The 72,089-nt window shown below is 46.7% G+C and overlaps 1 protein-coding gene across 1 annotated transcript; it reads right to left on the minus strand.

Moving 5' to 3' along the window:
- Positions 1 to 42,874: 42,874 nt before the first annotated feature.
- LOC143785105 (uncharacterized) lies at positions 42,875 to 59,363 on the minus strand. Its single transcript, XM_077273778.1, has 4 exons — positions 58,994 to 59,363; positions 49,912 to 50,035; positions 46,818 to 46,891; positions 42,875 to 44,309 (listed from the first exon to the last, which is right to left on the minus strand). Exons 1-4 carry the CDS (start codon positions 59,304 to 59,306, stop codon positions 43,900 to 43,902), a joined length of 921 nt encoding a protein of 306 aa, XP_077129893.1. The 5' UTR covers positions 59,307 to 59,363; the 3' UTR covers positions 42,875 to 43,899.
- Between the last annotated feature and the right edge of the window lie 12,726 nt (positions 59,364 to 72,089).

Raw genomic sequence — 72,089 nt, forward strand, 5'->3', positions numbered from 1 at the left:
TCTAGTGCCACTATACAATGCTGAAAAACTACCAACATGCAAAATCCATCCTGTAAATTAGCGGAGATAATAGTGCCACCACATGGTTCATAGTTGGTAACAATCCAGGGTGAAAAGGAACCGGGCAGGTGCTGGACTTTAACAACCATAACTTATTAATAGCATTTAAAGGGAGTCTGTCACCAGGTCTTTGCACCTAATCAGAGAGCAGCAAGATGTAGGGGCAGAGACCCTTATTTCAGCAATATGTCACTTACTGGGCTTTTTTATGAAGTTTTATCAGTAGGAAATTATCATTAGTAAACCTGTTGTCAGGTAGTCCTCCATATTCATGAGCTCAGGATAAATCCACCTCCACTACTAATTGGCAGCTTTCTGCCTATGCACAGTGTATACAAGAAGCTGCCAATCAGTGATGTGGGCGGGGTTATGCAGGGATCAGCCTTTATAGAACTGCTAGATCTGTAGCAGATAAAACAGGGATTTTATCAAAACTACAGCTTGCATCCCAGTAAGTGACACATTGCTGGTATGAGGTTTCTGCCTCTACATCACACTGCTCCTCACCCCAGTCAGCCTGGAGCAGGCAGAAGATGACATGAACTGTGTACTCCAAATGTCCGGCAGGCCACAAATCTAAATCAGCCTGCGGTTTGCCAGAGCAGGTGGTGGAGCGGGGACCCGATGGTCATTTGCTACACCACACCGCTCATCTCTGATGGAGTGCGATAACAATCCCCTAGATCGCAATCCTTGCACCACTTTATTTTACCAGAAATAGATGCTTGCATCTATAGGACAACCGATCTCTGCATCATCAGGACACTGGTAAAGTGAGTTATGAACATATTGCTCATCTCCAATAAATAGAATGAATGGAGAGTAAGTGGCGACAAGATTTTACATGGGACTATAAGGAATCGTATGGGAAATGGGCAAAACTGTTTTCCCTCCGTCACGAAACCCCAACGCTTTGTCCTTTAGCTTTGGCTGTGAATATAGGATAAACGTGGCTTTATGGCGTTCCTCTCTAGCACCGAGGGAAACACTGGGAATCTCCAAAGTGTGAGGAGTGCACGGCGGCTGGGGGATTCTTCCGTATTATCATGGTGGTAATGTCCTTCCACAACTTCTATGTCCTTGGTCATTGAGCTTGGATCATGAGTGGCTTCCAATACTCAGCTTTGTGGCTTCCCGCTCTGCGTTGTCATCTTGCCCTTAGTAACGTTTCTTGCTCCACATTGTAACGTTAATTCTCGGATATTTGTGTAGACGATTTCCATTGTAAGTGCAGATGTTTGTATATGTCACGTAACCTACAGGATTACACCTCATTGTGCTCATTTCTATTTTTGGCACAGTTGTCCTCTCAGCCCAACCTTGGGTAAAGTAAACGTAGAACATTCTTCGTAGATCACCGTGCCTTCAGAAACCAGTCCAGTGAGTCCGGGCGTCAGCACTGGTTTATCTGCTTCTAACACGAGATCTGAGCTCCATCATCACAATCCTGTAACTAGTTTACCGATACCGGTTCTGGGAACAAGTGAGGTCTTCCTGGACTCGAAGGGGTCGTCTGAGAGTTTATAGAATGAAACCAACTGCATTAAATATGTTCAAGAAAAAAATCCATTCTCTGGTGTCCGCGGGTCTGAGGATTGATGTCTGTCGGCAACTATGTATGGAAGACAATAAAATATAGAGAGATAAAGAAGATTGTGTTGTGTATTGTCGTCGATTCTGGAAGCTCTCTGTGCCATCCTGTATGTAATAATCCTCATTCTTCTTTTCCATATGTTGTGCAGTTCCTTTCTTATATGTTCATTCTAACGTGAGCCAATGGTAAATAGGACCCACCATAACCTACATGATAATCTAGGGGAGTGCTGCCGAAACCGATCTCAAGGCGTTCCTGACAACACCACAGAAAGGGATTTACAGCTATCAGCAGCCTTGTCTGACTTTGATATGTAAGGATTTTCTTTTTATCTTTATTACTTCACTAGATTGTGGCCCGATTCTAACGCATCGGGTATTCTAGAATATGCATGTCCCCGTAGTATATGGACAATGATGATTCCAGAATTCGCGGCAGACTGTGCCCGTCGCTGATTGGTCGAGGCAACCTTTATGACATTATCGTCGCCATGGCAACCATTATGACATCTACGTTGATACTGTGCCCGTCGCTGATTGGTCGAGTATCGACGTAGATGTCATAATGGTTGCCATGGCGACGATGATGTCAAAAAGGTTGCCTCGACCAATCAGCGACGGGCACAGTCGGAATCATCATTGTCCATATACTACGGGGACATGCATATTCTAGAATACCCGATGCGTTAGAATCGGGCCACAATCTAGTATGTAATAATCCTCATTCGTGACACTGGGGTAATGGAAGCTCATGGGCTCTAATGTCAATTTCTCTGGAAGGTACACTCAATTTTCTGGGCAGCCTTTCCCCAAACACTCACTTAAGATGCAGAAAATCCGCAGCAAGAAAATACACATGCTTTTTTAGCTCGTTTCCACGTGTAATCCATACCTAAGTATGTCAATAAAGTTTTTTCAAAACAAAAAAATAGGAAGTATCAAAAACAAAGCAGCTTTATTTAAAGCATGACAAACAAACAACAGAGTAAAACCACAGCATTGAGAAGGGCGATAAAAACACATGTAAAGAAAAGCACACAACTAAGGCAATGAAAAAACACAAGCAACATGATTTAAATAATAATTGGTGCAGAAATTCTGCAACATCACAAACTCACCAAAGCCTGGCTGTGGGAACGTAGTCTTCTACACAGCCCACATCCGCCAGATGTAGCACAGCGACCTTTCTTTCCTCAGGTGGGTTATGCCCTAATTTTAGGGGCAGAACTGCTCAGTATCCAGCACTTGTGCGAGTAGCGGCCTAGCGGATGACCCTGCTGTACGGTTGGGACTTTCTGCGCATTGAGGTTTTTTTTTTTTTTTTTTAGAGAGGATCATTTCCAAAATTTCCTCAAAATCTGCTTAAAAAATGCTTGGAAACCTCCTGCCATTCACTTCTGTAGGAAATCCACTTTGCATTGTATTGACTTAATGTTCGGACCTGTTTTATTACCGTGTGTTTTATCTCCATCAAAATGGTAGCACGGCGTGCGCATCAGCATTTCTCGCTGGCTGATAGCTGCTACTACACATGTGCCACAGCCAGTTTGCAGGAGAAAAAAATGTGGCTGCAGCAAAATGGTGCAGGCGATGGCGCTTGCGTAGTAGCATCTGTCAAAATGCGATAGATGTTACTGCACATGCGCTGCCGGCACCGTTTAGATGAAGGTATTTGTTTTTTTACACTACAATATTATATGCATAATGTGATACATACACGGTACATGCGACTGAGCAGGCACTGCCAACGGCGCCATTTGGCTGAATGTAAACTTTTTTTTCTAACCGCATAATATGATATGCATTATGCAAAATAGGGGGTGGGTCAGTGACCTATCATAAGCCTATACAGATGAATGTGTAATAAGAGCACATATAAAGCCCTGCCCACAGATCCACCCACAGCAGGAGCATATCATTAACTGAAAATAAAGATTCCACAACAACCACAAGACAGATTTCATCACCAGGTGTCTGTTAGGAGTCGAGTTCCCGCCGCTGCACAGGGAGGATCTCGAGCCATGTCTGCTGCGGTCTCCCATTCTACATCAGCCGCAGTGGAGCCTGCTCAGCTGAGACGTTGGTCCCAGCATCTCACTCAGTCTGATACTGTGCAAAGGGTTACTTCTGCCTTTCCAGGCTCTGCTGTTGTAGCCTGCACTGGTCAGCGACGAGCAGGCTTTTCTGGGACTACGTCCTGCCTTGCACACACTGAGCATGCCCTGTTGAGGGAGGATCTAAATTGATCCTTCACGGTTAACTCAGTGATTTCCAAATTAATTTACAGGGCATTGCCGGCAACTGAAAATGACCAGACGGAGACATGTGTCTCTGTATGGGGGATCAAGCAGATCTCTGGCCCCCGTTTATTTTGTGTATGAGTTTTCATAGTCATAGAAATTATACTTCAACCAATCAGCATAAGAACACGCTCACAGTTCTTAACCTATAAGAATGCAGGAAAAACTTAACCCATGAGGATACAGGAAAAATGGAAACTACAGATATGGTCATGTCTTTTTGGCATAGTATGTGTTTTTCTAACAGATGCCTCAGTCTTGTATAGTGATACACCCCCGAATCTTTTATCTGGCTCGAGTCAGAAGACTCAAGGTCTTTATACCAATTATGAACCATAGCCTAGTTGCATACCAGGCTTGTGAACAACAAGATAAAATTACTTCATGGCAGCTGTAACCTTTTACTTAATTAAATAACAGAATTTATCTTTAAGCAACAAGAAAATGGAGTCAAAAACACAAAATGGAGAATCTAGCACAAAAATGGAGAACCTTTCATAATTTGTTCCTTCACATTCCCCCCTAGATAAATTTTGTTAATTAATGTCCAGCATCAGAGGTACTATCCCAAGCTCTAAGCTCGAGGGGTACTGCTCTTCACATGACTGGTGCCATGTTACCAGCCATGGCTGTTGCGGCGTACCCGTCCCCCCTGTATACTAGAATTTACGAATAACAATTATTGGTAACAGTAGTGGGGATCTTTTGAAGATGGCCATGCGCTTGTCTTCAACATCTTCATCAGGTATCTTTGTGAAATTGGTGTAGAGAAGAGCAGGGGTGGCAACGCTTTTGGTATCATCATTAGTTGTCTTAGTGCAGAATTTCCTAATACATGCAGAAATACACCAAAAAACAAGTTTTAGTAGTACATATATAACAAGGATAAAGGCAACAATATATAACAAACTTTGAAAGATTCCAGCTATCCAGCCCCCAGGTCCCTCAAACCAATTGGCTAGATTAAAATAAAATGGAGAAGGTGTCTGCCCACCAACTGTCCTTATTACGGTCATTGTCTGTATCATATTGATCTCTGAGTCTTTGAATGTCCTCTAACTTTAACTTCATAGTGCTATTGGGATCTATATAATGACAGCAGGCGGGTCCAATAACCTGACACATACCACCCTGTGCTGCTGTTAAGTAATCCAGTACTACAGTATATTGATTAGTGACTATGATAAATTGGTTTTGGACAACAACAGTAGTATTAAGTATATCCAATATACCCCAAATTTGATCATCTAGATAGTCTGTGGCCCTAACCAATTTATCTCACATTTGTGTAATCATAGAGTAAATGAAAATAGAACTGACAATTTTATTAGCTATACCCATCTGTACTACTAATCTTTCATAATATTGGACAAACTTATTATTCAAGGATATGGGGGAATTTGGGCTGTCCCATGCGGTTACCAATAATAATATAGAAAATGCGAAAACCAAAACATTATGTCCCCTTATTTGCTACTAGTCTGTTTGACCAGCTTCCAGTGCGATACGTGGATCCACGTCGGCCTTCCTTCCAGCTTTACTGACATATGAGAGATACTGAGGACTTGGTAGGGACCGTCATACAAGGGTTCTAGTCCGTGTTTTCTGACATGCCTTTTCACGACCACGAAACCACCAGACTTTAAGTTGTGACAAGTAGGGTTGAGCGAAACGGGTCGATCATTTTCAAAAGTCGCCGACTTTTGGCTAAGTCGGCGTCTCATGAAACCCGATCCGACCCCTGTGCTTGTCGGCCATGCGGTACGCGACTTTCGCGCCAAAGTCGCGTTTCAATGACGCGAAAAGCGCCATTTCTCAGCCAATGAAGGTGAACGCAGAGTGTGGGCAGCGTGATGACATAGATCCTGGTCCCCACCATCTTAGAGAAGGGCATTGCAGTGATTGGCTTGCTGTCTGCGGCGTCACAGGGGCTATAAAGGGGCGTTCCCGCCGACCGCCATCTTACTGCTGCTGATCTGAGCTTAGGGACAGGTTGCTGCCGCTTCGTCAGAAGCAGGGAGAGCGTTAGGCAGGGTCCACTAACCACCAAACCGCTTGTGCTGCAGCGATTTCCACTGTCCAACACCACCTTCGGTGTGCAGGGACTGTGGAAGCTATTTTTTTTTTCCTCAGCGCTGTAGCTCATTGGGCTGCCCTAGAAGGCTCCGTGATAGCTGTATTGCTGTGTGTACGCCACTGTGGAAACCAACTGCTTTTTTCAAAGCACATATCCTCTTGTTCCTTCCTTTCTGCACAGCTATCTTTTTTGTTTGTCCACACTTTTTATTTAATTTGTGCATCAGTCCACTCCTATTGCTGCCTGCCATACCTGGCTTACATTACTGCAGGGAGATAGTAATTGTAGGACAGTCCCTGTTTTTTTTTTTTTTTTTTGTGGGAGATTAAGATTGGCATTTCTGCTACAGTGCCATCCCTGTGTGTGCCATCTCTCACTGAGTGGGCCATAGAAAGCCTATTTATTTTTTCCGTGATTTGTGTTCTAAATTCTACCTCAACACAAAAACACTACATCAATCAGTGGGAGAAAAATATTGGCCTCAGTCAGGGCTTGTGTGCCACTGCTGTGTGTGCTATCTCTCATTCAGTGGGCTATAGAAAGCCTATTTTTTTTTTTTTTTTTTAATATTATTTGGTTTCTAAAGTCTCCCTGAAAAAAAAAAAAAAACATAAAAAAACAGTGGGAGAGTAATATTGCCCTTTCAGCTTGTGTGCCAGTCTTGACTCCTGGGTGTGCCACCTCTCTCCCTCTCATTCAGTGGGCCATAGAAAGCCTATTTATTTTTTTTTAAAAATATTATTGGGTTTCTAAAGTCTCCCTTAAAAAACAAAAAATACATAAAAAAACAGTGGGAGAGTAATATTGCCCTTTCAGCTTGTGTGCCAGTCTTGACTCCTGGGTGTGCCACCTCTCTCTCATTCAGTGGGCCATAGAAAGCATTTTTTTTTTTTCCTTGATTTGTGTTCTAAAATCTACCTCAACACAAAAACACTACATCAATCAGTGGGAGAAAAATATTGGCCTCAGTCAGGGCTTGTGTGCCACTGCTGTGTGTGCTATCTCTCATTCAGTGGGCTATAGAAAGCCTATTTATTTATTTATTTATTTTTTTTCTTATTATTTGGTTTCTAAAGTCTCCCTGAAAAAAAATAAAATAAAATAAAAAAACAGTGGGAGAGTAATATTGCCCTTTCAGCTTGTGTGCCAGTCTTGACTCCTGGGTGTGCCACCTCTCTCTCATTCAGTGGGCCATAGAAAGCCTATTTATTTTTTTGGTTTTTTTAATATTATTTGGTTTCTAAAGTCTCCCTGAAAAAAAAAAAAACCATAAAAAAACAGTGGGAGAGTAATATTGCCCTTTCAGCTTGTGTGCCAGTCTTGACTCCTGGGTGTGCCACCTCTCTCATTCAGTGGGCCATAGAAAGCCTATTTATTTTTTTTGTTTTTTTAATATTATTTGGTTTCTAAAGTCTCCCTGAAAAAAAAAAAACATAAAAAAACAGTGGGAGAGTAATATTGCCCTTTCAGCTTGTGTGCCAGTCTTGACTCCTGGGTGTGCCACCTCTCTCATTCAGTGGGCCATAGAAAGCCTATTTATTTTTTTTTTTAAATATTATTGGGTTTCTAAAGTCTCCCTTAAAAAACAAAAAATACATAAAAAAACAGTGGGAGAGTAATATTGCCCTTTCAGCTTGTGTGCCAGTCTTGACTCCTGGGTGTGCCACCTCTCTCTCTCATTCAGTGGGCCATAGAAAGGCTATTTATTTTTTTGGTTTTTTTAATATTATTTGGTTTCTAAAGTCTCCCTGAAAATAAATAAAAAAAAAACTTAAAAAAACAGTGGGAGAGTAATATTGCCCTTTCAGCTTGTGCGCCAGTCTTGACTCCTGGGTGTGCCACCTCTCTCTCTCTAATTGTGGGCCATAGAAAGGCTATTTATTTTTTTGGTTTTTTTAATATTATTTGGTTTCTAAAGTCTCCCTGAAAAAAAAAAATAAATAAATTAGGTGGGAGATTAATATTGACATTAGTGCTTGAGTGACAGTCCTGCGTGTGTGTCATCTCTGTGATTTTGTGCCACAGAAAACAGAGTGCGTAACATTGTGCCTGATTTTCCTTGTGGTCTCACCAACCTGTTAAGGGATATTGAAATCATACTGAAGTTATAGCTCACCGTGTAAGTTGTTTGACAGCAACAAATAAAGTTACTTTGGTTAAGATTTTAAAACAATGAGGAAGTCTGGTGCAAGAGGTCGTCGTGGGCGTTCATTGTCAGCTGGTAATGATGGTAGTGGTAGTGGAGCATCAGGTGGTCGTGGGGATAAAAATATTCCACCTAAGTCTGGAGCTGTGGAGCCAGTTTCGTCGTCAGGCTACACAAGGCCTCGAACGCTCTCTTTTCTGGGAGTAGGAAAACCGCTTTTAAAGGCGGAGCAGCAACAGCAAGTTTTGGCTTACATTGCAGACTCAGCCTCTAGCTCTTTTGCCTCCTCTTCCGAAACTGGTAAATGTAAAAGCAGCGCGTCGCTTGTGGATGTTCACGGTCAGGGACAAGTCGCTTCCTTGTCCTCCTCAGCAAAAACTACAACAAGAGAGAAGGATGCAGCAGGCGACACAACGGGTCACTCCATGGAGCTCTTTACACATACCGTCCCTGGCTTAGAAAGTGAAACATTTAACAGGCCATGCCCATTACAAGTATATTCTGACATGGAGTGCACTGATGCACAGCCACAGCCAGAGTACTATGCTGCTCCTTTGACTCAGACCACCACATTGCCCTCTCAGGGTACAGATCCACAATCAGACCCTGATGAGACTATGTTGCCCCGCCACGAACGCTATACCACCGACCGACACAGTGACACAGACGAAGTTGCACACGAGCTCGAAGAGGAGGTAATAGATGACCCAGTTATTGACCCCGATTGGCAGCCATTGGGGGAACAGGGTGCAGGCGGCAGTAGTTCAGAAGCGGAGGTGGAGGAGGGGCCGCAGCAGGCATCAACATCGCAACAGGTTCCATCTGCCGGGCCCGTATCTGGCCCAAAACGCGTGTCAAAGCCAAAACCTGTTGGAGGACAGCGTGGCCATCCGGTTAAAGCTCAGTCTGCAATCCCTGAAAAGGGATCCGAGTCTAGGAAGAGTGCAGTCTGGCATTTTTTTAAACAACATCCAACTGATCAGCGCAAAGTCATCTGTCAAAAATGTTCAACTAGCTTAAGCAGAGGTCAGAATCTGAAAAGTCTAAATACTAGTTGCATGCATAGACACTTAACCACCATGCATTTTCAAGCCTGGACTAACTACCAAACGTCCCTTAAGGTTGTAGCACCCTCGGCCAATGAAGCTAGTCAGCAACGCAACATCCCTTCCGTCACTGTAAGGCCACCATTTTCCGCACCACCGGCAGTATCTGTGCAGGTTTCTTTGCCAGCCAAAAGCAGTCAGGGTCAGGGAACCACCAGTTTTGTAGGAGGAAATATTGCATCTAGGGCACCGGCGGAAACAATACCGTCTCCAACCGTCTCTCAGTCTGCCATGTACACCGGCACACCCGAAAGTTCCACGATCTCCAGCTCTCCAGTCCAGCTCACCCTACATGAGACTCTGGTTAGAAAAAGGAAGTACTTATCCTCGCATCCGCGTACACAGGGTTTTAACGCCCACATAGCTAGACTAATCTCGTTAGAGATGATGCCCTACCGGTTAGTTGAAAGCGAAGCTTTCAAAGCCCTGATGGAGTACGCTGAACCACGATACGAGCTACCCAGTCGACACTTTTTTTCCAGAAAAGCCATCCCAGCCCTGCACCAGCATGTTAAACAGCGCATCGTCCATGCACTCAGGCAATCTGTGAGTACAAAGGTGCACCTGACTACAGATGCATGGACCAGTAGGCATGGCCAGGGACGTTATGTGTCCATCACGGCACACTGGGTGAATGTGGTGGATGCAGGGTCCACAGGCGACATCAATTTAGGGACAGTTGTGCCTAGCCCACGGTCTAGGAAACAGTTGGCTGTAGGCGTTCGCACCCCCTCCTCCTCCTCCTCCTCGTCCTCCTGCAGAAGCTACAGCTCTTCCACAGAACGCAGTCTGCCAACCACTCCATCGGCAGATGACACTGTTGCACACCAGTTGTCCCATTATGGGCCAGCTACTGCCAAGCGTCAGCAGGCTGTATTGGCTATGAAGTGTTTGGGCGACAACAGACACACCGCGGAAGTTCTATCCGAGTTCTTGCAACAAGAAACGCAGTCGTGGCTGGGCACAGTAGATCTTGAGGCAGGCAAGGTAGTGAGTGATAACGGAAGGAATTTCATGGCTGCCATCTCCCTTTCCCAACTGAAACACATTCCTTGCCTGGCTCACACCTTAAACCTGGTGGTGCAGTGCTTATTGAAAACTTATCCTGGGTTCTCCGACCTGCTCCTCAAAGTGCATGCACTTTGCTCACATATCCGACGTTCGCCTGTACACGCCAGCCGTATGCAGACCTATCAGCGGTCTTTGAACCTTCCCCAGCATCGCCTAATCATAGACGTTGCAACAAGGTGGAACTCAACACTGCACATGCTTCAGAGACTGTGCGAACAGAGGCGTGCTGTTATTTATTTGTGGGAGGATACACGGGCAGGCAGTAGGATGGCAGACATGGAGTTGTCAGGTGTGCAGTGGTCTAAGATACAAGACATGTGTCAAGTCCTTCAGTGTTTTGAGGAATGCACACGGCTGGTTAGTGCAGACAACGCCGTAATAAGCATGAGCATCCCCCTAATGCGTCTGCTGATGCAAAGTTTGACGCACATAAAGGAGCAGGCGTCTGCACCAGAGGAAGAGGAAAGCCTTGATGACAGTCAGCCATTGTCTGGTCAGGGCAGTGTACAGGACGAGGTAGCGGGCGAAGAGGAGGTGGAGGACGAGGAGGATGATGGGGATGAGTATATTTTTAATGCCGAACCTTTCCCGGGGGCACAGGAAATTGGTTGCGTGTCACGGCCGGGTTCTGGTTTTTTGAGGGACACAAGTGACGTAGATTTGCCTGCAACTGCCCCTCAACCAATCACAACCGGAGATTTGACAACTGGAACTTTGGCCCACATGGCGGATTATGCCTTACGTATCCTAAAAAGGGACACACGCATTACGAAAATGATGAACGATAATAATAATAATAATAATAATTTTATTTATATAGCGCCAACATATTCCGCAGCGCTTTACAACTTATAGAGGGGACTTATACAGACAACAGACATTACAGCATAACAGAAATCACAGTTCAAAACAGATACCAGGAGGAATGAGGGCCCTGCTGCTCGCAAGCTTACAATCTATGAGGAAAAGGGGAGACACAAGAGGTGGATGGTAACAATTGCTTTAGTTATTTGGACCAGCCATAGTGTAAGGCTCGGGTGTTCATGTAAAGCTGCATGAACCAGTTAACTGCCTAAGTATGTAACAGTACAGACAGAGGCTATTAACTGCATAAAGTGTATGAGAACATGATGGAGGAACGTGATTATGTTGTTGTTTTTTATTAATAGGCCACACAGGGATAATTAGGTTAATGCGTTGAGGCGGTAGGCCAATCTGAACAAATGAGTTTTTAGTGCACGCTTAAAACTGTGGGGATTGGGGATTAATTGTATTAACCTAGGTAGTGCATTCCAAAGAATCGGCGCCGCACGTGTAAAGTCTTGGAGACGGGAGTGGGAGGTTCTGATTATTGAGGATGCTAACCTGAGGTCATTAGCAGAGCGGAGGGCACGGGTAGGTTGGTAGACTGAGACCAGAGAGGAGATGTAGGGTGGTGCTGAGCCATGGAGTGCTTTGTGGATGAGGGTAGTAGTTTTGTACTGGATTCTGGATTGGATGGGTAGCCAGTGTAATGACTGGCACAAGGTAGAGGCATCGGTGTAACGGTTGGCGAGGAATATGATCCTGGCAGCAGCATTCAGGACAGATTGGAGCGGGGAGAGTCTGGTAAAAGGTAGGCCAATTAGTAGAGAGTTACAATAGTCCAGACGAGAATGAATAAGTGAGACAGTAAGAGTTTTTGCAGAGTCGAAAGTAAGAAAAGGGCGAATTCTGGAAATGTTTTTGAGATGCAGATAAGAAGAGCGAGCCAGTGATCGGATGTGGGGGGTGAATGAAAGCTCGGAATCAAGGATGACTCCAAGGCAGCGGGCATGTTGCTTTGGAGTAATGGTGGAACCGCACACAGAGATGGCAATGTCGGGCAAAGGTAGGTTTGTAGAGGGAGAGAACACGATGACGATTACTGGTTGGCCTGCCTCCTTGATCCACGCTATAAAGGCAAATTGCAAAATATTATGCCACATGAGAACTTGGAACTAATATTAGCAACCAAACAATCAACTCTTGTTGACCGTTTGCTTCAGGCATTCCCAGCACACAGCGCACGTGATCGTTCTCACACGAGCTCCAGGGGGCAGCAGACTAGGAGTGTTAGGGGTGCACACATCAGAAGTGGCGTTGGACAGAGGGGTTTTCTGACCAGGTTGTGGAGTGATTTTGCTATGACCGCAGACAGGACAGGTACTGCTGCATCAATTGAAAGTGACAGGAGACAACATTTGTCCAGTATGGTTACTAACTATTTTTCATCCCTTATCGATGTTCTCCCTCAACCGTCATTCCCATTTGATTACTGGGCCTCCAAATTAGACACCTGGCCAGAATTGGCAGAATATGCATTGCAGGAGCTTGCTTGCCCGGCAGCAAGTGTCCTATCAGAAAGAGTATTCAGTGCTGCAGGTTCAATATTAACCGAAAAAAGGACTCGTCTGGCTACCCAAAATGTTGACGATCTAACATTCATTAAAATGAACCACAACTGGATTTCGAAATCTTTTGCCCCACCTTGCCCGGCCGACACCTAGCTTTCCTGTGAAAAGCTCTTGCCTGTGAATTACTTTTCTAATGTCTAATTTGCTGCAGCTGATTGTACAGCATACGACATGTTTACACCTCCCTAAATGGCAAAACTCCCCACACGGGGCCGTGGTATCGCGACTTGGCGCAAGCACCCGTGAGACTGCTGTTTGTCTGAAGAGGTGGGTGTGCTCGCTTTTGGTTGACGGCATTGCTACTGGGTCCCTCATAGTACAATGTAGTGTCTCTGGCGGTGGTGGTGCGCACCCAACGTCAGACACACCGTTGTAACATGAGGGGCCCTGGGGCGGTCCCGCCGGCCTCAAGAGAGTTCCCCCCTACCCCAGCTCAAAATGTGCTCTACCACGTGCAAAATTATGTCGCACAGCTCCACCAATCTTTAGTCTATTCGCTGACATCATTCAATGTCTGGCACTGACAATACAAATTTGTAGACATCTATGATGCAACTTAAAGTAGTCTGTGTCTGTGTCCTATATTGGCACCATTAAATAGTTACTGCCAAATTACTATGTCAGAAACTCAGTAGATGAGCCCACCCCTGTACCTAAGTATGCCACCTTTTTTTTTGTTTTGGTTGTTTTGCGAGACATTAACATCTATTTATATTTTGGGAGTACTGGGACAGACACTCCTTGCACTACTCCTCCACTCACCACCAAGCTGCCTGTGTATCCATGTAACCGCTGTAAAGCTGCCATGAGCCTATTGTTTGTTATTTTAGGCCTTTGATAGCCTGTCTGCGGTCCCTACTTTAAATACTCCTCCACTGACCACCAAGCTGCCTGCCCGTGTATCCATGTAACCGATGTAAAACTGCCATGAGCCTATTGTTTGTTATTTTAGGCCTTTGATAGCCTGTCTGCGGTCCCTACTTTAAATACTCCTCCACTGACCACCAAGCTGCCTGTGTATCCATGTAACCGATGTAAAACTGCCATGAGCCTATTGTTTGTTATTTTAGGCCTTTGATAGCCTGTCTGCGGTCCCTACTTTAAATACTCCTCCACTCACCACCAAGCTGCCTGTGTATCCATGTAACCGCTGTAAAGCTGCCATGAGCCTATTGTTTGTTATTTTAGGCCTTTGATAGCCTGTCTGCGGTCCCTACTTTAAATACTCCTCCACTCATCACCAGCTGCCTGCCCGTGTATCCATGTAACCGCTGTAAAACTGCCATGAGCCTATTGTTTGTTATTTTAGGCCTTTGAAGCCTGTCTGCGGTCCCTCCTTCCACTAGTCCTCCACTGGCCAGACCACTGCTGCCCGTGTACCCCTGGAACCAATTATAAAGTGCCTACAGCCAGCCCATTTTTTTATGTTAGGCCTTTGAAGCCTGTCTGCGGTCCCTCCTTCCACTAGTCCTCCACTGACCAGACCACTGCTGCCCGTGTACCCCTGGAACCAATTATAAAGTGCCTACAGCCAGCCCATTTTATTGTGTTAGGCCTTCGAAGCCTGTCTGCGGTCCCTACTTTAAATACTCCTCCACTCACCACCAAGCTGCCTGTGTATCCATGTAACCGCTGTAAAACTGCCATGAGCCTATTGTTTGTTATTTTAGGCCTTTGATAGCCTGTCTGCGGCCCCTACTTGCAATACTCCTCCACTGACCACAATGCTGCCTGGAGTGCCTGCCTGTGTATCCATGTAACCGATGTAAAACTGCCATGAGCCTATTGTTTGTTATTTTAGGCCTTTGATAGCCTGTCTGCGGTCCCTACTTTAAATACTCCTCCACTGACCACCAAGCTGCCTGTGTATCCATGTAACCGATGTAAAACTGCCATGAGCCTATTGTTTGTTATTTTAGGCCTTTGATAGCCTGTCTGCGGTCCCTACTTTAAATACTCCTCCACTCACCACCAAGCTGCCTGTGTATCCATGTAACCGCTGTAAAGCTGCCATGAGCCTATTGTTTGTTATTTTAGGCCTTTGATAGCCTGTCTGCGGTCCCTACTTTAAATACTCCTCCACTCACCACCAAGCTGCCTGTGTATCCATGTAACCGCTGTAAAGCTGCCATGAGCCTATTGTTTGTTATTTTAGGCCTTTGATAGCCTGTCTGCGGTCCCTACTTTAAATACTCCTCCACTCATCACCAGCTGCCTGCCCGTGTATCCATGTAACCGCTGTAAAACTGCCATGAGCCTATTGTTTGTTATTTTAGGCCTTTGAAGCCTGTCTGCGGTCCCTCCTTCCACTAGTCCTCCACTGGCCAGACCACTGCTGCCCGTGTACCCCTGGAACCAATTATAAAGTGCCTACAGCCAGCCCATTTTATTGTGTTAGGCCTTCGAAGCCTGTCTGCGGTCCCTACTTTAAATACTCCTCCACTCACCACCAAGCTGCCTGTGTATCCATGTAACCGCTGTAAAACTGCCATGAGCCTATTGTTTGTTATTTTAGGCCTTTGATAGCCTGTCTGCGGCCCCTACTTGCAATACTCCTCCACTGACCACAATGCTGCCTGGAGTGCCTGCCTGTGTATCCATGTAACCGATGTAAAACTGCCATGACTGCCTACTGTTTGTTATTTTAGGCCTTTGATAGCCTGTCTGCGGCCCCTACTTTCAATACTCCTCCACTGACCACAATGCTGCCTGGAGTGCCTGCCTGTGTATCCATGTAACCGATGTAAAACTGCCATGACTGCCTACTGTTTGTTATTTTAGGCCTTTGATAGCCTGTCTGCGGTCCCTACTTTAAATACTCCTCCACTCACCACCAAGCTGCCTGTGTATCCATGTAACCGCTGTAAAACTGCCATGAGCCTATTGTTTGTTATTTTAGGCCTTTGATAGCCTGTCTGCGGCCCCTACTTGCAATACTCCTCCACTGACCACAATGCTGCCTGGAGTGCCTGCCTGTGTATCCATGTAACCGCTGTAAAACTGCCATGAGCCTATTGTTTGTTATGTTAGGCCTTTGATAGCCTGTCTGCGGTCCTTACTTTAAATACTCCTCCACTCACCACCAAGCTGCCTGCCCGTGTATCCATGTAACCGCTGTAAAACTGCCATGAGCCTATTGTTTGTTATTTTAGGCCTTCGAAGCCTGTCTGTGGTCCCTCCTTCCACTAGGCCTCCACTGACCAGACCACTGCTGCCCGTGTACCCCTGGAACCAATTTTAAAGTGCCTACAGCCAGCCCATTTTATTGTGTTAGGCCTTCGAAGCCTGTCTGCGGTCCCTACTTTAAATACTCCTCCACTCACCACCAAGCTGCCTGTGTATCCATGTAACCGCTGTAAAACTGCCATGAGCCTATTGTTTGTTATTTTAGGCCTTTGATAGCCTGTCTGCGGCCCCTACTTGCAATACTCCTCCACTGACCACAATGCTGCCTGGAGTGCCTGCCTGTGTATCCATGTAACCGATGTAAAACTGCCATGACTGCCTACTGTTTGTTATTTTAGGCCTTTGATAGCCTGTCTGCGGCCCCTACTTGCAATACTCCTCCACTGACCACAATGCTGCCTGGAGTGCCTGCCTGTGTATCCATGTAACCGATGTAAAACTGCCATGACTGCCTACTGTTTGTTATTTTAGGCCTTTGATAGCCTGTCTGCGGCCCCTACTTGCAATACTCCTCCACTGACCACAATGCTGCCTGGAGTGCCTGCCTGTGTATCCATGTAACCGATGTAAAACTGCCATGACTGCCTACTGTTTGTTATTTTAGGCCTTTGATAGCCTGTCTGCGGCCCCTACTTGCAATACTCCTCCACTGACCACAATGCTGCCTGGAGTGCCTGCCTGTGTATCCATGTAACCGATGTAAAACTGCCATGACTGCCTACTGTTTGTTATTTTAGGCCTTTGATAGCCTGTCTGCGGCCCCTACTTGCAATACTCCTCCACTGACCACAATGCTGCCTGGAGTGCCTGCCTGTGTATCCATGTAACCGATTTCAAACTGCCATGACTGCCTACTGTTTGTTATTTTAGGCCTTTGTGAGCCTGTCTGCGGCCCCTACTTGCAATACTCCTCCACTGACCACACCAATGCTGCCCGTGTACCCCTGGAACCTATTTAAAAGTTCATAGAGCCTAGTTATATATTTTATTTACTATTAATAAGGCCATGATGGACTACGCTGTACCACGCTACAAGCTAACCAGTCGACACTTCTTTTGCGAGAAAAGCCATCCCAACCCTCCACCAGCATGTAGAAGACCGCATTGTCCATGCACTCTGGCAATCTGTGAGTACAAAGGTGCACCTGACAACAGACGCATGGACCTGTAGGCATGGCCACGGAAGATTACGTGTCCATTACGGCGCAATGGGTTAATGTGGTGGATGCATGGTCCACAGGGGACAGCCTACTAAGTCTGTCTGCAGTCCCTAATTCAAATTGTCCTCCACTGTCTAAATCGGAGCTTCCACCTTCTGGCTTTCGGCCTATAGTATCAGAAATTAAACTGCATTTGGCCTTCAACTTTGGTTAGGGCCTACTAACGGCTTCTGCCCCTCCCTGGTGTTGCCCTCAACTAAATAAAGCTGAGCTTCAACCTTCTGCTCCAAATTACCATTTTAAAAAATGCAATAGGCTTTTCCGGCCTACTAAAGGTGTCTGTCTGTGTGCCCCTGCCTGGTGTTGTCCTCAACTAAATAAAGCTGAGCTTCAACCTTCCGGCTCTCATTAAGTGGTTTTTAAAAAAAAAAATGGTGGTTAGGGCCTACTAACGGCTTCTGCCCCTCCCTGGTGTTGCCCTCAACTAAATAAAGCTGAGCTTCAACCTTCTGCTCCAAATTACCATTTTAAAAAATGCAATAGGCTTTTCCGGCCTACTAAAGGTGTCTGTCTGTGTGCCCCTGCCTGGTGTTGTCCACAACTAAATAAAGCTGAGCTTCAACCTTCTGCTCCAAATTACCATTTTAAAAAATGCAATAGGTTTTTCCGGCCTACTAAAGGTGTCTGTCTGTGTGCCCCTGCCTGGTGTTGTCCTCAACTAAATAAAGCTGAGCTTCAACCTTCCGGCTCTCATTAAGTGGTTTTTAAAAAAAAAAAAATGGTGGTTAGGGCCTACTAACGGCTTCTGCCCCTCCCTGGTGTTGCCCTCAACTAAATAAAGCTGAGCTTCAACCTTCTGCTCCAAATTACCATTTTAAAAAATGCAATAGGCTTTTCCGGCCTACTAAAGGTGTCTGTCTGTGTGCCCCTGCCTGGTGTTGTCCTCAACTAAATAAAGCTGAGCTTCAACCTTCTGCTCCAAATTACCATTTTAAAAAATGCAATAGGCTTTTCCGGCCTACTAAAGGTGTCTGTCTGTGTGCCCCTGCCTGGTGTTGTCCTCAACTAAATAAAGCTGAGCTTCAACCTTCTGCTCCAAATTACCATTTTAAAAAATGCAATAGGCTTTTCCGGCCTACTAAAGGTGTCTGTCTGTGTGCCCCTGCCTGGTGTTGTCCTCAACTAAATAAAGCTGAGCTTCAACCTTCTGCTCCAAATTACCATTTTAAAAAATGCAATAGGCTTTTCCGGCCTACTAAAGGTGTCTGTCTGTGTGCCCCTGCCTGGTGTTGTCCTCAACTAAATAAAGCTGAGCTTCAACCTTCTGCTCCAAATTACCATTTTAAAAAATGCAATAGGCTTTTCCGGCCTACTAACGGCTTCTGCCCCTCCCTGGTGTTGCCCTCAACTAAATAAAGCTGAGCTTCAACCTTCTGCTCCAAATTACCATTTTAAAAAATGCAATAGGCTTTTCCGGCCTACTAAAGGTGTCTGTCTGTGTGCCCCTGCCTGGTGTTGCCCTCAACTAAATAAAGCTGAGCTTCAACCTTCTGCTCCAAATTACCATTTTAAAAAATGCAATAGGCTTTTCCGGCCTACTAAAGGTGTCTGTCTGTGTGCCCCTGCCTGGTGTTGTCCTCAACTAAATAAAGCTGAGCTTCAACCTTCTGCTCCAAATTACCATTTTAAAAAATGCAATAGGCTTTTCCGGCCTACTAACGGCTTCTGCCCCTCCCTGGTGTTGCCCTCAACTAAATAAAGCTGAGCTTCAACCTTCTGCTCCAAATTACCATTTTAAAAAATGCAATAGGCTTTTCCGGCCTACTAAAGGTGTCTGTCTGTGTGCCCCTGCCTGGTGTTGTCCTCAACTAAATAAAGCTGAGCTTCAACCTTCTGCTCCAAATTACCATTTTAAAAAATGCAATAGGCTTTTCCGGCCTACTAAAGGTGTCTGTCTGTGTGCCCCTGCCTGGTGTTGTCCTCAACTAAATAAAGCTGAGCTTCAACCTTCTGCTCCAAATTACCATTTTAAAAAATGCAATAGGCTTTTCCGGCCTACTAAAGGTGTCTGTCTGTGTGCCCCTGCCTGGTGTTGTCCTCAACTAAATAAAGCTGAGCTTCAACCTTCTGCTCCAAATTACCATTTTAAAAAATGCAATAGGCTTTTCCGGCCTACTAAAGGTGTCTGTCTGTGTGCCCCTGCCTGGTGTTGTCCTCAACTAAATAAAGCTGAGCTTCAACCTTCTGCTCCAAATTACCATTTTAAAAAATGCAATAGGCTTTTCCGGCCTACTAAAGGTGTCTGTCTGTGTGCCCCTGCCTGGTGTTGTCCTCAACTAAATAAAGCTGAGCTTCAACCTTCCGGCTCTCATTAAGTGGTTTTTAAAAAAAAAAATGGTGGTTAGGGCCTACTAACGGCTTCTGCCCCTCCCTGGTGTTGCCCTCAACTAAATAAAGCTGAGCTTCAACCTTCTGCTCCAAATTACCATTTTAAAAAATGCAATAGGCTTTTCCGGCCTACTAAAGGTGTCTGTCTGTGTGCCCCTGCCTGGTGTTGTCCTCAACTAAATAAAGCTGAGCTTCAACCTTCTGCTCCAAATTACCATTTTAAAAAATGCAATAGGCTTTTCCGGCCTACTAACGGCTTCTGCCCCTCCCTGGTGTTGCCCTCAACTAAATAAAGCTGAGCTTCAACCTTCTGCTCCAAATTACCATTTTAAAAAATGCAATAGGCTTTTCCGGCCTACTAAAGGTGTCTGTCTGTGTGCCCCTGCCTGGTGTTGTCCTCAACTAAATAAAGCTGAGCTTCAACCTTCTGCTCCAAATTACCATTTTAAAAAATGCAATAGGCTTTTCCGGCCTACTAAAGGTGTCTGTCTGTGTGCCCCTGCCTGGTGTTGTCCTCAACTAAATAAAGCTGAGCTTCAACCTTCTGCTCCAAATTACCATTTTAAAAAATGCAATAGGCTTTTCCGGCCTACTAAAGGTGTCTGTCTGTGTGCCCCTGCCTGGTGTTGTCCTCAACTAAATAAAGCTGAGCTTCAACCTTCTGCTCCAAATTACCATTTTAAAAAATGCAATAGGCTTTTCCGGCCTACTAAAGGTGTCTGCCCCTCCCTGGTGTTGTCCTCAACTGAACAAAGCTGAGCTTCCACATTCTGGCTTTCGCCCTATACTATCAGATATTAAACTGCATTTGGCCTACTAGTGTGGTTAGGCCCTTGAAACAGTGTCTGCTGCTCTTGGGTTTGCTACTCCACTGAACAAAGCAATGCCGCCTGTTTAGTCCTGTTACCAATTTTGAACTGCATTTAGCCTACTTTATTCTTTGGCCCTATATCTGTTTCCTCCTCATCCTGCCCATTGCCCAGCCACTGCTAAATGAGTCTGCTGGTACATTGACCTAGACCACTACATTCCCCTTGTACTCTACACAGCCAGAATCTGACCCTGCTGAAAGTAAGGTTCCCCTTCCCGCATACTATACCACCTTACACAGGGACAAAGAGGAAGGTGCAGATGAAAGTGCAGGTTCCTTCATCAGGTGGGGGGGCATACTCGTTGGCGACGTCACTGGCACAGGGCCCCTCAGAGTACGCAAAAGTGTCGCTGCTGGTGGGAGGCGCCCCCGCCATGCAAACACACCGCCGTACTTTGAGGGGCCCTGTGCCAGTGCCAATGCGAACGAGTGGGCCCCCCCCTGCTTGCTCAGGATCACAGCACTTGCAACGTTTAAATACTTACCTTTCCCTGCAACACCGCCGTGACGTAGTCCGCATTTCCTGGGCCCACGAAAAACTTGAGCCAGCCCTACTCCCCCCACAACTTTCCCCCAATTCCCTATGCCCAACTATTATTATACAGTTAATTAAGATTGGCAAGCTTCAGAAACAAGAATGGATGTTTTTGGCATTAAAATGGGCACTGTAGGTGTTTTCCTGGCCTCCACTCACTGCCGACTATGCTTCCCCATTGACTTGCATTGGGTTTCGTGTTTCGGTCGATCCCCGACTTTTAGCGATAATCGGCCGACTGCACTCGACTCGACTCTGGACAAAATCGGGTTTCCCAAAACCCTACTCGATCTTAAAAAAATGAAAGTCGCTCAACCCTAGTGACAAGTGTCGGTTTCTGCTGAATCTGGAAGGGAAGAAGAAACTAAAACATGGGTGTTAGCAAGATTTTTACTAAGCTGAATAACATATTGAACAGCACGGTCAGTTTCCTCTGATAACTACTGAGACTGGAAATTTGCAACTGGGGGCCTAGCATCAAACAATATCTCATATGGGGACAGGCCATGTTTTGCCTTAGGGATAGTATGAATATGGTACTGTACAATGGGTAGGAGCCCTGACCATGGAGCCGTAGTCTCCTGCATCATTTTGGTCAATTGTCCCTTCAGTGTGCCGTTCAGCCCCTCAACTCTCCCACTGGATTGTGGATAGTATGGAGGGCTACAGTGGATCCAAACATTGTCAGAAACTCCTGATACACATGAGACGACTTCTGGAACACTATATCTGCATTTAACTTCATCACCAGTTTCTTCGCTGTAGTCTTTGCAGTCATATTGGCAACGGTGAATGCTTCAGGGCAACTGGAGAACATATCGACAACCACCAGACAATATTCATACCTTCCAGACTTAGGCAACGTGATGTGGTCCACTTGGAGCCTATGGAAAGGATAGTCGGGCTTAGCAAGGTGCTTCGGGGGTACACGTTGAAGTTGACCGGGATTGCAAGTCTGACAGATATTACATGCACGGTTGAGTGCTGTCAGGACTGTAGAAATACCTGGAGCCCAGTAGAATTTTTGTACCAGGGCTAGGGCCTGTTTTTTTTTTTTTTCCCTCGATGTGTGGGCCCATGTGCCCACATGGCAATAGCAGGATACATCCGCTTAGGGAGACACAGAAATTGGTCCTTTTTCCAGAGACCATGTCCATACGTGCTCCATCAGCCTTCCACCGCTTCACTTCTTCCTTTTGGGGACATTCTCTGCATCGTCATTAAGCGGTCTTACAGGGTCCGACAGAAAACCTCAGTCTGGCGTGGATCATCAGGTTCCTGTAGAGTCAGTGTTTCTTGTAACTGTTTACGCTGAGAGCGTGTGGTCACCATAGTTGGTATGGTCAGTTCAACGGGTAGGAGAGCAGCAGCTTTAGCTTGCATATCCACAAAGGCGTTACCAACAGTGTGTGGACTTTTCCTAGGACCGTGTGCCTTAATTTTGATAATGGCCACCTGGGTAGGTAATTTGATTGAGTCCATGAGGGTTTTATCAGCTTCAGCATTCTTCACTGGAGTCCCGGCGGTGGTAATAAACCCTCGATTGGCCCACAGGGCTCCGAAATCATGAGCAATACCAAATGCATACTGTGAGTCCGTGTATATATTAGCCCGCCTGTCTTTGGCCAGAACACATGCAGTAGACAGAGCCTGAAATTCTGCTTCTTGTGCTGACAGTGAGGGAGGGAGTGCAGCTCCGTGCACCACAGTGTCTTCCGTAGTAACAGCGTATCCGGAGTGGAGTCTGCCAAATCATCAGCACATCTTAAACCGTCTTCCAGGGCATTATAGAGAGATTGCATTATGTGGGATGCGTCCGGTATCCACTGACAACAATAAGTACATAGTCCAAGAAAACGCTGGAGTTCAGTCTCATCTTTTGGAAAAGGAAGGGAGCTGACGGCTATTTTTCTTTCTTTTGAGAGGTGTCTGGCACCCTGAAGGAGACAGTGACCCAAAAATATCACATGACCAAGGCAGAACGGAAGTTTCGAGGCTGAAACCCGACAGTTCAGATCTGCCAGATACTTGAGGAGTCTAACAGTGGCAACAATGGCTTCCTGCTCTGTTTGTGCACACACAAAAGATTATCCACATTATATTCATCTGCATAGGGGTTATACAACGTAAGGATGATCTGACCATCATCTTGGAATTATATTTCTGGAGCAGAACTGTGATAATAAATCTGCCCCCAGTAAATTTACAGAACATGTAGGAGAGATTAGAAACTGAGCAGTAACTTCAGGGAAAGGTCCCACAGGGATGGGTTTTATAAGAGTATATTTATTAGGTCTGCCATCTACACTGATTAAAACAAGCTCTTGGTCTGAGAATTGACATGGCGGGGCTGGGGAGTGAGATTCCCAGATCTTTAAATACTACCATAAGACGCCCATAGAATTTCTCGGCAGTCCAGGATATATTGGTGCCTTGGAGTTAAGGGGCATAGGGCTTACAGTCGGGAGTAGAGGCTTAATTTCCTGGGGAGGGACCATATTATCTAGCAGGGAGCCCCCCTGTTTCGGATTATTATTTTTAATTATTTGTCTTTCTAACACATTACCCTCAATCACTTTCTCAATTCCTTCTGGTACCACAAAACATCCAGTTTTTTTCATAGTAATAGACAACTTTCATTTTTCAACGTGAAATCAGAATTCACTTCCTCTGTTGATCCTCAATTTGCTATATATCAACCACTCAACTTGAAGCAGGTGAATCTTTTACCAATCTTTCAATTACACTGATAACCAAACAATCTCTTACAAATTTCCTTCTAAAATAGGCACAGTTCTATTGCTTTAAACACAAATCTCTCAGCATGTATTAAACCAAGGACAATATTTGAGCACAGCTCTATGCCCCCCTTCCTCTGGCACGCAGCACAGATAAGGAGAAGAAAGGAGAAATCACAAACGAGTCGCGCAGCGGTCCGCTCCCCTCCTCCCATCTGGTACACAGCACTGATAAGAGCTCAGTATCTTCTACACAGAAACGGATTGCAGCAGTTTTCAGACTTAATTTCTACAAAACCTTCATCACACAATTCACATACCAGAACACCCAAGAAAAACCAATGATTGAGAATATTTTCCCCGTCTTTGGGCTAACAATATCAGATTCATCACACAAATTCAAAGTCGTCTTTTTCTTCCATAATGGAAACATGATTCTCCTTTAGAGCTAAATACCCTTACTTAGTCGTGCATAATACCGACGGCCTTACGGTTTTATTCCACTGGGTCTCTCTGTCCCCCGCTGGGACAACCCAAAAACGCGGTACTCAGTGAAAGGAGGAGGGCGTCTTAGACTTCCCTCCGGACACCTCCTGGATATATTTAAATCAATATACACCTGAGTTACGCATCCTACCTAGTGTTGAGCGATACCGTCCGATACTTGAAAGTATCGGTATCGGAAAGTATTGGCCGATACCGGCAAAGTATCGGATCTAATCCGATACCGATACCCGATACCCGATACCAATACAAGTCAATGGGACTCAAGTATCGGACGGTATCCCTGATGGTTCCCAGGGTCTGAAGGAGAGGAAACTCTCCTTCAGGCCCTGGGAACCATATTAATGTGTAAAATAAAGAATTAAATAAAAAATATTGCTATACTCACCTCACCGAGGGAACCGGCAGCGTTGTTTGCTTAAAATGCGCGCTTTTCCTTCCTTCCGTAACGTCACGGCTTCTGATTGGTCGCGTGCCGCCCATGTGGCCGCGACGCGACCAATCACAGCAAGCCGTGACGTAATTTTCAGGTCCTTCTAGGCATTCAGTATTTTAAAATTACGTTCCGGCTTTGTGATTGGTCGCGTCGCGGTCACATGGGCGACGCGACCAATCACAAGCCGTGACGTCACGGGAGGCTGGACTCGCGCGCATTTTAAAATGCGCGCGAGTCCAGCCTCCCGTGACGTCACGGCTTGTGATTGGTCGCGTCGCCCATGTGGCCGCGACGCAACCAATCACAGCAAGCCGTGACGTAATTTTCAGGTCCTTCTAGGCATTCAGTATTTTAAAATTACGTCCCGGCTTTGTGATTGGTCGCGTCGCGGTCACATGGGCGACGCGACCAATCACAAGCCGTGACGTCATGGGAGGCTGGACACGCGCGCATTTTAAAATGCGCGCGTCTCCTGCCTCCCGTGACGTCACGGCTTGTGATTGGTCGCGTCGCCCATGTGACCGCGACGCGACCAATCACAAAGCCGGGACGTAATTTTAAAATACTGAATGCCTAGAAGGACCTGAAAATTACGTCACGGCTTGCTGTGATTGGTCGCGTCGCGGCCACATGGGCAGCACGCGACCAATCAGAAGCCGTGACGTCACGGAAGGAAGGAAAAGCGCGCATTTTAAGCAAACAACGCTGCCGGTTCCCTCGGTGAGGTCCAGGCTGCGTCGGAGAGGTGAGTATAGCAATATTTTTTATTTTAATTCTTTCTTTTACACATTAATGTTGTTTCGATACCGATACCCGATACCACAAAAGTATCGGATCTCGATATCGGAATTCCGATACAGCAAATATCGGCCGATACCCGATACTTGCGGTATCGGAATGCTCAACACTAATCCTACCCAATCTTCGATCACCTCACCGCGCCTGATTCTAACAGTGATCAGGAATTCAGGATATTTTGACTGTAAAGAGAATTACATCACTGGTCAATCCGGGGTGTCCGTCCCTTATGAGGTACGGTTCGAGCACTGGGCTCCCAACGGAACTACACCTCTATATGATTCCACCCAAAAATCATCCCACCTTCGGGGACAAACCTCAGATCCTCTTTGCAGCAACAAACACAGGAAAACCACACCAAACGGTCAGTCTGGACAGTATAACTCACAACTTACCGTGCTTGTTGTGGGGGATGATCAGTCCCAATTTTCCAGTGCCTGTGTCCGGTCCGAGGATCCTTTGTCTTGTTGTCCTCCGGGGGGCAGAGGCGTTCCTGCTTGGGGCCCCACGTTCTCGGGCGCCAACTGTTGAGGGAGGATCTAAATTGATCCTTCACGGTTAACTCAGTGATTTCCAAATTAATCTACAGGGCGTTGCCAGCAACTGAAAATGACCAGACGGAGACATGTGTCTCTGTATGGGGAATCGAGCAGATCTCTGGCCCACGTTTATTTTGTGTATGAGTTTTCATAGTCATAGAAATTATACTTCAACCAATCAGCATAAGAACACGCTCACAGTTCTTAACCTATAAGAATGCAGGAAAAACTTAACCCATGAGGATACAGGAAAAATGGAAACTACAGATATGGTCATGTCTTTTTGGCATAGTATGTGTTTTTCTAACAGATGCCTCAGCCTTGTATAGTGATACACCCCCGAATCTATTATCTGGCTCGAGTCAGAAGACTCAAGGTCTTTATACCAATTATGAACCATAGCCTAGTTGCATACCAGGCTTGTGAACAACAAGATAAAATTACTTCATGGCAGCTGTAACCTTTAACCTAATTAAATAACAGAATTTATCTTTAAGCAACAAGAAAATGGAGTCAAAAACATAAAATGGAGAATCTAGCACAAAAATGGAGAACCTTTCATAATTTGTTCCTTCACAGCCCAAGGTAAGACCTCTCATTGGAGGAGAGGGGTCACATGCTCAGGTACTGTATCATCTTCCATTGGTTCCCTAGGAAGGTCCTGAAGTTGCTGCAGCTATAAAAGGTTTGCATGGCCACACGTCCATGCGCTAGTATCACCTCATGTCATGAGCTTGTTATTTGTGGTCGCGCCTGTATGTGTGTATTCAAGGACCCGGCTGAAATAAGCCCCTAGAATACCGGCACCTCCTGTGAGGAGTTTGCATGTATGTGTTCAGGGACCCAGCTGAAATAAGCCCCTAGAATACCGGCACCTCCAGTGAGGAGTGTTTGTGTGCTTTTCTGGGTGTGTGACCACTGACTGCCATCAGCTCAGCAGTTAGCTGTGTTCCCCTGTGATGCTAACAGGGCACAGCATCTTATTTCTAGCCACTCTGTGGAGTAAACAGAGTTCGCTTATACCGCCATATAGCGCCGCCATTTGCCAGCAGCAGATTCCTCTCCTGCACGGTGGACCCCAGGTTGTGAACGCACCTATTTATACATATATATATACTTGGTGCGCTCCGCCAACCCTAACAGTGTCAGTGTAAGGCCGGGATCACACATGCGAGAAACACGGCCAAGTCTCGCATGTTAATACACGGCATTGCCGCCAGCACTCGGAAGCGGAGCGTGCAGCCACATAGCAATACATGGAGCCGCACGCTCCGTTCCCGACTGCCGGCAGCAGTACCGGGTATTAACATTCGAGACTTGTCCGTGTTTCTTGCATGTGTGATCCCGGCCTAATCAGTATAATTACGCCGACCTGACACTGTCTGTAGTCACTGAGCACGGTCCCGTTGACAGGTCACTTTAAGTTATTTGGTCCTGTCTGCTACTTGGCAACATGCGCTCAGCAAATTCTTCTAATGGAGTAAGGACACTCAGCCATCCATGCCTACCATCTGCAGAGGGCTCCCTTACATGTACTCGCCATCTTTAACACACTGGTGGACCCGCCGAGTTTTCCTAAAAAAAAATTTTCTGCAGGTTAAATTGAGTTGAACCGGCTACTTTTTTTTAACCATTTACTGGTTTCCTAACTCTGGAGCATTTCAGAGAAGTAGCTAAAGACTGAACATGGCATGTTGGTTTTGACATTGCTGTGCGCTATGTTCATTTTCTGTGGCGGTTTTGCGGCAGGTTCCAGGTTGAATTCATCTGAGAAGGATGCCGAGTGCATATACCGACAGAGGGAGAATTTGTAAAAGTGGTTTTCACGTAAATACTCATAGTTTTTAAACTCTTCAAAAACTTTGTGTGAACATAGCCTGAGGCCGCGGTCAAATGTTGAGTATTAGGCTGTTGCTTCAGACTTTATGTTACATTTTAATTTTTGAATGCGCTGCACTAAAGACACAGCAGTGCCTGACCGGACCAATCAACCTATAATGGGGTTTTATAGAGGAGGGAAATTTGAGATAGAGAGCTCTGAGAAATATTTCCCAAAAATGTAATCTGTGGTGAATTAATTCTCAAATCTCATAACTGCAAATCACAAGTGCTCCAAGAAATCTGCATGTGTAACAATCGGAGGTCTCCTAGGACTGTATCTATCCCATGTCAAGCTTGTCGACGAAAAACCCATCTTAGTAATGTCAAAGTGACCTCTGAATATATGGCTTTGGGTTTCATCTGTGTTTTATGGCTTTCTGTTCTTATCACAACTGTGTATCTGAGAGAAGTGACGTTCTCTCACTATCCAGATTCACCATACAATATATGATGAAAAAAGAGCATGGACCGCAACTCAAAAAATCATACATTGATCTAATGCCAATAGGCAAAAATATATACAGTGGGGCAAAAAAGTATTTAGTCATTCAGCAATAGTGCAAGTTCCACCACTTAAAAAGATGTGAGGCGTCTGTAATTTACATCATAGGTAGACCTCAACTATGGGAGACAAACTGAGAAATAAAAATCCAGAAAATCACATTGTCTGTTTTTTTATCATTTTATTTGCATATTATGGTGGAAAATAAGTATTTGGTCAGAAACAAACAATCAAGATTTCTGGCTCTCACAGACCTGTAACTTCTTCTTTAAGAGTCTCCTCTTTCCTCCACTCATTACCTGTAGTAATGGCACCTGTTTAAACTTGTTATCAGTATAAAAAGACACCTGTGCACACCCTCAAACAGTCTGACTCCAAACTCCACTATGGTGAAGACCAAAGAGCTGTCAAAGGACACCAGAAACAAAATTGTAGCCCTGCACCAGGCTGGGAAGACTGAATCTGCAATAGCCAACCAGCTTGGAGTGAAGAAATCAACAGTGGGAGCAATAATTAGAAAATGGAAGACATTCAAGACCACTGATAATCTCCCTTGATCTGGGGCTCCACGCAAAATCCCACCCCGTGGGGTCAGAATGATCACAAGAACGGTGAGCAAAAATCCCAGAACCACGCGGGGGGACCTAGTGAATGAACTGCAGAGAGCTGGGACCAATGTAACAAGGCCTACCATAAGTAACACACTACGCCACCATGGACTCAGATCCTGCAGTGCCAGACGTGTCCCACTGCTTAAGCCAGTACATGTCCGGGCCCGTCTGAAGTTTGCTAGAGAGCATTTGGATGATCCAGAGGAGTTTTGGGAGAATGTCCTATGGTCTGATGAAACCAAACTGGAACTGTTTGGTAGAAACACAACTTGTCGTGTTTGGAGGAAAAAGAATACTGAGTTGCATCCATCAAACACCATACCTACTGTAAAGCATGGTGGTGGAAACATCATGCTTTGGGGCTGTTTCTCTGCAAAGGGGCCAGGACGACTGATCCGGGTACATGAAAGAATGAATGGGGCCATGTATCGTGAGATTTTGAGTGCAAACCTCCTTCCATCAGCAAGGGCATTGAAGATGAAACGTGGCCGGGTCTTTCAACATGACAATGATCCAAAGCACGCCGCCAGGGCAACGAAGGAGTGGCTTCGTAAGAAGCATATGAAGGTCCTGGAGTGGCCTAGCCAGTCTCCAGATCTCAACCCTATAGAAAACCTTTGGAGGGAGTTGAAAGTCCGTGTTGAAAAGCAAAAAACAAAAAACATCACTGCTCTAGAGGAGATCTGCATGGAGGAATGGGCCAACATACCAACAACAGTGTGTGGCAACCTTGTGAAGACTTACAGAAAACGTTTGACCTCTGTCATTGCCAACAAAGGATATATTACAAAGTATTGAGATGAAATTTTGTTTCTGAACAAATACTTATTTTCCACCATAATATGCAAATAAAATGATAAAAAAACAGACAATGTGATTTTCTGGATTTTTTTTTCTCAGTTTGTCTCCCATAGTTGAGGTCTACCTATGATGTAAATTACAGACGCCTCTCATCTTTTTAAGTGGTGGAACCTGCACTATTGCTGACTGACTAAATACTTTTTTGCCCCACTGTACAACTGAACATGAGGTTCTTAGTTTAACATTCTGATCAGACTGTAAGAAGCCCACTGCCATGTCACAGCGAACCTCTCAGTGGGTCCTAACTTTTATTGCCTTAAAGGAGCGGAGTTGTGCACTAACCACATCCAAAGTGGAAATATACCAGCAGGGGGGCGGCCTGGTGCCGCACAGCACACTGCTGAGAGCAGTAACGTCTTCTCACTATCCAGATTCACCATACAATGTGTACTGTATTTCCAGCCTCTTATTTCATACAGGTCCTTACAGATTGGCTGCATTGTACCATATTATGTTATAGTTTCAAGGCATTATGAGGAAGACCACAGATGTCCACCGAAGGAGAAGCTAAAGAAAATAAGTAATAAGACGGATCAGAAGCATCGTACATCCAATATACAATGAAGAAAAACCACAGATGTTCACCGAAGGAGAAGCCAAAGAAAACAAGTAATAAGATAGATCAGAAGCATCGTACATCCAATATACAATGAAGAAAGACCACAGATATCTACCGAAGGAGAAGCCAAAGAAAACAAGTAATAAGACGGATCAGAAGCATCGTACATCCAATATACAATGAAGAAAGACCACAGATGTCCACCGAAGGAGAAGCCAAAGAAAACAAGTAATAAGACAGATCGGAAGCATCGTACATCCAATATACAATGAAGAAAAACCACAGATGTCCACCGAAGGAGAAGCCAAAGAAAACAAGTAATAAGATGGATCGGAAGCTTCGTACATCCAATATACAATAAAGAAAAACCACAGATGTTCACCGAAGGAGAAGCCAAAGAAAACAAGTAATAAGACGGATCAGAAGCATCGTACATCCAATATACAATGAAGAAAAACCACAGATGTTCACCGAAGGAGAAGCCAGAGAAAACAAGTGATAAGACAGATCGGAAGCATCGCATATCCAATATACAATGAAGAAAAACCACAGATGTTCATCGAAGGAGAAGCCAAAGAAAGCAAGTAATAAGACAGATTGGAAGCATCATACATCCAATATACAATGAAGAAAAACCACAATTGTCTACCGAAGGAGAAGGGTTGTGAACTCCGTTTTCAGGCTCCCTCTTGTGGTCACAGATGGTATTTTGTGACTTTGGTTTTTTGGCTCCCCCTGGTGGTTTGGTTTACTATCCTGCGGGTCTGGCTGGATCAGCTGCCTCGTTATTCACCAGGGAGGCTCCTATTTAGCTCTGCTTCACTTCCACTTGTTGCCGGCTGTCAATGTATTCAGTGCTATTCTGATTACTCCTGATTATCTCGTTTTCTGCCTCTTCAGGATAAGCTAAGTTCTGTTTGAATATTTTTTGCTCATCTGCCTGCAATATTATTTCTGTGTATGATGAGTCTAGTCCAGCTTGCTAATATGTGATTTCTTGTTGCTGGTAAGCTCTGGGGTACGGAGTTGCTTCCCTCGCACCGTTAGTTGGTGCGGGGGCTCGAGCAATCTCTGCGTGGATATTTTGAATAGGGTTTTGTATTGACCGCACAGTTCCCTTCCTATTTTCTGCTATCTAGTATTAGCGGGCCTCATTTGCTAAATCTAATTTCATCTCTGCGTTTGTGCTTTCCCCTTAACTCACCGTTAATATTTGTGGGGGGCTATTCTATATCTTTGGGGTCATTCCACCAAGGCAAGAGAGGACTTTCTTTCCCTCCAGGAATAGTCAGTTTCTCAGGCCGTGAAGAGACGTCTAGGATTTTCAGGTAACGTTCCACGGCTACCTATAGTTGTGTGCGGATAGGATCAGGTTGCGGTCAATCTAATTACCACTTCCCCAGAGCTAGTCGTCTGTTCAGTTACTTAGCTAGTCCGACCTGCGATCCTTGCCACTAGGATCATAACAGTACAGCCGGCCAGTAAAGTGTTAATTGCATGGCAGAAGCAGGAGAAAAGAAGCTTGGAGAAATTTTTTTTTTTTTTTTTTTTTTTGCTGCCGTGTGTCTAGCTGCTGTGTGTCTGGCTTCTCTCCTCCTCTTAATCTTGGTGTGGCTCTGAGTTCAGCTGCTGATATGGATATCCAGAGTTTAGCCTCCAGTGTAGATCATCTTGCTGCAAGGGTACAAAGTATTCAGGATTTTGTTGTGCACAGTCCTATGTCAGAGCCTAGAATACCTATTCCGGAGCTGTTTTCTGGAGATAGATCTAGGTTCCTGAATTTTAAGAACAATTGCAAATTGTTTCTTTCTTTGAAACCTCGTTCCTCTGGGGATTCTGTTCAGCAAGTTAAGATTATTATTTCTTTCTTGCGTGGCGATCCTCAAGATTGGGCTTTCGCATTGGCTCCAGGGGATCCTGCATTGCTCAGTGTGGATGCGTTTTTTCTGGCCCTTGGATTGCTCTATGAGGAACCTAATCTTGAGAACCAGGCTGAAAAAGCGTTGTTGGCCCTCTCTCAGGGGCAAGATGATGCAGAGGTGTACTGCCAGAAATTTCGGAAATGGTCGGTGCTTACTCAATGGAATGAGTGTGCCCTGGCTGCAAATTTCAGAAAAGGTCTTTCTGAAGCCATTAAGAATGTCATGGTTAGGTTCCCTACGCCTGCAGGTCTGAATGAGTCAATGACTCTGGCCATTCAGATTGATCGGCGTTTGCGGGAGCGCAAACCTGCGCACCATTTGGCGGTGTCTTCTGAACAGACACCTGAGTCTATGCAATGTTATAGAATTGTGACCAGAAGTGAACGGCAAAATTATAGACAGCAAAATGGGTTGTGCTTTTACTGTGGTGACTCAGCTCATGTTATCTCAGCATGCTCTAAACGCACAAAAAAGATTGATAAATCTGTCACCATCGGTACTTTACAGCCTAAGTTTATTTTGTCTGTTACCCTGATTTGTTCCCTGTCATCTTACCCGGTTATGGCTTTTGTGGATTCAGGTGCTGCCCTGAGTCTGATGGATTTGTCATTTGCCAGGCGCTGTGGTTTTGTTTTGGAGCCTTTAAAATTCCCTATTCCACTAAGGGGAATTGATGCTACACCACTGGCTACGAATAAACCTCAGTACTGGACACAAGTGACCATGTGCATGACTCCTGTTCATCAGGAGGTGATTCGCTTTCTTGTACTGCATAATTTGCATGATGTTGTCGTGTTGGGCCTGCCATGGTTGCAGACTCATAATCCAGTCCTGGATTGGAAAGCAATGTCTGTGTCAAGTTGGGGTTGTCAGGGAATTCATGGCGACACTCCTGTGGTGTCAATTGCTTCACCCACTCCTTCTGAAGTCCCTACGTTTTTGTCGGATTACCAGGATGTATTTGATGAGCCCAAACTCAGTTCTCTACCTCCTCATAGGGATTGTGATTGTGCTATAAATTTGATTCCTGGTAGTAAGTTTCCTAAGGGACGACTTTTCAATTTGTCAGTGCCGGAGCATGCTGCTATTCGGAGTTATATAAAGGAGTCTTTGGAGAAAGGACTTATTCGCCCGTCCTCCTCCTCTCTTGGTGCGGGGTTCTTTTTTTTGGCTAAGAAGGATGGTTCCCTGAGACCTTGTATTGATTATCGCCTTCTAAACAAAATCACGGTCAAATTTCAGTATCCTTTGCCATTGTTATCTGATCTGTTTGCTCGCATTAGGGGGTCTAGTTGGTTCACCAAGATAGATCTTCGTGGTGCGTATTACCTTGTGCGTATTAAACAGGGTGATGAATGGAAAACTGCATTTAATACGCCCGAAGGCCATTTTGAGTACTTGGTGATGCCTTTTGGACTTTCTAACGCTCCTTCTGTCTTTCAGTCCTTTATGCACGACATCTTCCGCGAATATCTGGATAAATTTATGATTGTGTATCTGGATGATATTCTGTTTTTTTCGGATGATTGGGAGTCCCATGTTAAGCAGGTCAGGATGGTGTTTCAGGTCCTGCGTGCCAATGCTTTATTTGTGAAGGGCTCAAAATGTCTTTTTGGAGTCCAGAAGGTTTCTTTTTTGGGTTTCATTTTTACTCCTTCTGCTATTGAGATGGACCCAATCAAGGTTCAGGCTATTCATGACTGGACTCAGCCTACATCTGTTAAGAGTCTTCAGAAGTTCTTGGGTTTTGCTAATTTTTACCGTCGCTTCATCGCTAATTTTTCTGGTGTTGTTAAGCCATTGACGGATTTGACCAAGAAGGGTTCTGATGTTACTAATTGGTCTCCTGCGGCTGTGGAGGCCTTTCGGGAGCTGAAGCGCCGGTTTTCTTCGGCTCCGGTCTTATGTCAGCCAGACGTCTCCCTTCCTTTCCAGGTCGAGGTTGATGCTTCTGAGATTGGAGCGGGGGCTGTTTTGTCGCAGAGAAGCTCTGATGGCTCTGTGATGAAGCCATGTGCTTTCTTTTCAAGAAAGTTTTCGCCTGCCGAGCGGAATTATGATGTTGGTAATCGGGAGTTGTTGGCTATGAAGTGGGCATTTGAGGAGTGGCGACATTGGCTCGAGGGAGCTAAGCATCGTGTGGTGGTCTTGACTGATCACAAGAATTTGATTTATCTCGAGTCGGCCAAGTGGCTGAATCCTAGACAGGCTCGTTGGTCGTTGTTTTTCTCTCGTTTTGATTTCGTGGTCTCATACCTGCCTGGTTTGAAGAATGTGAAGGCTGATGCTCTTTCTAGGAGTTTTGTGCCTGACTCTCCTGGCAATTCAGAGCCAGCTGGTATCCTCAGAGAAGGGGTGATTTTGTCTGCCATCTCCCCAGATTTGCGACGAGTGCTGCAGGAGTTTCAGGCGAATAGACCTGACCGTTGTCCACCGAAGAGACTGTTTGTCCCGGATAGATGGACCAGCAGAGTTATTTCCGAGGTTCATTCTTCGGTGTTGGCAGGCCATCCTGGGATTTTTGGTACCGGAGATTTGGTGGCTAGGTCCTTCTGGTGGCCTTCCTTGTCGTGGGATGTGCGTTCCTTTGTGCAGTCTTGTGGAATTTGTGCTCGGGCTAAGCCTTGCTGTTCTTGTGCCAGTGGCTTGTTGTTACCTTTGCCTGTCCCGAATAGGCCTTGGACGCACATTTCCATGGATTTTATTTCAGATCTCCCTGTCTCTCAGAGAATGTCTGTCATTTGGGTGGTGTGTGATCGTTTTTCTAAGATGGTCCATTTGGTGCCCTTGCCTAAGTTGCCTTCCTCCTCCGAGTTGGTTCCTCTGTTTTTTCAAAATGTGGTTCGTTTGCACGGGATCCCTGAAAATATTGTTTCCGACAGAGGATCCCAGTTTGTGTCTAGATTTTGGCGGACCTTTTGTGCTAAGATGGGCATTAATTTGTCTTTTTCATCGGCCTTCCATCCTCAGACGAATGGCCAAACCGAGCGCACTAATCAGACTTTGGAAACCTATTTAAGATGTTTTGTTTCTGCTGATCAGGACGACTGGGTGACTTTTTTGCCATTGGCCGAGTTTGCCCTTAATAATCGGGCTAGTTCTGCTACTTTGGTTTCGCCTTTTTTTTGTAATTCAGGGTTTCATCCTCATTTTTCCTCGGGTCAGGTGGAGCCTTCTGACTGTCCTGGAGTGGATGTTGTGGTGGATAGGTTGCATCAGATTTGGAATCATGTGGTGGACAATTTGAAGCTGTCACAAGAGAAGGCTCAGCGCTTTGCCAACCGCCGTCGCTGTGTGGGTCCCCGACTTCGCGTTGGGGACTTGGTGTGGTTGTCTTCTCGCTTTGTTCCTATGAAGGTCTCCTCTCCTAAGTTTAAGCCTCGGTTTATCGGTCCTTATAAGATTTTGGAAGTCCTTAACCCTGTGTCTTTTCGTTTGGACCTCCCGGCATCGTTTGCTATTCATAATGTGTTCCATTGGTCGTTGTTGCGGAGGTATGTGGTGCCTGTGGTTCCTTCGGTTGTGCCTCCTGCCCCTGTGCTGGTTGAGGGAGAATTGGAATACGTGGTGGAGAAGATCTTGGATTCTCGTATTTCTAGACGGAGGCTTCAGTATTTGGTTAAGTGGAAAGGCTATGGTCAGGAGGATAATTCCTGGGTTGTCGCCTCTGATGTTCATGCGGCCGATTTGGTTCGTGCCTTCCATGTGGCTCACCCTGATCGCCCTGGGGTTTTTGATGAGGGTTCGGTGACCCCTCCTCAAGGGGGGGGGGGGTACTGTTGTGAACTCCGATTTCAGGCTCCCTCTTGTGGTCACAGATGGTATTGTGTGACTTTGGTTTTTTGGCTCCCCCTGGTGGTTTGGTTTATTATCCTGCGGGTCTGGCTGGATCAGCTGCCTCGTTATTCACCAGGGAGGCTCCTATTTAGCTCTGCTTCACTTCCACTTGTTGCCGGCTGTCAATGTATTCAGTGCTATTCTGATTACTCCTGATTATCTCGTTTTCTGCCTCTTCAGGATAAGCTAAGTTCTGTTTGAATATTTTTTGCTCATCTGCCTGCAATATGATTTCTGTGTATGATGAGTCTAGTCCAGCTTGCTAACATGTGATTTCTTTTTGCTGGTAAGCTCTGGGGTACGGAGTTGCTTCCCCCGCACCGTTAGTTGGTGCGGGGGCTCGAGCAATCTCTGCGTGGATATTTTGAATAGGGTTTTTTATTGACCGCACAGTTCCCTTCCTATTTTCTACTATCTAGTATTAGCGGGCCTCATTTGCTAAATCTAATTTCATCTCTGCGTTTGTGCTTTCCCCTTAACTCACCGTTAATATTTGTGGGGGGCTATTCTGTATCTTTGGGGTCATTCCACCGAGGGAAGAGAGGACTTTCTTTCCCTCCAGGAATAGTCAGTTTCTCAGGCCGTGAAGAGACGTCTAGGATTTTCAGGTAACGTTCCACGGCTACCTATAGTTGTTTGCGGATAGGATCAGGTTGCAGTCAATCTAGTTACCACTTCCCCAGAGCTAGTTGTCTGTTCAGTTACTTAGCTAGTCCAACCTGCGATCCTTGCCACTAGGATCATAACAGAGAAGCCAAATAAAACAAGTAATAAGATAGATCAGAAGCATCATACATCCAATATACAGTGAAGAAAGACCACAGATGTCCACCAAAGGAGAAGCCAAAGAAAACAAGTAATAAGACAGATCAGAAGCATCGTATATCCAATATACAATGAAGAAAAACCACAGATGTCTACCGAAGGAGAAGCCAAAGAAAACAAGTAATAAGACGGATCAGAATCATCATACATCCAATATACAATGAAAAAAGACCACAGATATCTACCGAAGGAGAAGCCAAAGAAAACAAGTAATAAGACGGATCAGAATCATCGTACATCCAATATACAATGAAGAAAGACCACAGATGTCCACCAAAGGAGAAGCCAAAGAAAACAAGTAATAAGACGGATCAGAATCATCATACATCCAATATACAATGAAAAAAGACCACAGATATCTACCGAAGGAGAAGCCAAAGAAAACAAGTAATAAGACGGATCAGAATCATCATACATCCAATATACAATGAAGAAAGACCACAGATGTCCACCGAAGGAGAAGCCAAAGAAAACAGGTAATAAGACGGATCGGAAGCATCGGATATCCAATATACAATGAAGAAAGACCACAGATGTCTACCGAAGGAGAAGCCAAAGAAAACACGTAATAAGACGGATCGGAAGCATCGTACATCCAATATACAATGAAGAAAAACCACAGATGTTCACCGAAGGAGAAGATAAAGAAAACAAGTAATAAGACGGATCAGAATCATCGTACATCCAATATACAATGAAGAAAGACCACAGATATCTACCGAAGGAGAAGCCAAAGAAAACAAGTAATAAGACGGATCGGAAGCATCGCACATCCAATATACAATGAAGAAAGACCACAGATGTTCACCAAACGAGAAGCCAAAGAAAACAAGTAATAAGACAGATCAGAAGCATCATACACCAATATACAATGAAGAAAAACCACAGATGTCCACCGAAGGAGAAGCCAAAGAAAACAGGTAATAAGATGACTAAAAACTAAGATTAAACCAGAAAAAAGTGCTGTACTAAGTTGCTGCCGGTGATGGTTTGGGACAGTTGTAGATTTCAACTTTTGGTAAAATTGTTCATCCCTCCTACATTGTGGGAGAAGGACTTGTGACTTACAGGCAGCCACCATCAACATCACAACAAGAAGGAGGATTACAGAAGACCCAAACAGAACCAACGTCATACTGTACAGACTAGAGAGGAGCTACTATGCATATCTACAATCTGTCCACTCCACAGAATCCCGGGTGGCTGTTGCATACTCCAACAATAAGAATCAAAAACTAAAAGAAAGAAACAAGAGTAATAAAAAAAAAAAGATTTCATGAACAAAATTTATTCATCCAATCAAAAAATCTGCCTGAAAGGAAAAGGGTCAACAGCATAATGACATGAAGATACTGAAGACAAAATCAAACATAGTAATACAATCAGACCCATAAAATAACAGAAACAGATAATAGATAGATATGAGATAATAGCTGTGATCAATAGATAATAATAACAAATTTAGGATAAATGGAGCAATACACTTTTTGTCAGAAAATATTGATTTTTCTCAATAATCTGCTTTTTAATTTAGGATTTCCAGTAATTAGCATTAAAGCATCAGCTGTGGGGTTAATCAGGACCAATTAATGGAAGATTCCATCTAATATGGAGCCAAGCCTTCCCGCAAACACAAAAAAGCCACTGATGGCAATGTGGAGAGTGACATTGAGGAGGGTCTGCAGGACCATGACCCTGACTGCCCGTACATAACCCTTGACCTGAGGACGGGAGGTGACCTCTGATCTGTTCCTCTTGATCCTCCACACGTGTCTCAAGAGAGTTGTCACACTGAGACCAATACAGGTGACAGTCACAAGCAAAGGAACCCCGCAACCGAGAAGCAGATTAAAAGCCACGTAAGGAGACCTTACATCAAAATGGTATCTGGTCTCATTATGAACCGTAGTGTTTTCTGCCATCCAGTTAATAGGCAGATTAATGAGAAATATCACAACTAATGATATTCCGATTATCTGCGCAATGGAACCGGAGAAGCGGCTCTTCAACCAGGTGAAGTGACGATGAGAGCAGCTCACCAGCTTAAAGCAGTAATAGCTGGAAAGCCAAGCAGTATTCCAGAAATGGAGATAAGTCAGGAACTGGGAGAAGATACAGATATGCAGGAGGTACAGCTGGATGGCTGGAACGTCAAAGAAGAAGAACAATATAAAGAGTATGAGGGGGAAGAACATCTGCATGGTCAGGTTGGTCAGAGCAATGGAGAGAAGTATCTGATCACAAAAGCTGAAACTTTGCCTCCTCCTCCAGTCTCCATAGTAGATGGAGATGATCATGGAGTTTAGAGCGGTTCCCAGAGTAAATGTGATGACCATCAAGATAATTTTCCACAAATCTACAGACTGGAACATTTCTGTGGTGTTCTGGACAGTGGTAGAGTCAGCTCAGCTCACATCTGCTGAGTCTGGTTTTCTTCCAGCTATAAATAGTCATACAAAAACCTGAAATAAGCAAATTTGAGACATATCCAATATCCGAGGAAGCCTTGTGCCAAGATCTTGTGATAAGCAAATTTCTGTCCTGTGATCGTCCTGGCCTGGAGAAATGTCTGTGCATATGGATCTGCCTGCATCTAACAGAGGATCGTCTGCACTGTGTGAGCAGGACAAGGTCGGAAAAATGTTCATGTCAACAAGAGTTTTCAATGGGAAATGTTCACATTCAACTATTGGTCGACCAAAAATGGCAAGTTTTTCAAGTGTAATCTGCTTCAGGAACCTCAGTTTTGAAAAATGTTGAAACGTTTTGGAAAAATTTTATTTTCTAAAGGGTTTTTAAATTGATATGCCATATTAACCTCATCAGGTGATTGTCTAAACATCTCCTGAAAAAAATATTTTAAAAGGTACAGATGGGAACGAAAAATGAAAATATATGTACTATAGAAATTAATTGCATAAGTTTTTCAAAATATTTATTGAAGAAATTTTGGGAAGATCAGCTTTAAAAAAAAGGCCTCAAAAATGTTGTGTGAACTTGGCCTTAATGAACAAAAACATTGACTAGTCAGTGGTGTGAGAGCAGGATGTATCACTACTATCTATCCTGACTCTGTTGTGCATATTCTACATATGTTGTGTCCTGCAAGATGGAGTTTGAGCCAGTGTGTGTGTGAGATAACAGAAGTCCCTCAGGAATGTCTTTGTGTAATGGACTTAGACAAAACATATGAAAGTGAGAGAAAACGAAACTTAAGGAGAGGAAACACACCTAACTTTTCAGCTGGGTGTAGACAGAATCACCTTTAGCCAGAGGCGTAGCTAGGGTTTTGGTTTAGGGGGTGCGAAGCTTCTGAGTGGACCCCTAACCAGGTAACTTTGATTACAGCTGGGTGAGGCACTCTAATACTGTAGGAGAACCTCAGCTGATGACCATGCTGTTACTGAAGATAATCTCTATATAAAGACTTACATAGATATTACCGCCATATGGTCAGTGGTAGATACCAGCCCTACGGAGCATATAACAGATCACTGCACAGTTACAGATAATGACTTACCGCTGACGTTCTTTCTGATGGAATCGTTCACTTTTCCAGTCTTTTCCATCTGGCCCAGACCGACATGACAACTTCTTCCAACAACGATTCATCTGCAGAGAATACAACAAAGACACGTTTCACTTCTCATATTCCAGCCCCATCAGCATCTATTCCCAACCTGCAGAAACTCCTCATCCTGCCGATACCCCAATGCTGCTGCCGTATGTGTCCCTATTACTGAACCTGCTGTGTGGTTCTCTGTGCCTTCTAAATTCTAAAGCCCCCTCTATAATATAGTAATGCTGGGTGCAAGTGCCCTAGAGAACTGTGCCCATATTTTGCCCCTAGAAAGTAATAATGCCCTGTGTGCCCCTTTGATAGTCACAATAAACTGAGTTCCCCTATAACAATAAGTGCCCACTTTACATTTAATAATGTCCCAAGTCTCCCCCCTGTACAGCTCCCCTATACACAGTATGATGTTCTCTTACAGACAGTATCATGCCCCCTCACTGTATAGTACCACCCACACAGTATACTGACCCCTTAGTAGCCCCCAAACTGTTTGATGGCTAGAACACTGTATGATGGACCTCTCATAAAGAGAGATCTGCTTTGATGCTCAATGTATCAGCGTGGCTCTTCCGTGCACATATTTGAATTTCAGAATTTAAATTGGTACAGGCACAACACCTCAGAACGTCCCATATTATGTGGCGAAGTGGTATAAGTTAAAGCAGTGTTTCTCATCTCCAGTCCTCAAGACCCCACAACAGGTCATGTTTTCAGGATTTCCTTAGTATTGCACAGGTGATAATTTCATTACCTGCTCATGCATTAATTCCATCGCCTATGCAATACTAAGGAAATCCTGAAAACATGACCTATTGTGGGGTCTTGAGGACTGGAGTTGAGAAACACTGAGTTAAAGGAAACCTTTCACCTCGGAATACCTGCATACATAGGGTAAATTTGCAGGTAAATAGAGTTACAATACTTACTGAAGCGCACCTACCGGGACAAATTGAACTGATTTCAGTCATTGGGGTGGTAACGGAGTGGCTACAGTCAGTAGTCTCCACATCGCTCACTATGCCATAAGCACGCTCAGGCACTTTTACAGCTGGTACTGTATCATGCCTGTACACTGACTGAATGACTGAAAGCCAGCAGCTTCTGGAAGGACATTTTTTTAGGTATATCTTATTGTGAAAAATGTATCACTTCTGTTTGATTACCTAATTTTAGAAAAGTGAAAATGGGCAGTAGTGATGTAAGGAGGAAGACCGGACTGCGGATACCTGTGCCAGACCGAGTCTGGAACTGCTGAGGCTGCATCCCATGTTGTCCAGGGAAAGGCAAAAAGGCCCGGACAGGTTCCGTGACCTGGAAGCTGGTGACGCGGTTATAAGAAAAAGCGAACGCAGCAGCATCGGGCAGTTTCCCACTGTCGGTGACAGAAGCAAGGTGCGTGCGCAGCGGGCTCCAAGGGGCGCACAGCTGGACCGCAACAACACACGGCCGATCCGATGTCTGGACACTGCCGGAGCCCACCACAGTAATAAGGAAAGATCCGGGAGCCCTGTTCAGCTAAGCACCGCACGCCAGCCTAAGAGCCAGGGCAGAGTCCAGGACTATTCGCTGCTGCTCTCGCCGTCAGACCGTGGTCTGCAGGACCTCACTGGAGAAGCATCGCATCAGCTGATGTTGATGCTTCAGACTTGGCGGGGACAGGCAGCGCACCCGGTAGCTGTCAGAGAGTGAGGTGCCGTGTGCTTCGTGACCGTGAGTACAGCGCATGTGCTGCAAAGAGAGACCCGGGTACTGGACAGGTGTTTTCAGCCCACCTTACCAGCACATACCTTCCCACCCACAGGAGACCTTGATCGTGCTGCGGCCTTGTTTGCTCCGGCCACATATGTTCATGGACTAGGGTTAGCGGAAGGTCCCAGAGAATGACCGCTGCCACCAGAAGACGGACCACCGTTACCAGCTGAACCTTCTTGCACCAGCACCGTGCCAGCCGTTGTTCTCACTATTGACTCCCCCACAGTATTCACAAGAACTGCCATTCTGATCTGATCCATCTGATCCATTGTTCCATTGTTATTCTCCCCATTTAACCCTGCACCTCCCTGCGAGGAGTTAACCCCCTATTAAATTAAAATTGTTATATTTGTTAACCCTTGCTCTGCCTCCTGTCGGTCACTGCATCCCGCAACCTGCTTACAGTGAGACAGAAAGCCAAAGAGCAGAAAGAACAGATCAAAGATGAAAAACAATCTCAACAGATCAAATCTAAGTGTTCACAGTCTACTTTATTAAGCATAGTGATCAAAATGTATATATATTTTAAATATTTTTATGGAAAGTAAAATATATAATTCTAGAGGCAGGACAGCTCTTTATTGGGATCTCTAGTTGTGAGACTGTCACAGTTATTGAATTTATTGTTGCACAAAAAACATAAGCGTCTAGTGTAGAATAAATAATCCCCATGTTTCCTGTGTGTGTCATTTCTATTGTTTTTTTTGTGGTTTACCATAGCAGATGTTTCTGAGAATCAAGTCTGCACTTCCGGACCTTCAGCTGAAATCATAAGCACCAAAGGCGGGAAGCTCTGGATATCATCTACAAGGTTTAGGCTTTTGATACTGATTAGTGTCTACCATGGTGGAAAACATAGAAAGTCCAAAGTCAGCATTTGGTGTAAGCCATACAGAGTTTTATTCTTCCACCTTCATACACAATGGATACAAATATGTTGCATACATTATATATTCTGATGGCTCCATCAGACAACATAAGCCTATAGGTTGGTATAAGGATATGATGTCACAACCCAATCTGATGGATCCTTAGGGTAATTAGGTGTGAAATTTGTAATTATAGGGATGTAGAATTCATAGGACCTGGAGTCTACTAAGGTCCTACAGACAAGCAGATACATGGTAACCATGGCTGTAGTATGTCCACTTTATGGCCATACGTGGACAGTTATATGATGCAGCTTAATCTATTCGACAATTGGGATGAGAGCATGGAAATAACATGGAATTATGCCGATAGAGGAGCTGACTCCAGGCCTGAAATGCTATTTTTATTACGCATAATATGACTATATAAAAAATACTTTGTATACAGTCTTGGTCAAACGTCTCCACCTGTTTGTGTCTACAGCTCCAATACAGACCTAATATATCAAGTCCTGTGGAGTCTAATGTCTCATTCCTGGTTATTTCTCTTTCTAACTGCAGAATAAGGACATTCGGAAATTTTGCTAAAAGAAATGTTTAAATTAAAGAGTCTAACCAAAGGATCCGACCACACTGCTTGTTTGTAGTCTGTTACCATAGAGATGGGTAGGTCTAAATAGGAGCTGAGAACATAAAATAATGGTAGAGATCAAAACGGGCTGAGTAGAAAGGAAATGTAAAGGTAAATTCCCCTCTATATTTACTGTAAAGTGCATCCACCTTCCGACGCTTTCTTCATCTCTCTGAGTCTCTCTTCCTCTCTGAGTCTCTCTTCCTCTCTGAGTCTCTCTTCCTCTCTGAGCTTTCTCTTCACTTCCTCTTCCTTCTTTCTTAACTCTCTTTCATACACAAATTGAAGTACAAATTGTTTCCTCTTTTCTCTTTCATCCTCTGGGGAAGAAAATCTTTCCATTCGATATTCAATGTCTTTAATTACTTCAATGTAGAGCTTCAGAACATCTTCATGTTTTCCTCTTGTCTTTAAGTGATCTTCAGGGGTGAAGTTCTCGAGAGGGAAGATCCTCTCCACATCCATGTCCTCAAACTTGGCCCGGACGTCTCTCAGGTTAGAGTTGGTCTTATGGGTGAGAACGACCACAGGGCATATTCCTGTAAAAAGAAGAAATGTTCTCTTGAATAATTGTGTAATGAGGAGCTCTACGTCCTGCAGAATCTACAGATGGTGGAACTACAGATGAAAGATCTAGATAAATCTATAATAACGAAGATTATCCAATTTTCTAATCATGGTAATTTCTGTGGCTCATTTTGAGAATTAAAATCATAAACAAAAGAAAAAAGAGACAGACAAGAAATGAAAATGTTAAACTTTACCTTTAGGACTGGAGCAGATCCTTGAGTTAGACTAGACATGTAGCCTGACCTTAGGGCTCATTCCCACTTGCGATAAAATCAGTCGAATGCAATCGGATTGTATTCAGACCAATGTTATTCTATCATTGTGTGTTCATCTGCGTTTTTTTTCCAGGTCGGATCGGATCAAAATCGGACTGGAAAAAAGTAGTAGCATGATGCGATTGTAATCAGAAAAGGGATCACATCCCGCAATAGCAGTCAATGGGTGTGAGAAAAAAAATCGCACAGCACTCGGACCATGCGAGCGCTGTCCAATTTTTACACACTGATCTCCTTGTAAAAGCCGGTAATTCATGTGCTGCATACAGTAAAATCACAGCAGGACCTGATAGTATAGAAGAGATGGAATACATACAGTATATACACATAGAATATACTGTATACTGTATATATATAGAGATGTCAGTAACAAATACAATTAGTACAGTGTGTGTGTGTGTGTGCATCTTACTGTACATAGATTTAATTATTAAAAGATTATTTTTCTGAAAAAAATGGGCTACTGCATAATTTTCTTCACAAGTAGAGGGAAAGCCGACAGCCGAGGGCTGATGTTTATAGCCTGGGAAGGGGGTGATACTCATGGAGCTTCCCAGGCTATAAATATCAGCTCACAGCTGTATACTTAGCCTTTACTGGCTATTAAAATAGGGGACCCTGTTATGATCCTGTGACCTTGGAGCCGCATGAGACTTTCTCAGGAGAAGGTGGAACCTGTACTGACCGCAAACCCTAAACTGACACCGCAACTAGAAGTAGCCGTGGGGTGTACCTAACACATCCTAGACACCTCGACACAGCCGGAGGACTAAATACCTTTATAGATGGAACTGGGAATTCTATCTTGCCTCAGAGCAGAACCCCAAAGGATAGGCAGCCCCCCACAAATATTGACTGTGAGTATAAGAGGAAAGACAAACGCAGGCATAAATCAGGATTTAGCAAAAGAGGCCACTCTAGCTAAATAGGAAAGGATAGGACAGAATACTAAGCGGTCAGTATTAAAACCCTAAAAATATCCACAGCAGATAATACAAAATTCCACCATCTAACTAAAGACATGAAATGTATATCTGCATCTCCTGAGAATCCAACTTGACTGAAAATATCCAAACACGGTCTAAGCTGGACAAGAAAAAACAATGAATAGCACTGAATTGTAAAGCACACCGCATGTGTGCTGCAGAAACAAAACCAGACACTTATCTTGGCTGATTTGGCAGCAGGGCAGGAGGAACCAGACAGAGATGCATAACCTCCAAGAACAATGGACAACTGGCAAGGGCTAATGAATCCTGCACACCTAAATACTCCAGTCAGAGCTGCAATCAGCAGGAACACCTGCCCAGGATTGCAACCCAGGGACAACTGCATTACCATCAGCAACCACCGGGGGGAACCCAAGAGCAGAATTCACAACAGGACCCCCCCCAAAAAAAATGGTGTAGGGTCCCTATATAATTAATAACCAGCAAAGGCTCGTCAGACAGCTACAGGCTGATATTTATAGCCTAGGAAGGGGCCATGGATATTGGCCCCCTCCCAGACTAAAGATATCAGATCTATTATCTATCTATCTATCATATGCATATGTGTGTGTGTTTTGAACAATATTTTCTTTGAAAACGATGTGTAAATGACACAGAATTGCTCTATGTAAAAGCTAAATGTTAAAATCATTTTTCATGTTATGTTGTGTGTCGCCCATTCACTATCTCCATCTATTCCCCACCCCTTGAAGATGGCTGGACCATCATTGTAAATACATCATTGTTAATACACACCTGTACTTTGTATCTCCCCCACCTCATTGTACATTGTAAGCTCTCATGAGCAGGGGCGGCTTATTATGCTGTAATTATTGTATTGTTAACATTGTTACTTATGTCTATTGTGTTTGAAACTGTTAAACTGTAAAGCGCTGCGGAATATGTTGGCGCTATATAAAAAAAAATTATTATTATTATTATTATTATTATTAAATCGCACTGCAGTCGGATAGCAATCACACTGATGTAAATCGGATGCTAGGTGTTAAAAATCGGATTGTACTCGCATGAAAAACGCATGACTCTTGCATTGTATTCATCCGACTTTGCAGGAACAAAATTGGACCGATTTTAAAATCGCCAGTGTGAGTCCAGCCTTATGCTGAATGTATTGTGGGATGATCAGAACCATTGGATGAGAAAATTATAGAGAAAAAGAAGAAAACGCTTTGTGTGCCGGCTCTATTGTTACCTGTTAGGTTTCTGGCTGTGGTCAATAGCTCCTTTATTTCGACTGCTTCATCACTAGAGAGCCCTCTTTTTACACTGCAAATGTGAAAAAATGATACACATGTTTACAAACAAAAAATCCTACAGAGATGATTCACACTGTTAAAATCATTAACTTTAAGGTTTATTATCAGCTCACACAGTGGTCTTCTAACAATTTCCATACTTATCCAATCATTTGTGTGAATATCACTTATTTTGGTATGTGCCCCTTACGGTTTTACCCTAGGCTTCATCTGCCACTCCGGTTACCATTGGCTCTGTCCTTTGGCGGTTCCCCCTGGGTGAGCCTACACAGTGCAGTATTAGCTGGCTCCAGCCTAGTTCTGATGTGCCTGCACCACGGACATTGAGTTTATTCTAAGTTATGGTTATATATACATTATACATTACATTAGATGCATTTCTGCACTCTCTGGTCCTGATCCTGAATAAAAGTCGGTCACACAAATTTATCTTCTCCTGTTACACACAGCAATATACAGTATGTTGGTGTGCACTAAATATACTGGATATTACCTTTAGCTCATTATACAGTTTACTGCAGCTTGCAAAAGTATTCACCCCCTTGGCTTTTTACCTTTTTTGTTACATTACAGCCTGTGTGTAAATATTATTGTAATCGGACTTGCGTGTGATGCATCAGCACTAAATAATCTAAGAAAGTGAATGATAAAAATATTGGTATAAATTAAATTTATGGAATCAAATAACTAAACTTTGGCATGTGCATATGTATTCATCCCTTTTACTACGAAGCTCCTAAATAATTCTGATGCAAGAAATTCCCTTTATTAATGGCATACTTAGTGACAGGACATCCCCCTGTGTGCAACCTAACTGTCACATGTCTGTCAATATATATACTTTACCTTCTCTGAAAGGCCACAGAAGCTGTAACACCATTAACAAGAGACACAACTAACCAAACAACACCATGAAGACCAAGGAGATCTCCAAACAACACCATGAAGACTGAGGCGATCTCCAAACAACACCATGAAGACCAAGGAGATCTCCAAACAACACTATGAAGACCAACGAGATCTCCAAACAACACCATGAAGACCAAGGAGATCTCCAAACAACACCATGAAGACCAACGAGATCTCCAAACAACACCATGAAGACCAAGGAGATCTCCAAACAACACTGTTGTGAATTTGTTCTTGGGCTCCCTCTGGTGGCCTTTAGCTATATGGCTGGTCTTGGCTGGGTTCAGCTGTTTCATTTTTGCTGCTAAGCGGGGCCTATTTAAGCCAGCTAGACCTTTACTTGTTGCCTGCTGTCGGTGTATTCAGTCCTGATTCATTGCTCTCCTGAATATTCCTTGTGACCAGTCTTCTGCTAGGAGAAGCTAAGTTTGCTTGTTTATTTGCTCATGATTTCCTTGAAAACGTTTCTCAGTATATTATTAGTTCAGTCCAGCTTGCTTTTATGTGATTTTTTGCTCGCTGGTTAGTTCTGGGGTGCTGAGGTGCTCCACCCACATCGTTAGTTGGTGTGGGGGTTCTTGCATCCTCAGCGTGGATATTTTTGGATAGGGTTTTTTACTGACCGCATAGACTCTTTGCTGTCCTCTGTCTATCTAGTGATTAGCGGGCCTCCTTTGCTGAATCTGTTTTCATTACTGCGTTTGTGCCTTCTCCTTTACTCACCGTTATTATTTGTGGGGGGCTGTTCTATACTTTGGGATTATTTCTCTGAGGCAAGTGAGGCTTTGTTTCCCTTTAGGGGTAGTTAGTTTCTCAGGCTGTGAAGAGACGTCTAGGATTTCTAGGTACGTTCCACGGCTGCTTATAGTGTGTGCGGTTAGGATCAGCATTGCGGTCAGTCTAGTTACCACATCCCCAGAGCTCGTTCTATGTTCCTACTTAGCTGGTCAGATTTGTGATCCTAAGCCACAAGGATCATAACACAACACCATGAAGACCAAGGAGATCTCCAAACAACACCATGAAGACCGAGGAGATCTCCAAACAAGAGCGCCCATCAGGGCAAGGAGGGAATTAATCAGAAAGGCAGCACAGACCACAGGTAACCCTGAAGAAGCTGCAGAGTTCCCAAGCAGAGACTGGAGTATCTGTCAACCACAGTAAGCCATGCACTACGTAGAGGTGGCCCTTGTTGAAGAGTGGGCAGAAAAAAGCCTTTACTAGCTTACACAAATTGTAAGGCTCATTTTGAGTTTATCAAAATACATTTGGGAGAATCCCCAAATGTATGTAGGAAGGTGCTGTGGTCAAATTAGACCAAATTGGAACTTTTTGGCCACCAAGCTAAATGTTATGTCTAGCACCAAACCAACACAGCTCATCACCCCCAAGAACACCATCCCCACAGTGAAATATGGTGGTGGCAGAATCATGTTGTGGGGAGGTTATTCGGCAGCAGGGACAGGGAAAATGGTCCAACTCGAGGGGAAGATGGATGGTGTGAAATACAGGGATATTCTTGAGCAAAACCTGATTCAGTCTGTCAGTGATTTGAGGCTGGGATGAAGGTTCACCTCCCAAAAAGACAATGACCCAAAGCATACTGCTAACTCAAGTAGTTTAAGGAGAAATGTGTAAATATTGTGAAGTGACCGAGTCACAGTCCAGACCTTACTCCAATTGAAGATCTATGGTCAGACTTGAAGATTGCTGTTCACCAGAGGAAACCATCTAACTTGAAATAGCTGAAGCAGTTTTGCCTTGAGGAATGGGCAAAAATCCCAGTAGCAGGACGTGGAAACTTCATAGAGACTGCAGCTGTAACCGCCGCAAAAGGAGGCTCTGCAAAGTACTGACTTTAGGGGGTGAATAGTTATGCACACTGAAGTTTTCAGTTATTTTGTCCTATTTGTTGTTTGCTTCACAACAAAAAGAAAACCAAATGTACACAGGTGTTGGCACGTTCTTTACATGAACTGATGCAAACTCTCAAAAACAACAGTGCAATTCCAGGTTGTGCAAAACATGAAAAATGCCAAGGTGGTGAATAGTTTTGCAATCTACAGTATAATGATAACTATATTATATATGCAGTATCCAGGATTCAGCTCAACCACTGACCTGTAGACAAATATCGGATAAATGAAATCCGATGTCTGCACATAGCGCTCCGCCTGGACAATTCTGTCCACCAGTCCGATGCCCTTACTCCATGATACTGTTTGATTGAGTGGCAGCAAATTACCTGAAGAAAAAAGAAGAAAAGAAAAGTAATATCAGAGGAGGAAAGCACAAAGAAATTTCAGTAACTGGTGAAACATTAGAGTACAATGTTCCCTGAGGTCCGTGTCATCAGTAGACATCTGCAAGGAGCGATTTCAAACAATTTGCAATTTGGTTCAGGAGGTTCACTATTCTGACTCATGGGTATGTAGAACGCAGTGGTGCCTGGATAGACCTATTCTTTTGGGCGCTTCCGTATTGACCTGTACTCACGTTCATACCGATTTATCAGATAGCTTAACTCAGCCACGATCTCATGTAAGAAGACTCCAGGAAAAGAGGATTGCTTTAACTGAAATTCTTGTATTATGATGAAAGCAGCAGGTAAAAAGGAATATTCAACAGAGGACATGTAATAGGATGCATACAGATATGGGGATGATGACAAAATGGAGAATAAGGGCGTGAACAAACATACATCACAGGACTACAGTGAGAGAGTTGGGACAAAATAAAGGGAAAGGCAAACTTCTGCCTAGAAAGAAAGGATGGAACACAAACAATGCAAACATTAAATGATTTCTCAAGTCGTGGGACATGACACTCCCCGTCTGAAATCCTTGGATTTCACGATGTCCGTAATTTTTCGAAGTCGTTCGAACCTGAAAAAACAAGAGGAAGAAAACATGCATGCAATAATAAACATAAAAGATTTTTAAGTCCAACTCGTTGTTGTTGACCCGTAGATCACACCGAAAGATAAGTTCAAGTATATAAAACCCATCTTCAGATTGGGGAAGCCGCAAACATGCAAACTCTTCCACCAACCCAGAATCCAATGGGAATGTTAAGGGTTCAATCCAATGGAAAATGTCAACATTCAATAAACTGGGGAATGAGGAGGAATGCTCCCCGCCGTGAACAACGTCCAGGAGCATGTTCAGTTCATGTGATGTCCTCCTTTCGTAGAAGCAGCACGAGTTCAGTGACCGGGCGGAAGAAGGTTCGGGTAGAGCCCCCTTTTGTCACCTTAACTTCTACCTTACGAGTCTTTCCGTCCTCACCGGGTAGGACTTTGGTGATAAGTCCCATTGGCCAGTCATTACGATGAGCCTCTTTGTCCTTTAAGAGAACAAGGTCTCCTTCTTGGAGATTGGGACTGGGCGTCTGCCATTTGTGACGGTTTTGAAGCAAGTGTAAATATTCGGTCTTCCAGCGATGCCAAAACACATTAGCCAGGTGTTGAACTTGTCTCCACTGACGTTTGTAAATGTCCTTGTTATCGAAATTCCCAGGTGGGACTGTAGTGGCTCCAATCTTCTGTGTAAGGAGTGTAGCTGGAGTAAGTATCGTTGGAGCATCGGGGTCGGATGATACTGGAACCAAAGGTCTAGCATTTATTATGGCTGACACTTCTGCGAGGAAGGTGACCAGAACTTCATGAGTAAGGGGAAGTTTATGGTCCAGCAACATGGAGTCGAGGATCCTTCGTGCAACACCAATCATGCGTTCCCAAGATCCACCCATGTGTGAAGAGTGTGGAGGGTTGAATACCCAAGTGCATCCATTGTCGGACAAGAAGTTGTCAAACTGCAGTTCCTTGCAGGCTCCTACAAAGTTTGTGCCGCAGTCGGACCGGAGTTGTTTGGCAGGTCCCCGGATGGAAAAGAATCTTCTTAGGGCATTGATGAAGCTGGAGGTATCCATGGATTCAATAACCTCGATGTGAACTGCACGGATACTGAGACAGGTGAATAGGACAGCCCATCGCTTACTGTTCGCGGCTCCTCCACGGGTTTTCCTGGTAACAACCGACCATGGCCCGAAGACGTCTACACCAACATATGAAAACGGTTGGTCCATGCTCAGTCGATCTGCTGGGAGGTTCGCCATTTGTTGTTGTTGGTGTTTTCCTCGTAACCTTCGACACTTGACACATCTATGGAGAACTGAAGAGACGCACCTCTTCATTCCCATGATCCACAAGCCAGCAGACCTGATGGCACCTTCAGTAAGATGTCTGCCTTGGTGCTGTACTCGTTCGTGATAGTGCCGAATCAACAGAGTAGTGACGTGATGTCGACCTGGAATGATGATAGGGTTCTGCTCCTTATCGTATAGGTCTGATTTACTTAAACGTCCTCCCACTCTTAGAAACTTGAGATGATCGACTACTGGATTCAAGTCGAGTAGAGTGCTGTTTTTGGACACGCTGACTCCCTTGGTAATACTGCCAATCTCATGTGAATATTCTTCTTGTTGCACACACCTGATGATAACTTGTTCAGCATGGTCTATGTCGTCGGCAGTAAGACGACTCTTACACACGTGCCAACCATGGCACCCTGAGGGCTTGTCCTTTGTAAAACAGCGAGCAATGTGAATGAGACGAGCTACAGTTCGTACAACGGAGGACCAGCTTGAAAAGCGTTCAAAACGATGAGACTTCAAACCTTGCCTAGATGTCATTGAAGTATAGTGAGCAGAGATAGTTTGTCTTATCTCCTTGTCAGATTCTGGTTCCACCAGCTCATAAGCATTTTTGGTGTTGTTCGCACAGAAATCTTCGTACAGGAGACTGGGAGGCGTCAACCACATGTTGTCACCAAGCTTAGAAGCAGCTGCGAGTCTTGTACCTCGGTCGGCTGGGTTTAAATCGGTGGAGATGTGATGCCACTGCTCAGGGGTAGAAAAACTTCTGATGCGCTCAACTCTGTTGCTCACATATGTATAGAACTGCTTTGTTTGGTTGTGAATGTACCCGAGTACCACCCTGCTGTCAGTGTAGAAAGTAAAGGAATCAATTGTAATGTCCATTTCGTCTTGTACAACTTCAGCAATTTCTACTGCCAATACCGCAGCACAAAGCTCGAGTCTGGGTACAGAGTGTGCAGGCTTTGGAGTTAATTTGGCTTTACCCAGGATGAAACCACAGTGTACCTTGTTAGCTCCTAAGGTCATCAGATAAGCTACTGCAGCTATGGCTTCTGTAGATGCGTCAGAGAAAATATGGACTTCTCTTCTGATTGCAGTCGAAGGTGATCTTGGAGAATAACAACGTGGGACTTGGAGTTGCTCTAAGAACTTCAGAGACTTCTTCCACGCCTCCCACCTTTGCTGTTTCTGAGTTGGGAGCGGGGTGTCCCAATCCGTGTTCTCGGCCGTAAGCTGTCTTAACAGTATCTTGCCTTGAATAGTGATGGGTGCTACAAACCCGAGAGGATCATAGATGCTATTTATGACAGATAGGACTCCTCGTTTGGTAAAGGGTTTGTCATAGGGTGACACTTGGAAAGTGAAGGTGTCCCGTTTGATATCCCACAGTAGACCAAGGCTGCGCTGTGTTGGAGGAACATCGGAACCCAAGTTGAGGTCCTTTAGGTTTGTGGCATGGTCCTCAGATGGAAACGCGTTCATTACCTCTTGACTGTTAGAGATAATCTTGTGGAGTCTGAGGTTTGATGTGGATAGCATTTCCTGTGTTCTGGAGAGTAGGTCAATTGCATCTTCGCTTGTGGGCAAGGACTTGAGCCCATCGTCCACGTAGAAGTTCTTCTCTACAAATTGCCGAGCATCGGAACCGTACTCTCTCTCACCTTCCTGGGCTGTCCGTCTCAGTCCATAGATCGCCACAGCAGGTGAGGGACTGTTGCCGAAGACATGGACCTTCATCCGGTAGTCTATGACCTGATTGTTGACGTTGTTGTCCTTGTGCCATAGGAACCTAAGATAGTTTATGTTGTCTTCTTTCACAATGAAGCAATGAAACATCTGCTGAATGTCGGCCATTATGGCAACAGGTTCTTGTCTGAAGCGGATCAATACTCCAAGGAGGCTGTTGTTCAGGTTGGGCCCAGTTAGGAGCAGGTTATTGAGAGAGAGGCCTTCAAACTGAGCACTGGAGTCAAACACCACTCTGATCTGATTAGGCTTGCGAGGGTGATAGACACCAAAGGATGGAAGATACCAACATTCTTCTCCCTCCCTCAGTGGTGGCGCAGGTTCAGCATGATTTCTGTCAAAGATGTTCTGCATAAAGTCAATGAAATGCTTCTCCATCTCTGGTTTCCTCTTTAGGGTACGCTTTAAGGATGAGAACCTTGCAGTTGCTTGCTGCAGGTTGTTCGGCAACCTCACTCTTGGGAAACGAAAGGGTAAAGGAGCTACCCAACTGTTGGAGTCGTCTTGAACAAATTCTTTATCCATAACCTTTATAAATTCTTTATCTTCCCTTGTGGGTGCCAACTTGTTGTCATTACTTGTGGAATCGAACACTGATGACCCGAGGTTTTCTTCCCAGGACTGGAGTGTGTTCATGTTGTTGAAGGATTCCTGTTGCCACTTGGTGTTGCTCACTTTCTCTTTCACCCAGTAGTGATGTGGGCATGGTTGGAAATGGGTGCTGCGACAATTTGACAAAATGTGTGTCTTGTAAGAGGAGATGTTGTTAGGTCTCTTCATCTTGTGTATGCAAACATTGCCTATGATTACCCAGCCTAGATCTAAGCGTTGGGCAAATGGTGCATCGTGTGGTCCATTAATTTGCTGACGCACCTTGTGCAGCCGGAGGATGTCTCTGCCTAGCAGAATCAGGATATCTGCACTGTTGTTGAGGGCTGGTATCTTGTTTGCTATCCCCTTGAGATGTTGGTGATGAAGAGCAGCCTCTGGCGTTGGGATCTCTTCTCGATTGGATGGAATCTGGTTGCACTCGACCAGTGTAGGTAACGGTATCTCGACGGTGTTCTCGAGAGATGTCGCTGTAAGACCACTGGCCCTTCTCCCATAAACCTCTGTAACACCACTGCAGGTACCTAAGGTGTAAGGGTAGGCATTTCCCTTTAAGTTAAACATATCAAAGAGTTCTGACCTTGCAAGTGATCGGTTGCTCTGATCATCCAGAAGGACGTACACCTTCACGGCTTTCTCTGGGTGACCGTTGGGATATACGTTCACCAGGCAAATCTTCGCACAGGACTTGTCCCAGAGGTCTTCTCCGCAGACTTCTGTGCATGAAGAAGATATTGTGGTATGGCTTGCAGTTTGAGCTGCGTCCTCCCCGCCATGGCTCGTGGTGGGGGAAGGAGTAAGTGTAGAGTCAGGACGGAATGGGTGGAGTGCTTGTACGTGGTCCTCACTGTCACACTCCATGCACTTAATTGTAGTTTTACAGTCTTTAGCAAGGTGTTCAGTAGAAGCACAACATCTGTAGCATACCCCGAACCTCTTTAGAAGCTCCTTGCGTTCCTGGAGCGGTTTCTTCCTGAAGCCGATGCACTTTTTTAAGGGATGTGGCTTCTTGTGGATGGGACATTCACGATTTGGGTTCTCTATCTTTTCACCTTTGTTACTCTTGTCTGGGGCTGGTGTTGGTAAGGGAAGAATATCCGTCTTCTTCACTGACACTGGACCTCTGCGGTTTCTGTCGTTCGAGCGTGCGCTGACGTATTTAGAAGGAGGTGAAGCTGGGCCACTGGATTCTTGGTAAGAAAAGCTTGGGTCGTTCTTGCGCTCTGCCACGTCTTTTATAAACTCACAGAAGTAGGAGAATGGAGGAAATGACACTTGATGGTCTTTCTTGTATTTTGACCCTAGTGTAGTCCACCTTTCTTGCACGTTGTACGGTAGCTTGGAGATAATGGGATTTACTCCACGAGCAGTGTCCAGGTAGCTGAGGCCAGGTAGGTGGGTGTCTGCCTTGGCCAGCTGGAGCTCTAACAGCAAGTCACTGAGCTCTAGGAACTTTGAACTGTCCTTGCTTGATATCTTTGGAAAACTCTGTAATCGCTTGAACAGTGCGTCCTCTATGGCTTCTGGACTGCCAAAGTTTTTCTCTAGTCTTTCCCATGCAGCCATGAGACCAGCCGTTGGATTACTGATATGTACAGACCTGAGTCTCTTGACACGCTCGGTGGATTGTGGTCCTAGCCATCTGATTAGCAGGTCCAGCTCTTCGGCAGCAGTGATGCCGAGGTCACTAGTTACGGTTCTAAAGGCATTTTTCCAACCTCTGTAATTTTCAGGTTGGTCGTCAAACCTTGTGAGACCGGTTTTAGTAAGTTCGCGGCGAATCATGTACCTTGCGAAGTCGGACATGTCTGTTCTTTCTGACTTAGGATGCACGAATGTGGGCTGAGCGGTGTTGTACATAGGAGTGGAGACGTCTTGGACTTGAAACGTGGGTAAGTATGGAGTGGCATATGCATTTAGTCCAGCAACCGGTTTGGTGGGTATAGTCTCTGCTACATGCGGAGCTGGCACTGTGCGGTTGTCGAGAGTATAATGACCTGCCGGTATATTGGGTTGCGTGTAGATAATAGCCTGTGGAGTTTGATGAGATGCAGGGTCTTGGCGCATACTGGAATACGAAGGAAGTTCAAGTTTGGGAGCATTGTACTGACCTTGAGTGTAGGGTTCTGTAAGTTGATCGGCATCCTGGTGTCCTGGAGAAGCATGAACGCCATCAGAAGTGTTAGTGATGATCTGCGGTTCGCCATTTTGGCTTAGCACGTAGTCTCTTGTGCGTTCAATAGGGTCCTCCGCCTCCACTTCACACAAACTGATGCTGTCTCTTTGACTCCCACTGATAGCTCGCTCCAGGATCCTTAACTCCGCCATGGCTGTTGCGTGCTCACATTCCTTCTCCAGAGCTTCCTTGCGTGCTGCATCCGCATCCATTTCTGCTCTCTTTTCTGCTCTGGCTGCTTCTATTTCTGCTCTCTTTTGTGCTGTGGCTGCATCCATTTCTGCTCTCTTTTGTGCTGTGGCTGCGTCCATATCTGCTCTCCTTTGCGCAAAGGCTGCTTGTATCTTAGACGTTTCTGCCTTAGCACGTGCCCTTATAAGCTGCTGGCTGAGAGTGGAATATTTTGATGAACTTGACCTAGATGAGCGTTTTGAGTGCTTAGACGATTTGGATGAGCGAGATGATGCATCTGGTGTCCGTGCAATTTTAGCCTCTATCTTTGTCTTAATGTCGCGTACGGTGCAGTCCCTTTCAGAATTAAGCTGCTGGAAACTTTGCAATTCTTTTAAAGTCTCTGGCAAATTCAGTTTCTTCAGGAGAATAATGTATTGGTCAGTCTTCTCCATATACCTTTGGTATGCTGTGCATAATTGTTCTAGGGCTCCCTCAAGTGGTAACTCATGAGAAGCAGGCCTTGATACAGTGTCTATGTGACTCAGCACTTTCTCCCACAGTGAAGACACATCACTATATACAACACATTTTTCAGTCTCTAAATTCTCCATGACTTTCCATGTAGGTTTAACTGTACGTTTTCCTCTTTCACTAGCTGGTGGATGGGGATCTAGGTCTCTTTCCTGTGTTTGTAAGTCTGGTAGGGACATTGTATTCCTCGCTTCAGACATGATTTGCTTGCAGGCAGGAAGAGTGGATGATGAGGGTTATACTTCTCACTGTTTATCTGCAGTGTGTGCTTCTATGCACACTGGGGTCTGGCTGGGAACTGGGTTACTGTGTATCTGGGAAATGTCCTTTTCCACTGAGGTTCAGCACAGACCTTGAGTTACTGTCTCTGAAGGCAGGCTATTCCTTTTTACTATTCTGACTCATGGGTATGTAGAACGCAGTGGTGCCTGGATAGACCTATTCTTTTGGGCACTTCCGTATTGACCTGTACTCACGTTCATACCGATTTATCAGATAGCTTAACTCAGCCACGATCTCATGTAAGAAGACTCCAGGAAAAGAGGATTGCTTTAACTGAAATTCTTGTATTATGATGAAAGCAGCAGGTAAAAAGGAATATTCAACAGAGGACATGTAATAGGATGCATACAGATATGGGGATGATGACAAAATGGAGAATAAGGGCGTGAACAAACATACATCACAGGACTACAGTGAGAGAGTTGGGACAAAATAAAGGGAAAGGCAAACTTCTGCCTAGAAAGAAAGGATGGAACACAAACAATGCAAACATTAAATGATTTCTCAAGTCATGGGACATGACATTCACAAAAAAATACTCGGCCCCATTTCACATTTTGGTGAAAATTACATGATTCAGGCGACGCTTTATAGCAATCACATCACAAAGTCTCATATGGAATTATCGCAGTCAGTATGAAAGACGAGGGCAGGGAATGCAGCGCCGCTGTATACTTGTACAGTGCAGGGATAGGCATTTAGAATAGAGCATTCAGCGTAATCTACATAGGGTAAGAAAAAGTCTTCTTCTGATAGTGGTTTACTAGATCAGTGCTGGAACAGATTGAAAATGGAGGTGAAATTCTCATTATGTGAATAATTATCCACAGATTCACGTGATGAGGGAGGTGCTGATGTGCTGTACCCACAGGTCCACTGCTGCCCTTAGGTGAGATGAACATCTCGTCTTAGGCGGAGGTCTGTGGTGACTCTTAGCGGCACCATTTTGCCATCCCCGGAAGCAGGTCAGACTGACCCTCGGACAAATGGCACCAGGTGAGACAGTCCAGACACGGACTGCATTCACCCGTAAAGTCTTTAAATGGTCTAGGCGTCCTCAGGACACTGATATTTCTATCAGGTCATCAGCTCTCTATACCGTAACTTACTACTCCACAAGATGCAGGCTACTTCCGGCCCACCGCCACTGGTAGACAAGCTGACAGAAGAGGATATGAAGGCTTTGGTAGACAAGGAACCTGGATTGGGGGGGAAACTTCATGGATTTTCATCATATGTCTCAGGAGTAGGGGGTGCTAGTATAGGGGAATGTACTGTGGGGCATTAAGTAAAGGGGCGAGGGTAGCCATCCTACTGTGTATGGGCAGCGTTATACTGGGACATTATACTGTGTATAGAGGCTCTGGGGGCTATCATACTTAGAGGGGGCTGTAGCTGCATCATGCTGTATATATGCCATATACACAAGGTATATACAGGTAATGGGACAGACAGAAGATAGAGAAATACTGAAGGGACAACATGGGGAGCAGTATGGAGATAGAAATCAGGAATATAGATATTTACCTAGTTGTGCAAATATTTCCCCAGTCTCATATTCATTCATGAAGTTGCAGCCTCGGTTGTCCACCAGAGTGAGTGTGTCGGTGAGCTCGTAGGTGATCCTCTCCGTGGTGTTACCTCTTTGTACATCTTCTGCATTAGCGTAGGGCTTGAACTCGGTGTCATCCAGGACGTACTTACAGGTGTTGATGAAGGACGATTTCCCATGACCCAAATAACCAAAGAGCTGGAGGAGGACTCGGGAGAAGCCCTTATTATTACAGTCCTTAAGACTGAAGTTCTTGATGTAGTCGGTCATTTCAGGAATGCTGTGCATGGTTCTCACCGGGGATTCTAAGAGACTCGATCTCTTATACACACACAAGAGTGGACTGATGACTAGTGTTGAGTAGTGTTGAGCGATACTTTCCGATATCGGAAAGTACCGTCAAAATATCGGATCTAATCCGATACCGATACCCGATCCCAATGCAAGTCAATGGGACGAAAATATCGGAATTAAAATAAACCCTTTATAAACTTGTAGGTTCATTCTACATGAAGGAAAACAACTAAGAATAATGTAGGATGTATTGGGGGACGTGGCGGAGACATTAAAGGCACAGAGATTTAGCCCAATGTAATAGAATAGCAGGATTTTGGGTTTTTTTATGACGTTCGGCGTTAGAAAGATTTTGACTATGTTAATTTTTTTTTTATTTTGTCAGATATTGATGTTTCACTACTTCCACGCCCTTCACCTTCTTTTTTACTTCTCCCACACTTTCTTCTTCATTATCCTCATCATCAGCTTCTTTGACATCAACTTCTTCACCTTATTCATCTTCTTCTTCATCTTCTACCTATTATTTTTTTTGTTACATACATTGTTCATATTCTTTTTATTTTACTATTATCTTCTTCATATTCAACTTCTTCATCATATTCTTATTTGTGACAGGCATTCCCGTAGTTGTTATCTATAAAAGTTTGAAGATTACACCTTCCGTTCTGCCTGTCACAAAACAGTTACATTTGTCCGCGTTCAGTTTGGCCTGCAGCATCAGGCTTTATCCAGGGGCACCACGAGGAGGAACGGACTCACCCCCATACACTGCTTAGTCTTCTTCTGCTTATAATTTAGATAATATTTTTTGCTCTGATATTTAGTGTTATGCTTAATGTTCTTCTGCTCTTTGTTCTGCAGCCTCTTGTTCTTCTGCTTCTCGGTCTTCCAGGTCGTCGTCGTCTCCAGGGTCGTCGTCTCCGGGGTCGTCGTCATCGGGGTGGTCTTCAGGATCGTCGTCTCCGGGGTCGTCGTCATCGGGGTGGTCTTCGGGGTCATCGTCTCCAGGGTCGTCGTCATCACGGTGGTTGTCGTCTCTGGTGTCGTCGTCATCTTAGGGGTGGTCTTCCGGGTCATCGTGTTTAGTCTCTTGAACTTGGAAATGTAGCAGAAGGTACAAGAAGGCTGAGAAAATGCCGAGAACCAGCTGATGGAACTGGAACTCGGATGGCTACCCGAAGGTCCAAGAGCCAATGGAACTACCGAGGACCAGCTGAAGTTACTGGAATCCGGTTACTAAGCAGGAGGTACCCGTGCTTGAAAGCACTACCAAGGACCACCTGATGTTGGTGGAACTCGGATACCCAGAGGGAGGCACCTAAGCCAAAGGCTCTGCTTGGAACCAGCTGACGGTACTGGAACCAGGATGGGGAGCAGAAGGTACAAGAGCAAAAGACAGTGCCGAGAACCAGCTGACGGTGCTGGAACCCGGATGGGTAGCCGAAGGTCCAAGAGCCAATGGAACTACCGAGGACCAGCTGACGTTACTGGAACCTGGGTACTAAGCAGGAGGTACCCGTGCCTGAAAGCACTACCAAGGACCACCTGACGTTGGTGGAACTCGGATACCCAGAGGGAGGCACCTAAGCCAAAGGCTCTGCCCGGAACCAGCTGACGGTACTGGAACCAGGATGGGGAGCAGAAGGTACAAGAGCAAGTGTCTGCGTGGCTTTTGCAGGACACGATGCCGGCTGCACAGCAGGGGAACAGCTGGCGGTGCTGAACCCCACTGACACATTGGCTGGTGTTTTTCTCTGTGCAGCTAGCAGTACCGGGCCCCAACTGGCGGTGTTAGAGCCCGGGGTCAGCAGGAGGAGGAGATGGAGCAGAGTGTAGGCCGAAGCCTGCACTGGCGGCAGCTTTGGGTCTGTTGTGCCTGCGTGGCTGTTGCAGGACACGTTGCCGGCTGCACAGCAGGGGAACAGCTGGCGGTGCTGAACCCCACTGACACATTGGCTGGTGTTTGGCTCTGTGCAGCTAGCAGTACCGGGCCCCAACTGGCGGTGTTGGAGCCCGGGCTCTGCAGGGGGAGCAGAGTGTAGGCCGAAGCCTACTTGAACCAATTTCAAAGGTAACCTTTAACCCCCCCTCAGGGGTTACAAAGTAGAAGAGCCACAGCTTATGCAGCAGTAGTGCTGCACAAGTCAAAGGTTGCTCTTTTAATTTTGCTCCTTGCACACGCTGAATGAAACACGTATAACATTTAGCCCTTTATACAGTCAAACTGTGTTGGAGGCGCGAGTTCCCTTTGTAATGAGACGCAGCACAGATGTCAAGAATCCCACCTTGGTGCTGGGTGCAGCCTCCTGAGCGTTGTTATTTGCTGTACAGGAGTCTGCGCTGTCGTGTTATCCCCTGGCCTAGCGCTGTTAGCGCTGCCCATCTTCTGACCTCATTTAATGTCGGCCGCTGCGGTTCGCGATGACCATGAATCCCAGCCCCGCGGTGTCTTAACATTGTTAAAACACTGCGGGGCTGTGATTCATGGCCTGGCGCAGCACATATGTTCGCCTCTCGCACTCGGGTCCTTACACCCGCTGCAGACTGTGCGGCGTCAGCTGATCCCTTATCGCATGCCACGGCCATGAAGCCGCACAGTCCGAAGAAGGCGGAAGGAGATGAGGGACAGGCGAAGAAATGCACCGTTCATGCCCATCAATCACACCCTCGCAGTCCCAATAAATAAGACACCGAGGGGCGTTGTGTGGGTCAGGGCGGCCGCAGAGGCGCAGGCAGCCAAACAATGATGCCAGAAGACGGGCAGCGCTACCAAGGGGGTTGCAGCGTGTCATTACAAAGGAAAGTCACACCTCCGGGACGGTTAAATGGTCACGCAGAGGACACATTTTAGACGTGTTTTCAGTTCCACATGTGCGAGGAGAATACGTTTATGAGCCACCTTGCACACATGCAGCATTACCGCTGTACAAGGTGGCCTTAAAAACGTACAAACGCCTGGGGGAGGGGGGACAGGTTCCCTTCAATTTCAGTTCTTGTGTCTGCGTGGCTTTTGCAGGACACGATGCCGGCTGCACAGCAGGGGAACAGCTGGCGGTGCTGAACCCCACTGACACATTGGCTGGTGTTTTTCTCTGTGCAGCTAGCAGTACCGGGCCCCAACTGGCGGTGTTAGAGCCCGGGGTCAGCAGGAGGAGGAGATGGAGCAGAGTGTAGGCCGAAGCCTGCACTGGCGGCAGCTTTGGGTCTGTTGTGCCTGCGTGGCTGTTGCAGGACACGTTGCCGGCTGCACAGCAGGGGAACAGCTGGCGGTGCTGAACCCCACTGACACATTGGCTGGTGTTTGACTCTGTGCAGCTAGCAGTACCGGGCCCCAACTGGCGGTGTTGGAGCCTGGGCTCTGCAGGGGGAGCAGAGTGTAGGCCGAAGCCTACTTGAACCAATTTCAAAGGTAACCTTTAACCCCCCCTCAGGGGTTACAAAGTAGAAGAGCCACAGCTTATGCAGCAGTAGTGCTGCACAAGTCAAAGGTTGCTCTTTTAATTTTGCTCCTTGCACACGCTGAATGAAACACGTATAACATTTAGCCTTTTATACAGTCAAACTGTGTTGGAGGCGCGAGTTCCCTTTGTAATGAGACGCAGCACAGATGTCAAGAATCCCACCTTGGTGCTGGGTGCAGCCTCCTGAGCGTTGTTATTTGCTGTACAGGAGTCTGCGCTGTCGTGTTATCCCCTGGCCTAGCGCTGTTAGCGCTGCCCATCTTCTGACCTCATTTAATGTCGGCCGCTGCGGTTCGCGATGACCATGAATCCCAGCCCCGCGGTGTCTTAACATTGTTAAAACACTGCGGGGCTGTGATTCATGGCCTGGCGCAGCACATATGTTCGCCTCTCGCACTCGGGTCCTTACACCCGCTGCAGACTGTGCGGCGTCAGCTGATCCCTTATCGCATGCCACGGCCATGAAGCCGCACAGTCCGAAGAAGGCGGAAGGAGATGAGGGACAGGTGAAGAAATGCACCGTTCATGCCCATCAATCACACCCTCGCAGTCCCAATAAATAAGACACCGAGGGGCGTTGTGTGGGTCAGGGCGGCCGCAGAGGCGCAGGCAGCCAAACAATGATGCCAGAAGACGGGCAGCGCTACCAAGGGGGTTGCAGCGTGTCATTACAAAGGAAAGTCACACCTCCGGGACGGTTAAATGGTCACGCAGAGGACACATTTTAGACGTGTTTTCAGTTCCACATGTGCGAGGAGAATACGTTTATGAGCCACCTTGCACACATGCAGCATTACCGCTGTACAAGGTGGCCTTAAAAACGTACAAACGCCTGGGGGAGGGGGGACAGGTTCCCTTCAATTTCAGTTCTTGTGTCTGCGTGGCTTTTGCAGGACACGATGCCGGCTGCACAGCAGGGGAACAGCTGGCGGTGCTGAACCCCACTGACACATTGGCTGGTGTTTGGCTCTGTGCAGCTAGCACATCTGGGCCCCAACTGGCAGTGTTAGAGCCCAGGGTCAGCAGGAGGAGGAGAGGGAGCAGAGTGTAGGCCGAAGCCTGCACTGGAGCAAGTTGAAAGGGAAACTTTAACCCCCCCCCAGGCGTTTGTAGCTGAAAGAGCCATCGTGTACAGCACTAATGCTGGAAAAGGTAAACTTAGCTCTTTTAATTATGGTCCTTGCACATGCTGAACCTAACACTTATAAAAAGTGTCCCCTCCTACCGTGATACCGTCCGGTAGGTGGAACTTTCCTTTGTGATGTGACGCAGCACAGCCGTCATTCTTACCCCCTTGGCGCCGTGCGCCGCCTCCTCAGCGTTGTTTGAATCAGTCCCGGAGCCTGCGCTGTTAGGTTAGCCCTTGGCCATGCACACATTTTGCGCTGCCCGTCTTCTGACATCATTTGGTGTCAGGCTGGCTGCGCCTGTGCGGCCGCGCTGGCCGAGAGCCCGCCTCGTACTGTCTTCTGATTTAATCCCACTGGGGGCCTGAGATCCATGGACATGCGCAGTGCATATCTGAACCTCCACCTCTCACTCATCTCCCTACGGCTTCTTCTGACTGTGCGGTGTCACGGCCGTGGCATGCTATTAGGGACCAGCTGACACCGCACAGTTTGAATAAGCCGTAGGGAGATGAGTGAGAGGTGGAGGTTCAGATATGCACTGCGCATGTCCATGGATCTCAGGCCCCCAGTGGGATTAAATCAGAAGACAGTACGAGGCGGGCTCTCGGCCAGCGCGGCCGCACAGGCGCAGCCAGCCTGACACCAAATGATGTCAGAAGACGGGCAGCGCAAAATGTGTGCATGGCCAAGGGCTAACCTAACAGCGCAGGCTCCGGGACTGATTCAAACAACGCTGAGGAGGCGGCGCACGGCGCCAAGGGGGTAAGAATGACGGCTGTGCTGCGTCACATCACAAAGGAAAGTTCCACCTACCGGACGGTATCACGGTAGGAGGGGACACTTTTCATAAGTGTTAGGATCAGCATGTGCAAGGAGCACCACGAAAAGAGGCACTTTTTACCTTTGCATCATTACTGCTGCACAAGGTGGCTCCTTCAGTAACAAACGCCTGGGGGGGGGGGACAGGTTCCCTTAAATTTAACTTGTTGTGCCTGCGTGGCGGTCGCAGTACACGTTGCCGGCTGCACAGCAGGGGAACAGCTGGCGGTGCTGAACCCCACTAACACATTGGCGAGGTGTTTGGCTCTGTGCGGACAGCACTTCTGGACGGCAACTGGCGGTGTTGGAGCCCAGGGACTGGTGGAGGAGGAGGAGGTAGGAGGAGGTAGGAGGGATTGCCACACACACAGCAGGGGAACAGCTGACGTTACTGAACCCCAATAACAGAGGAGGGACGGTTGACTGTGCGTACAGCACTTCTGGACGGCAACTGGCGGTGTTGGAGCCCAGGGACAGGTGGAGGAGGAGGAGGTAGGAGGAGGTAGGAGGGATTGCCACACACACAGCAGGGGAACAGCTGACGTTACTGAACCCCAATAACAGAGGAGGGACTGTTGACTGTGCGTACAGCACTTCTGGACGGCAACTGGCGGTGTTGGAGCCCAGGGACAGGTGGAGGAGGAGGAGGTAGGAGGAGGTAGGAGGGATTGCCACACACACAGCAGGGGAACAGCTGACGTTACTGAACCCCAATAACAGAGGAGGGACTGTTGACTGTGCGTACAGCACTTCTGGACGGCAACTGGCGGTGTTGGAGCCCAGGGACAGGTGGAGGAGGAGGAGGTAGGAGGAGGTAGGAGGGATTGCCACACACACAGCAGGGGAACAGCTGACGTTACTGAACCACAATAACAGAGGAGCGACTGTTGACTGTGCGTACAGCACTTCTGGACGGCAACTGGCGGTGTTGGAGCCCAGGGACAGGTGGAGGAGGAGGAGGTAGGAGGAGGTAGGAGGGATTGCCACACACACAGCAGGGGAACAGCTGACGTTACTGAACCCCAATAACAGAGGAGGGACTGTTGACTGTGCGTACAGCACTTCTGGACGGCAACTGGCGGTGTTGGAGCCCAGGGACAGGTGGAGGAGGAGGAGGTAGGAGGAGGTAGGAGGGATTGCCACACACACAGCAGGGGAACAGCTGACGTTACTGAACCCCAATAACAGAGGAGCGACTGTTGACTGTGCGTACAGCACTTCTGGACGGCAACTGGCGGTGTTGGAGCCCAGGGACAGGTGGAGGAGGAGGAGGTAGGAGGAGGTAGGAGGGATTGCCACACACACAGCAGGGGAACAGCTGACGTTACTGAACCCCAATAACAGAGGAGGGACTGTTGACTGTGCGTACAGCACTTCTGGACGGCAACTGGCGGTGTTGGAGCCCAGGGACAGGTGGAGGAGGAGGAGGTAGGAGGAGGTAGGAGGGATTGCCACACACACAGCAGGGGAACAGCTGACGTTACTGAACCCCAATAACAGAGGAGCGACTGTTGACTGTGCGTACAGCACTTCTGGACGGCAACTGGCGGTGTTGGAGCCCAGGGACAGGTGGAGGAGGAGGAGGTAGGAGGAGGTAGGAGGGATTGCCACACACACAGCAGGGGAACAGCTGACGTTACTGAACCCCAATAACAGAGGAGCGACTGTTGACTGTGCATACAGCACTTCTGGACGGCAACTGGCGGTGTTGGAGCCCAGGGACAGGTGGAGGAGGAGGAGGAGGTGGAGGAGGTAGGAGGGATTGCCACACACACAGCAGGGGAACAGCTGACGTTACTGAACCCCAATAACAGAGGAGCGACTGTTGACTGTGTGTACAGCACTTCTGGACGGCAACTAGCGGTGTTGGAGCCCAGGGACAGGTGGAAAAGCAGAGGAACACAATGTAGGCCGAAGCCTGAGAAAGTCGAAAGGGAACCTTTAACCCCCCCCCAAGGCGTTTGTAGCTGAAAGAGCCAGCTTGTGCAGCACAAAAGATGCAAAAGGAAAAGGTGGCTCTTTTCATCACGCTCCTTGCAAACACAGAACTAAACACTTATAAAATGTGTCCCCTGAAACCGTGAAACCGTCCCGGAGGTGGGACTTTCCTTCGTAATATGACGCAGCATAGCCGTCATTCCTACCCCCCCGGCGCCGCGCCCCGGCTCCTCAGCGTTGTTTGATTCCGTCCCGGAGCCTGCGCTGTTATGTTATCCCTTGGCCAGGCACACTTAGCGCTGCCCATCTTCTGACATCATTTGGTGTCAGGCTGGCTGCGCCTGTGCGGCCGCGCTGGCCGAGAGCCCGCCTCGTACTGTCTTCTGATTTAATCCCACTGGGGGCCTGAGATCCATGGACATGCGCAGTGCATATCTGAACCTCCACCTCTCACTCATCTCCCTACGGCTTCTTCTGACTGTGCGGTGTCACGGCCGTGGCATGCTATTAGGGACCAGCTGACACCGCACAGTTTGAATAAGCCGTAGGGAGATGAGTGAGAGGTGGAGGTTCAGATATGCACTGCGCATGTCCATGGATCTCAGGCCCCCAGTGGGATTAAATCAGAAGACAGTACGAGGCGGGCTCTCGGCCAGCGCGGCCGCACAGGCGCAGCCAGCCTGACACCAAATGATGTCAGAAGACGGGCAGCGCAAAATGTGTGCATGGCCAAGGGCTAACCTAACAGCGCAGGCTCCGGGACTGATTCAAACAACGCTGAGGAGGCGGCGCACGGCGCCAAGGGGGTAAGAATGACGGCTGTGCTGCGTCACATCACAAAGGAAAGTTCCACCTACCGGACGGTATCCCGGTAGGAGGGGACACTTTTCATAAGTGTTAGGATCAGCATGTGCAAGGAGCACCACGAAAAGAGGCACTTTTTACCTTTGCATCATTACTGCTGCACAAGGTGGCTCCTTCAGTAACAAACGCCTGGGGGGGGGGGACAGGTTCCCTTAAATTTAACTTGTTGTGCCTGCGTGGCGGTCGCAGTACACGTTGCCGGCTGCACAGCAGGGGAACAGCTGGCGGTGCTGAACCCCACTAACACATTGGCGAGGTGTTTGGCTCTGTGCGGACAGCACTTCTGGACGGCAACTGGCGGTGTTGGAGCCCAGGGACTGGTGGAGGAGGAGGAGGTAGGAGGAGGTAGGAGGGATTGCCACACACACAGCAGGGGAACAGCTGACGTTACTGAACCCCAATAACAGAGGAGGGACTGTTGACTGTGCGTACAGCACTTCTGGACGGCAACTGGCGGTGTTGGAGCCCAGGGACAGGTGGAGGAGGAGGAGGTAGGAGGAGGTAGGAGGGATTGCCACACACACAGCAGGGGAACAGCTGACGTTACTGAACCCCAATAACAGAGGAGGGACTGTTGACTGTGCGTACAGCACTTCTGGACGGCAACTGGCGGTGTTGGAGCCCAGGGACAGGTGGAGGAGGAGGAGGTAGGAGGAGGTAGGAGGGATTGCCACACACACAGCAGGGGAACAGCTGACGTTACTGAACCCCAATAACAGAGGAGGGACTGTTGACTGTGCGTACAGCACTTCTGGACGGCAACTGGCGGTGTTGGAGCCCAGGGACAGGTGGAGGAGGAGGAGGTAGGAGGAGGTAGGAGGGATTGCCACACACACAGCAGGGGAACAGCTGACGTTACTGAACCCCAATAACAGAGGAGCGACTGTTGACTGTGCGTACAGCACTTCTGGACGGCAACTGGCGGTGTTGGAGCCCAGGGACAGGTGGAGGAGGAGGAGGTAGGAGGAGGTACGAGGGATTGCCACACACACAGCAGGGGAACAGCTGACGTTACTGAACCCCAATAACAGAGGAGGGACTGTTGACTGTGCGTACAGCACTTCTGGACGGCAACTGGCGGTGTTGGAGCCCAGGGACAGGTGGAGGAGGAGGAGGAGGTGGAGGAGGTAGGAGGGATTGCCACACACACAGCAGGGGAACAGCTGACGTTACTGAACCCCAATAACAGAGGAGGGACTGTTGACTGTGCGTACAGCACTTCTGGACGGCAACTGGCGGTGTTGGAGCCCAGGGACAGGTGGAGGAGGAGGAGGTAGGAGGAGGTAGGAGGGATTGCCACACACACAGCAGGGGAACAGCTGACGTTACTGAACCCCAATAACAGAGGAGCGACTGTTGACTGTGTGTACAGCACTTCTGGACGGCAACTAGCGGTGTTGGAGCCCAGGGACAGGTGGAAAAGCAGAGGAACACAATGTAGGCCGAAGCCTGAGAAAGTCGAAAGGGAACCTTTAACCCCCCCAAGGCGTTTGTAGCTGAAAGAGCCAGCTTGTGCAGCACAAAAGATGCAAAAGGAAAAGGTGACTCTTTTCATCACGCTCCTTGCAAACACAGAACTAAACACTTATAAAATGTGTCCCCTGAAACCGTGAAACCGTCCCGGAGGTGGGACTTTCCTTCGTAATATGACGCAGCACAGCCGTCATTCCTACCCCCCCGGCGCCGCGCCCCGGCTCCTCAGCGTTGTTTGATTCCGTCCCGGAGCCTGCGCTGTTATGTTATCCCGTGGCCAGGCACACTTAGCGCTGCCCATCTTCTGACATCATTTGGTGTCAGGCTGGCTGCGCCTGTGCGGCCGCGCTGGCCGAGAGCCCGCCTCGTACTGTCTTCTGATTTAATCCCACTGGGGGCCTGAGATCCATGGACATGCGCAGTGCATATCTGAACCTCCACCTCTCACTCATCTCCCTACGGCTTCTTCTGACTGTGCGGTGTCACGGCCGTGGCATGCTATTAGGGACCAGCTGACACCGCACAGTTTGAATAAGCCGTAGGGAGATGAGTGAGAGGTGGAGGTTCAGATATGCACTGCGCATGTCCATGGATCTCAGGCCCCCAGTGGGATTAAATCAGAAGACAGTACGAGGCGGGCTCTCGGCCAGCGCGGCCGCACAGGCGCAGCCAGCCTGACACCAAATGATGTCAGAAGACGGGCAGCGCAAAATGTGTGCATGGCCAAGGGCTAACCTAACAGCGCAGGCTCCGGGACTGATTCAAACAACGCTGAGGAGGCGGCGCACGGCGCCAAGGGGGTAAGAATGACGGCTGTGCTGCGTCACATCACAAAGGAAAGTTCCACCTACCGGACGGTATCACGGTAGGAGGGGACACTTTTCATAAGTGTTAGGATCAGCATGTGCAAGGAGCACCACGAAAAGAGGCACTTTTTACCTTTGCATCATTACTGCTGCACAAGGTGGCTCCTTCAGTAACAAACGCCTGGGGGTGGGGGGACAGGTTCCCTTAAATTTAACTTGTTGTGCCTGCGTGGCGGTCGCAGTACACGTTGCCGGCTGCACAGCAGGGGAACAGCTGGCGGTGCTGAACCCCACTAACACATTGGCGAGGTGTTTGGCTCTGTGCGGACAGCACTTCTGGACGGCAACTGGCGGTGTTGGAGCCCAGGGACAGGTGGAGGAGGAGGAGGTAGGAGGAGGTAGGAGGGATTGCCACACACACAGCAGGGGAACAGCTGACGTTACTGAACCCCAATAACAGAGGAGGGACTGTTGACTGTGCGTACAGCACTTCTGGACGGCAACTGGCGGTGTTGGAGCCCAGGGACAGGTGGAGGAGGTAGGAGGAGGTAGGAGGGATTGCCACACACACAGCAGGGGAACAGCTGACGTTACTGAACCCCAATAACAGAGGAGCGACTGTTGACTGTGCGTACAGCACTTCTGGACGGCAACTGGCGGTGTTGGAGCCCAGGGACAGGTGGAGGAGGAGGAGGTAGGAGGAGGTACGAGGGATTGCCACACACACAGCAGGGGAACAGCTGACGTTACTGAACCACAATAACAGAGGAGCGACTGTTGACTGTGCGTACAGCACTTCTGGACGGCAACTGGCGGTGTTGGAGCCCAGGGACAGGTGGAGGAGGAGGAGGTAGGAGGAGGTAGGAGGGATTGCCACACACACAGCAGGGGAACAGCTGACGTTACTGAACCCCAATAACAGAGGAGGGACTGTTGACTGTGCGTACAGCACTTCTGGACGGCAACTGGCGGTGTTGGAGCCCAGGGACAGGTGGAGGAGGAGGAGGTAGGAGGAGGTAGGAGGGATTGCCACACACACAGCAGGGGAACAGCTGACGTTACTGAACCCCAATAACAGAGGAGCGACTGTTGACTGTGCGTACAGCACTTCTGGACGGCAACTGGCGGTGTTGGAGCCCAGGGACAGGTGGAGGAGGAGGAGGTAGGAGGAGGTAGGAGGGATTGCCACACACACAGCAGGGGAACAGCTGACGTTACTGAACCCCAATAACAGAGGAGCGACTGTTGACTGTGCGTACAGCACTTCTGGACGGCAACTGGCGGTGTTGGAGCCCAGGGACAGGTGGAGGAGGAGGAGGTAGGAGGAGGTAGGAGGGATTGCCACACACACAGCAGGGGAACAGCTGACGTTACTGAACCCCAATAACAGAGGAGGGACTGTTGACTGTGCGTACAGCACTTCTGGACGGCAACTGGCGGTGTTGGAGCCCAGGGACAGGTGGAGGAGGAGGAGGTAGGAGGAGGTAGGAGGGATTGCCACACACACAGCAGGGGAACAGCTGACGTTACTGAACCCCAATAACAGAGGAGTGACTGTTGACTGTGCGTACAGCACTTCTGGACGGCAACTGGCGGTGTTGGAGCCCAGGGACAGGTGGAGGAGGAGGAGGGAGGAGGAGGTAGGAGGGATTGCCACACACACAGCAGGGGAACAGCTGACGTTACTGAACCCCAATAACAGAGGAGCGACTGTTGACTGTGCGTACAGCACTTCTGGACGGCAACTGGCGGTGTTGGAGCCCAGGGACAGGTGGAGGAGGAGGAGGTAGGAGGAGGTAGGAGGGATTGCCACACACACAGCAGGGGAACAGCTGACGTTACTGAACCCCAATAACAGAGGAGGGACTGTTGACTGTGCGTACAGCACTTCTGGACGGCAACTGGCGGTGTTGGAGCCCAGGGACAGGTGGAGGAGGAGGAGGTAGGAGGAGGTAGGAGGGATTGCCACACACACAGCAGGGGAACAGCTGACGTTACTGAACCCCAATAACAGAGGAGCGACTGTTGACTGTGCGTACAGCACTTCTGGACGGCAACTGGCGGTGTTGGAGCCCAGGGACAGGTGGAGGAGGAGGAGGTAGGAGGAGGTAGGAGGGATTGCCACACACACAGCAGGGGAGCAGCTGACGTTACTGAACCCCAATAACAGAGGAGCGACTGTTGACTGTGCGTACAGCACTTCTGGACGGCAACTGGCGGTGTTGGAGCTCAGGGACAGGTGGAGGAGGAGGAGGTAGGAGGAGGTAGGAGGGATTGCCACAC

The sequence above is a fragment of the Ranitomeya variabilis genome, chromosome 7, assembly GCF_051348905.1.
Source record: "Ranitomeya variabilis isolate aRanVar5 chromosome 7, aRanVar5.hap1, whole genome shotgun sequence".
NCBI classification, from domain to species: Eukaryota; Metazoa; Chordata; class Amphibia; order Anura; family Dendrobatidae; genus Ranitomeya; species Ranitomeya variabilis.

Excerpts from the sequence above, each read along its gene's own strand:
- LOC143785105 (XM_077273778.1), bottom strand. The coding sequence starts at position 59,306 with ATGCACAGCATTCCTGAAATGACCGACTACATCAAGAACTTCAGTCTT. Across the intron at positions 50,036-58,993 it reads GGAAATATTTGCACAACTAG|GTAATTTGCTGCCACTCAAT; the intron begins GTAAATATCTAT and ends TTTTTTCTTCAG. Across the intron at positions 46,892-49,911 it reads TATCCGATATTTGTCTACAG|TGTAAAAAGAGGGCTCTCTA; the intron begins GTCAGTGGTTGA and ends TCACATTTGCAG.